Source organism: Nicotiana tabacum, chromosome 19 (assembly GCF_000715075.1).
Source record: "Nicotiana tabacum cultivar K326 chromosome 19, ASM71507v2, whole genome shotgun sequence".
NCBI lineage: Eukaryota > Viridiplantae > Streptophyta > Magnoliopsida > Solanales > Solanaceae > Nicotiana > Nicotiana tabacum.
In genome coordinates, this window is record NC_134098.1 from 103,465,737 (window position 1) to 103,537,360 (window position 71,624).

Here is a 71,624-nt window from a genome sequence, read left to right on the forward strand (position 1 = left end):
ACAGCTTGTTTGGATGGTTGTTACACATCGTTTCATAATGTATCGTATTGTATTGTATTGTATTGTACTGCATCGTTTGATGAATACAATATTTGGATAGATTGTATCGTTTGCTGTTGTTTCATGATGTCACGCACCAACAATATAAAAAATAAACTTGCAATATTATAAAAAAAAAATATGATACAAGGTAAATTTATTATATAAAAGGGTAAGGCAAATGATAAAATAAAATTATTTAATAATAATGAAGGGTGAGATGAGAGAAAAAGACAAGATAACGATGCAACCACACCAAATCGGTTGTTACATAAAGTGGCACATTTCGTCGTTACGTAACGATGGATTTAACGATACAATACAATAAAATTCAAGTAACAACCAAAATAAACATTGTATTTTAAGTAACAATACGATACAATATAATAGGTAACAACCATCCAAACAATTAGTTAGTTTTTCATTTCAAAATGAATTTCAATATTTACTTCATTGACGTATCTTAGCCTTTTGTTTTTTGGCATTCCATTTTGTTTCTTTTTTCAATTTATGATTTCAGTAATTAATTCATATTTTTCTTGATTCCGTACTTAATATTTGAAGGGTACAATTAAAATATTTCCTTTCCAGTTTATTAAATATTCTAAATTTGAAATTTTTTGCCATGCCTTCGACAATACTGGCCTTGTATTTTTCCTCATATGGAGAATAATGCTTGTAACATAGCCTTGTAAACAGGAGTTTTACACAGTAACACATTTTTTAATAAGAGATACTAGCATTATCAACTACGGGAGAAAAAACAAAAAAGGCAACAAAAACTCTCAAGTACTAAATCGAGTAGCCAAAAACACTTGACAATAAAAAATATTCATACATTAAATTATTATTATTTTTTAACTCGGAGCTCATTTTAGTGCTAGTCGTTTAGCAATGTATGGTTGATCTCAATCTTAACCCATGATTCAATTTCTCATTTTTTAAAAGAAGAAAATGGATAATTAATTTAGAATTTGCCTAGTATTAGATAACTATTAGATCAAGATATCTAATAGCCTCTCAAACTTGGCAAGCGATTTGTCAATTAAACGTATAAACTATCATAGTGACTATTGAATATAATTATGTAAGTGTATCTCGTGAATACCTATATTCATAAGACCAAACGCGAAAAATAACAAGATGAGGGTGAATCAAAAAGAGGTAAGGTTGAGTTTGATATTAAAATTGGTAGATGTAAAGATGTGACGAACCTAATTACTAATCCAAGGGTTTAAATATTAATTACACTAAAATAATTTTCCGTATGTGTGTAAGGACATACTTGAGCTTATCTTGTAATTGTAAGGGGTGCATTTTAACTCGAAACTATGATGAACTTTCACTGTTCTCGTCCTTGATCCAGCGATGGAAATAAGTTTTATGGCCACCGGTGGATCTGAAAATTATTAGGAAGATAATAGGGATGGAGGGTGGGTTGGAGGAAGTCGGCGTACAAGTGATACTGGAGGAAGAGCCAGCGTGGAGGTAGGATTGGGGAAGAGGATAAACCCAGGGGGTGGGTGATGTTGAGGAAGACACGTAGCTACTTTATTTTATTTTTTTAAAGCTTGTAAATTGGGGTTTGTTTTAAGCTTGGGTCGGGTTGTCCATTTTTAATTAAAGAATCGTTTGTTTTTAATTTAAATAAGCGCGTGTATACACAACATTGAGTATTAACTAAGCTGATCAAAAGTGGTGTATCATTGACACACTTTTGAAATGTTTTGCCTGTAACGTTAAACCCATGGTCAACAGGTGTGTAACAGAGATTTGGGTGCAAGGTGGATGGGTAAACTATGTATTTTGTCTATATAATACAAAAAGATACATTATAAAACGATCCATAACAACTATCCAAATAAGCTGTAATTTCTAACGACATATCCCAAGCTTATCTCAATTAACTTAGAATGCATGCAAATGCATTTTGCATATTTATAAAAATCTTACAAAAAAATACACAAAGAGTGGAATTTTCAATCAAAATTGCACATTTTGAAGGAAAAAAAAAGAGAGAAGACATTAAAAGCATCAACTGATAAACATAAGCATCAACTGATAAACATGTGCTGAAAGTATTTACTAATAAACATGAGGTGCTAAAAAGGCACTTCCCATAAAAGGAGTATTTTACAAATAAATAGTTAGGAGTTTGGATAAAATTATTGAAACTAGTAATACAAATTTATTGAAACTAGTAATAAGTAGTTGTTGTGTGATTGACTGGTTTTTGATTAAACACTTTTAAAATATATCAAACGTACAGATAAGACAAATAATGCGTACAAACTGAACAACCTTATAAGTGTAACTAAACACTCTAAATTTAACGATTTTCTGGTATTTTATGTTAGTTCTTGGATTTGTTAGGATTGAAATTGTTCAATTTTTACAAAAGAAAAAAATGTTCAAATTGATCTTTGAATTATAGTCTAGATTTGTTTGACCAAATATTGATCAGAAAAAGACAGAAAAAGACACAATTAGACCCAAAATTGCACTAAAAAAAACAAAAAAAAAAATCATTCAAACTAGCTTTGATGATGGATTTAGACTCTAACTTCTTTTAATCCCAGAAATGAGAACTCCTCCGACGTTTAAGAAAACCAGACCGACATTTACTAAAAAACTACCGTTTCACCTAGAATCGGTGACTTTGTTAGGTTGATTTTGAATCAATTTTCTCCAACCCAATTCAAGATGATTTGGATTTGCGAGCCAAGACATCGAGATAATGGATTTCTTAACCATTGCTGGGTTTTATTCTCCGACTTTTTTTTTTGGTTTCTTTTCATGTAATTTCTTGACCATTGTTGTTGCTTATTTCTTTATGTTCCTCACAATGAATATGATGATAGAAAAAAATGAAGAAAAAAAAACTAGATATGCGGCGCTAAAATGAGGCTTCAGATACATTTTTTTTTATTATTCACTCGCCTGCATTTGATGTAAAATACGCGCATGTCATGGGTCAAAAGTGGTGTGTCATTGACACACTTTTGAAAGGTTTGGAGCGTAAAGTTAAACCCGTGGTCAACAGATGTGTAACAAGGATTTGGGTGCAAGGTGGATGGGTAAACTATGTATTTTGCCTATTATATAATATTATATGTGAGCACGTAATTTTTGACCGATATAAAAATTACTTCTAAAACATTTCAAAACAGCTTTAATTATTTTTATAGAATTTTATAATTGCATTTCTAGAAAATACAAAAATAAAAAATGGTTTAATCTTTCTTATTTTCTATAATTCTAGGTTCAACTAGTTAGATAAGTTGTTAATTTACACTTTAATTAGCTTAATTGATAGATAAATCAGTAAATAGGTTAATTTTGCAATTTTAGGTTTACATATTAGGTTAGTTAATTAGTTGCTAATTATAAAAATGAAGAAGAAAAGAAGATAGGGCTGTGGAGTTCAAAATGGGAGTCCACAGCTCAGTCTGCTCCAGTCCTTCAAAACGACGCTGCAGAGAACATAAACGTCGTCGTTTCCTATACCCCACTCACTAAAACGACTCAACTCCTCTCAAATCCCGATGGATCTGTATACATACCCTATCGATTCTGACCTCACTCGAACACACGCATATGCACACCCATTCACAATCCGAGAATACACACACAATCATTCTCACCTCTCTTATTCATTGACACACACACGAAAATACAGAAGTCTGAAATTGAGCAGCATTCACCAAAAAAAAAAGCTAAAGGCAAAAATCCTGCAATTCAAATTTGGTCCTAGATAGAGAGAAATCTCTAACTGTTTGAAGATGCTGCTGCTCTTTTCCCTTTTATGGATTTCATCTTCAAAAGCTTGTATCTGATCTGGAATTCTGCTGTTTCTCTGCTGGAAATTGTTTGCTGAGTTCCATCGCTAGGCTATCAGACCTTTATCTGGTCTTTCCCTGCTGTTTTCATTCTACTAGGTACGTTGATGATCACCTGTAGTCCTTGTTGAATTTATAAATGAAATCCTGACCTCTCTATGTAATATTCAAGTCTGATTCAATAGATATTATATATTTAATTATCAAAGCTGCTTAGAATTCCTTCTCTGATAATCTGTGGTGCGTGTCTATGTTTGAACTAAATGTTTCATTTGTTATCGCTTACATAAATAGTTCATTGTTGGAATTTCTACTCTGTTTAAATAATGGTTCATATTTGAGGTGATGTTGAAGATAATGAATCTGTTTAAATTCGTCTTTGAAAATGTCTTAGCTCAGCAAGTTCTCGTTACAGGATTTTGAAGTTTACTGGTTCCATATTTACTGGAAATTGATTGAAGCTGTGGTAGATGGCTAGCTTTAGAAGTATCGAAGGCTGAGCTGTAAAATTAGTAGTGTAATGAATTGAGGAAGGAACACTTCCTTTTGATATTCTATTCTGTCATTAGTGTAAAAGTTGCTTTTGATTATCAACTTTGAAAAGCACAAACGGAGAGGAACCTCGCCGGAAACATGGCTGACTGAAAAATCTCACTCCGAACGAGCCTCACGGACCTCAGACATCAACTGGGTGTTGATAGTGGTGGAGGTGAACTGTTTCGGTTTGTTCATGTTGTGCGACGCAACTCGATTTTTGGAAACGGGACTGCTGCGTTTCTGGTTGTTTCAAGGTCAGTTCATGGCTTTGTTTTGGGGCTGGTTGGGGTGTTTTGTGGGGCTGTTTTGAGGTGAGAAACGGGGGCTGTTTTCAGCGTTTTTGTTGCTGGTGTTTTTCACAGTGGAGTTTGGGGCCTTTTTCAGCTGTTGTACGGTGGCTTTACACAGCTCTTTCAAGTGTTTTTTATGGAGCTTTCATGGCTGGACGTTCATGGTAGTTCAAGGTGGGTTTCATGACTGTTTTGAGGTGAGTTTTTGAGTAAAAATGGTAGAAGATTACATGGTTTAATGGAAGAAAAATTGGTGATTGACGATGAGGAAGAAGAGAAGATGAAAGGGATTTGGCTGCTTCGTTTTCCAATTTGTGCCTTCCCGTCCCTTTGTTTTGCTTCTTTTTCGGATCCATTTTTGTTATGTTTTTCGTCCTTCTTTCCCCTCTCTCGCTTCTTTCCTCTCTGTTTTTGTTTATTTCCCCTTTGTGTGTGTGGTGGGTGTTGATATAATATGTGTGTAACAGATAGTGTGAGGTGTTGAATTAGGGGGCAAGAAAGGTTTATCACGATTTGGGCTTAAGGAGAACACTCTTGGTATGATGGATAGCTGGAAGCAATAAGAGGGAACCTGTTTTTTTTTTATCCTCCATTCACATCAAACAGACCACTACCCCCGCCTTAGATCAGTTGAACAATCTCTAAGACTAATCAAATTCACATGGGTTTCAGAAGTAGGCTAATGAGGGTGTAACTATTTTATTATTTTGTGAAAGTAACAGAGTTTATCTAACTCCTTTGAATAATATAAATATGTGTAACTTCTTCCATAACTTCAGGACCTTTGTCACAACGTCTCAAAATTAAGAGATAAACAACTTATGAATATGCGTAGCTTGCCGTAGGCACGATTAATTAATAATTTGTCATAGTTATGGGTACGGTTCTTGCGGCAGAACTTTGACACCTAATCCCAAATTCGAGTGTGCGCTCGCATGCCTTGATCTCATAACTTCAAAATAATAATAAAATAAATATGTTGTAAATTGCGGGTACATTTTACGTGGTGCGATTTGCGGTATATATAAAACGACAAGCGTATGACATCGTAACTTGTTTTAAAATAATTCCATAAATACTAAAAATGATTTAAAAATACAATAAAAGCGGTAAAGAGTTAAAATGCACATAGGTTTAAAATATGTAATAATCTGATAATTAAGCCGAGTTTAATCGTAAAACGACCGTGCGAAAACTACGGAATCCGGGAGAATTTCTTACCCTGTCTTCTTTGTTTCGCAGACTTGAACAGAGTCAAGCTTTCCTTGAATTTGGATTTAAAATAAATGGTGGCTTGGGACACCGTAAATAATTATTCCAAGCAGCGACTCTAAAAAATAATAAAATAAAATAATCCCTCTTCAATAATGTCAAGTTAATTGGAAAAACTTATTTCCCCGTAAAAAGAAGGTGACATTGTACTTTATCGTTTTGATGTATACAATGTTTGGATAGATTATATTGTTTATCATCGTTTCGTGATGTTATGCACCAATAATATAAAGAATAAACTTGCAATATTATAAAGAAAAAATAAGGTACGAGGTAGAATTATTATATAAAAATGTAGGATAAAGGATAGAATAAGATCTTTTAATAATAAGGAAGAACAAGATGAGAGAAAAAAAAAGTAACGACGCGACCAAACCAAATCAGTCGTTACATAAAATGGCACTTTTTAACGACGGATTTAACGATACGATACAATAAAATTTAACAATCAAAACAAAGTAATAATATGATGCAATATAATAAGTAACAACCATTCAAACAAGCTGTTAAGAAATAGTACTTGTGACTATGGCATAAGCCGCCCCCGACAATCGGACACCAAATGCAACGTATAAATCTCAATGGCTAATGCTACTTATAAATCGCAATTATCTAATACGACTTATAAATCTCAATTGACTATTGCGACTTATAAATCGCAATCAAGTAATGCGAATTATAAATCGCTTCTGAATCCAACTTATAAATCGTGTATGTTAATGCGACTTATAAATCATGCGGCTTATAAGCCGCTTTTACAGGCGATTTATGTATTATATGAATTTAAAAACGCAAATTTCGTCGACCATTGAAGAGTGTTCTGCGCCGGCTTCACTCTGCAACTCTTTCCGCCTCTTCCTCCGCCTCCACCTTGCTGTTGCTGTCGCAATCGCAACCATATCCGCTGATGTGTGTTGTTCTCATCTGCGGGAGTTTTCTAACAGAGTTCCATAATTCCCAAAGGGTTCCAATCACTCCTCCCCCAGCTGCCAAAGAGCAAGAAAATTGATAGTTTGACAGGTTAGCAAATACACAATAATAACTACTCATGCTGTTTCGATGCCTGAATTTTAATTTTATAAATGGGGATTAGATGATCAGTACTCATTTTTGTGCTTAACAAGTTCTTCAGCTGATTCAATATAGTATGTACCAACTCTTCACATCTGATTTTCCACGAATTATTTACTTTCTTCACTCATTAGGTTAAAAAGAGCAAAGCCCTCTTATCAATTTGTTAATTCTTTCATGTCTCGAGGCCAAAATGTAACACTTATACCCTGTGTTAAGTTTCTTGTTTGAGATATCATACACACTCTAAAGAAGCAAATTTTTATCTTTAAAAAAAAAATGATGAGAAAGTTGTCAGACTAGTAGCCATAGGGATAGCTAAAGAAGCAAATTATTGTCAGCTTTCCTGTGAAGAATTCTTGAGCTGGTGTTTTATTTTGTGTACAGGGAATAAGGATTCTGAAATAGCAGATTATAGTTACTTTTGTTGTGAAGCATTCATGTAGTGTGTTTCTGCACTATCTTTGTTATATCTCTGCTGCAATTGACGTTTTCTGTTATCTTCTCTTGCATTGCTGGTTGTTCTAGATTGGAAAAAAAGAAAGAAAAGAAAACCTGAGTAAATTAGGGGTATTGGCTATCACACTTCTTCTTTTACCTGTTCTTTTTTAAGTATTTTACCCGAAATCTCCCTGTGTGAGCTTCATAAAGTATCCATCCCAAGCTCGGATAAGAGAGTGTTGCAAGGGTACACAGCCAGTGTAAAAGTAGTCTATCATTTGAATAAAGTTCTCATTAAAACGTGCCCACATGGCCTTAACAAAGCGGAATGGGGTGCAGAGAATTCATATCATGAACTGGTTTGGAATATGGCATAGGTGACTGATTTAATTACTCACTTATCCGTTAGTTTAAGTTTTTTTTTTTTTTTTGATAGGGTAATAAATTTCATTAGTAAGGGCGGAAACTTAGACTGACGTGATAACCAACAACCCCCCCCCGGAGTTTTAAGGCTTCTTGAGTATGTTAGACTTAATGGCTGTCATTACTTCTTAATATCTTATCAACTATTAGGAGTGCAAGTGGATTTTTTCATTGGTGATTCCAGATCTTTTTATTTTTGAGTTTCTCTGAGAGTCTTCACTCTTTTTCTCTTCTTATTTTTATATCTAGATATGAAGGTTGATCTTTTATAAGCTCGTGATGTATTTTCGGAACATAATATCACCCATTTGATAATAGTTCACTTCTAGCGGATTCTCTTTATTTTTAGGCATTACAATTTTGACATGATATTGCACACCGCTTGTATCATTCCCCTTTATTTTAAATTTTTATGTCTTCACGTCCACGTCCGACAAACCCTTGTGTCCATACAGCTGCTACTCAGCTCCATACATCTTTAGTTCTATCAATGCAAAAGGGATCCTACACTTCTACTGGATGCTAGATGAATAAAGTTGAGTTACCTTATCAAAGAAAAAAGGTATTCACATGCTGTGGCAAATGGATCACCCTTCTTGTTAGTGGCTCTTTCCTCTCGTTTGCTAAATAATTGGTATCAGAAAAGTTCTTTTCTTGTGCTTTCTTTTTTCTTTTATAAACCATAGAAAGGAAAGAAAGAAAATAATGGTTATCAGAAAGGTCCCTTTCTTGTGCTTTCTTGTTTCTTTTATAAACCATAGAAATCTGCAGCATTTGCCTTCTCAGAGTCTGGAGATACATACTTTTTGATGCACCTAAAACAAGATTCAAAGAAAGCGTTTGTATTGGGATTCAAATAAAACTAGGGGAACACTTCTGATCTAAGGATTTGGCTGCATGACAGTTCAGATATATCAAAGAAAACCCAAATTTTGCATAGAATTAAAATCAACACTAAGAAGGAGAGGAGACGGAAGGGGCAGGTGTTCAATGTTTGCCGTATATGTATTTTTTTGTGATGACAGTGTTGCTGTGAGTATGCTTGATTCCTCATTGAGAATGTCATCATATTTTTACAGGTAAAGGAGCTTTTTTTGGTTGTGGTCTGGAACCCACTGCAAAGTAACTTATAGGGCCTCCACTGTTGTATCTTACCTGGTATCGTTTCCTTCTCCTCTTCCTGTTTAGGTAGAAGTACTCAGTTTTAAATTAGTTGTTGTAATGCTGTGCAATTATGGTTGATGATTAGGTGGTTTAAAATGACAATCGGTTCGGAAGAGGCATCAAAGAAAACTTCACGTTCTCAATTGGTTGTTTTGAACAGGGCATTCAAATTGGTAAGTGTTCTTTTCTTAGACTATCTAAGATGGAAGTCAGACGTGTATAATTGGCTATATGTCCAGTTTTAACTTTTTGGACGGTAATTCTTCAAGTGTAAGATGCATAGGCACTAAAGATAGAAAGTTTTGATCTGTAGCATACATAAGGTTCTGGTTTAACTGGTCTAAAGTAGGAGATACAATGATTTTTATCAGGTTATGAGGCAACGGTGTTTATCTTAGAATTCTTTTGTAAAAAGGGGGTTAGTAAATCAAAAGAAAGCTGAGAACTTGGCACTTTTTCATCTTTTTTTAACTAACCGTTCATGATTTCATAGCCTCAAGTTAACTTGGTACTCGTATCATGTTACTCAACTACTTCCCCACAACATATTTTCTTTTCCCCATGTAAGTAACTGGAGCAACATTCTTGAAGTCGTCTAGGTACCTTTGACTGGTTGTACTATTATCCATGTTTTCGTTACTATAGACTGTTGCTATGGTGTGAATATGTGATTCATTTGCAGGCTGAGCAATGGGTTAACAATATGGGCTCTTCAGATGATGCTAAGCCAAATAATGTGGTTCTAGAGAGTCGTCCACCTAGGTAAAATCTTCTTCGACATGGCTATATTTTGTTGAAATTCCTGGGGTTAATTTCTTAGGTCCTTGTAGGCTTGGAATTGGTGCTGCAGTTCCACGTCAATCTCAAACTGTACTCTCAAATGACCCCGCGGAAAGAAAATTACGTGCTAAATTGGATGCTGAGAAAAGAAAAAAATTGAAGAGCTCTCAAGCATCAACAATTTCTGCCAAAGACGGGAAAGTTGATGAAGAAAGCGATGACGAGGAATTAGAAAGCAAAACGAAAGCGTTTACCAAGAAGAGGCCTGCGGCTTTGCCCTCGTCTCTGCAAGCAAAGAAGAAGAAGAAGTGACTTCGCATTATCTAGCAATGAATACTTCGAGATGTGCTATAGTTTTCCTCTAGTATATTATTCGAAGCCGTCATCTTCTTGTTGCCATTTTGCAAGGTGCAGTTCTCTTGAGGTCTCAGTCTCCAGTTAAGAGAAATGTTTTTGAGTTCTGAGTAGCTGACCTAGAGTTTCAGTTCTCTGTAAGAGTAACAAATTCTATTAGTGATGTTTATTTCTCAATAATGTTCTTCCCTCCCACCACTCCTCTGCATCCGGCCTGTGCTTTTGGTGACAAATGTATTTAGAAAACATGTCACCCTCTCATTCTTGCTCTTGCTCTTGCTCTTGATTGAGGTTAATGGCAAAGGATATCTTTTTTGACACCATGCTCAAACATGAAGAGGGCACCTGATATTTGGTGTTTTGAATTCTCCTTCGAAGTTTATTCTAGTGAGCATAAAACCAGGTAAAGAGTAATTAGTCTAATTACTGCTTTTTGCTGTTTCACTTTTACCCTCTTGCTTTGATTTTCTAGCTGTAAACACTTGCTTGTGGATGTTGGAATAGGAGGGGGGGCACCCAGAGAACATGTTTTTTACCATCTCATGCTAAAGCATACTCTTCATCTAGCTGCAAATACTTGCTTGTATGAAATTCATGTTCTCGTCATGTGCTACATTACCATAATCCTGAGAAATGTCCATAGTGATCTTCATTTTTTCCATGTTAAAAGAATGAAACAGAATTTTTGTCTTTGCTTGCGCATGGGCAAAACTCTAAGTATAACAAGTGTTGTCCCTTGACCTTGAAGTTCTGTCACGGACAAACGGGAGTCAAAAGTTAAAAGACCATCCCCAAAAGGTGTCATATTTTTGCAATTTTTTGGGTTCGAGATACCAAGATATGACTTGCCCAAATTGAAACAAATTGACAGCAGTAGCTTCAAGCATACTTAGGCTATCGTAGAGTGATACAAACAACCATGTCAAGCTATTATTTCTTCTTTATTTTTTCCTACTTCAATGTTATTCAGTTACAACCACTTTGTACTTACAAGAGAAAAATCTATCGAAGAATAAAATTTAAAAGATGGACCAAAAGGAATGACCCTGTGTCAAACGCCCAAAACCTCAACAACCAATCTGCCACGCAAAAAGAAAAAGAAGAAAATCTAAATATGTAGGTTCAACACACATTAACAAAACCAGAAACCACACATTCTACATCTATTAGAACCCCGGTCATTACCAGGTCACGACTGGATTGAAGCTCAATCATATAATGAGATTTTCTCCAGGAGGAACTAACTTTTGATATCTTAAAAAGCAGTTAAATCAAAGAGGAGTTCCCTGATCTCTGGTGTCCACTCTCTTTATTTGCTAGCTTTTGCATGGAAGTCTGTTATGTGTCATAAAAGTAAGTAGTGTCTCGCAAGAGCTGCATGGTCTACTTCGTTATCTAGAGTCTAGGGAAGCCTTCTCTTAGTCCCTGCACAGAGAGAGAGAGAGGTTCGGTCACTAGTCCATGCTACTGTCAATTTCACTCTTGGCTGGGAAGAGAATAACTTCTTCACACTCCAAAGTATCACTAGATATGCTCAAAATTGTATCCTCCACCAACTCTTCCAGAATAATCTCCTCCATCTCAACACCGATATGTCCAAGATCCAACCGGAGATCCATCCATGTCCCTGATCTTTCCATGTCTTTTTTGACAAGCTGGTCCAAAGAATGAGGAGTTGAATACTGGAGAAGATACCATTCTACTCCTTCCCATACTTCGTTTATCAGGTCCATCCCTTTTGGAACAGGTCGAATGTTATGTTTACCGAGTGACACTCCGGAGTGACAGCCAAAATAGCGGTCACAGACTGCCTTAAGAACTTCATTTGCACAATCAAAAAGGAGCTTTTGATCATGAGAAGATCGGCTTGAAAATAACTCTACCTCGTCAAATAACGATGGGTCAAGAACCTGGTCAGACGAAAGCCACCTCAGGAGAAGATCATCCCAATTTAATCCTGAACCTAGAAGAACAGCTTCTACGTATTCAAAAGCGGATTCTTCATTTTCGAAACAAACTGTTGGACACACTTGTTCACTGATGGAAGACACTGGTTCTTCAAAATGGATTTTCCGTGGTTGAATTTCTGTATCAACTGTACACATGTGAACAGCGACATTTCAGTTAGGTGCGACATTTCAGTTAGGTGAGCATAAAAGAAAATGATTCACGGTTTAAGCAAATTCTATAGTAAAAAGGTTTAACCTGGTCGGCATATAGTGCTGGAAGGACTGACATCATCCTCCACAAATAATGGCTCAAGCACTGAGACGGGACTAGGTCGCTCCATTCTATCAACTACACTGTTAGGATCTTCAGCTTTCCTAGGGCTTGAAGAGCGTGCAGGTGAAACTGGTGGAGAAGATAGAGTTTGATCCTTCCCAGATGGATCCTGAAGTAGAGCAGAAGAAGATTATAGATATTGTAGCACCAAAGGAAAGGGCTCATTCTTTCAAACTAGTGTTCGATGAGTTATTTTTTTTTATCAGGTACCAAAACTCTATTGAACAATGGGAAAAACTCTAGTGTTCGATGAGCTTATCATAACCTTTCACCCAAAAAAATAAAAAAAATCATCTTGAAAGATAGAACAAATTTCATTACAAGTTTAAATTAACTTTCTAGCAAGACATAATTATACACAAAAATGTGTTTCAGTAGTTGTGCTCCAATCTTTTAACACACATCCTGGAAAACTGAAATGGACAAACATTCTTTTATCCTTGGAGTATGAGATAAAGTTGTTTTAATTAAAATACTTACATATTAGCATACTGCAAAGGAAATATTGAATTGATTTGTTAATATTCGTATTTTGAATTCTCACTCTTAAATCTAGCTGTTATTGATTTGATTTCATAAAACTTGAGCTTTTGTTTTAAGTAGTGTTATTAAAGCAGGCAGTGTGATAAATTGTAAAATGAAAGACAACATATAATCTGAAAAACTGATAAGTTCATTCAAAGGTACATGAAGACAGAAACATTACCCAAAATACAAACTAATTACACAGAAAGCAAAGAAAGGTAAGAAACCAAAATCAAAATTGTTGACCTGGATACAGAAGAAAAAACCTAAGAGATCACAGATTGAGTAGTTTAATCTCTTTTTTAAATCTTATTTGTGACTATAAATTTTTATCATATAAAGAAATATGTTGCGGATACTGACCTGGATTTTTTTTAAAACAAGACTTCTCATGAAAAATACATTTCAAACTTTTCCTTTTGTAAAATGAAAAGAATTTAATAGAAGATTAGAGGATGAAGGAAACAAAACTGTACGAGAAGAAAGCTCTAAGACTTCATTTTTCTGGTGGTATTCCAGTGAGTAGCTTATGAATATCTATACTTTGTTAACTTTTTTTTTTTTTTTTTGAGATTTACTTTGTTAAAGTTTTTGATAAAATAAAACATGTAATTTTACATTTTCTGTTATTACAATGTGGACAAGAGTGGGTTGCTCTAGTGGTGAGCATCCTCCACTTCCAACCAAGAGGTTGTGAGTTCGAGTCCCCCAAGAGCAAGGTGGGGAGTTCTTGGAGGGAGGGAGCCGGGGGTCTATCGGAAACAGCCTCTCTACCCCAGGGTAGGGATAAGGTCTGCGTACACACTACCCTCCCCAGACCCCACTAGTGGGATTATACTGGGTTATTGTTGTTGTTGTTGTTGTTATTACAATGTGCAATGCATAGGGATGCAAACTAGTAATACCAAAAAGTAGGCAACAGAAGTACTTAGCAGTCACTACTTACTTCTTGTAAGCAGTTAAATGACAATTCAAATCCCTGAGCAGAACTTCCATCATCCACTGCGTTGGTAGCATCACCATCAATTCGGATGTCTCTGTCAATTGGAGAGCTACCTAATTCAGAAAGAGCACTCAATACTACACCTTCTTCCAGGCCTCTGTTTTTGATAGTTTCTTCAGTTAGATCTCCTGCAATGATTCGGAGACTGATTACATGACAATAGATTTAGAAATTGGCGAACATTGAACTGACAAATGAAAGGTTCCTAAGTTCAAGAGATGATCAAGAGATGAACACCTTTAGGACTTGTATGACCAGTTGAAGCCACGTCTTCATCCACTGTGTTCCCATTTTCACATGGAACCTCTACATTGGTGCACTCATTAGGATACTTGTCAGAACAGCTAGATTCTATCCCTAAATCTTGGGTGGATGGACTTGGACCCATAACGAGGTCTTCTCGTACATGCTGAAGTCTGTCATCATTGGTTCCTTGTATAGGGTCAGTAAGAGACTCCCTCATTTGGGAAGGTAGCATACTATCCTTGCTGTTTTCTCTCGGACTGCAGCTAGGTGAACTGTTATACTCGGGAAATGAAAGTATCTTCCCCAAGGATTTAGGCAATTGTCCACTACTCACAGTTGTTGTCTCATCTTCAATGTCTAGCATCTCCACAAGGTGCTTCTTTGCCTCGATGTAGATGTTGGACATTCCTGGCCTGGGAAAATCAGATGCCTCAGTCGGTGAGACTGCTTCAACACCTTTCGACTTGACTATCTTATCCCCTCTCTTGATGCCCAGAGGAGATTTAGCAAATTTTTCAGTATAAAAATGGTCTCTATTAGGAGAACTCCATCCTAAATGTTCTCCAGAGATCCCTCTTTCACTGTTATTCCACTTCAGCTGCTCAGATGGAAATCTGCGGATGGTTCCTTCATGAGAGATCCCATGACGATCCTTTCCCATTGCATGCTTGAGTTTTCTTTTAATTTCTGTGAATGAGAACTGGGATGTGTTTCTCTCACCCGGCATTGTACGTTTCTCTGCGTATTGTGAGTGCACTGGAGCGTTAGCATTGGTTTGAGCACTAGGTGATTGCAAGCCCGCTGGTCCAGGCTTCAAAATAACGATTTTACTTGAAGGTCGGGGTGTCTCATCTTCCATTGGGGGGTAAATTTCTTGAGACTTGCTCCTCCTCCTGAAAAATTTGCGTTGTTTGTGGTTTATGACGTCATCTGTTTTTGCATGAACTCGGTTTTCCTTTGACATATTAGATTCTGGAATCAAGTTAGGTTTCTGCTTTTCCTCAAACTGAGCATCCTCCAAACTTCCAATTTGCTTTAACAGCCTTGAATTTGGATCTTGTAGGAGTGTCAAGATAAATTCCTTATTTGAGCTTAGTGTCTGCAGAGCATCCATAAACTCTTTTGATTGGAGAGTCTTGTTATCTTCTCCCAATTGTGTATTGTTTCTTGATCTCTGATTTATAAACACCTCAATCGCTGCATTTACCTTTTCTTCGACAACTGGGTGAGTCTGCTCTGACTGCTTGTTATGATCATTATGTAAATCTTGGCGGACCTCGACAAACTTACGACTTTTCTGATGAATCTGGCGGAGCTCTTCCATTACAATGTCCAGATCATCGAGGGCCTTCCCTCCGGAATCTTGATGATAAGGTGCTTCAGACCTCAAATTTCCATCATCATCTAAATCATGAAAGTGCGTATTACTTGGTCTGCGTGTTCGCCTGCTGTTCTTTCTTGCACGCCATGATTTTTGTGAACTAAACTCTTCTGCATTTATTTCAGAGCCATTACCCTGAATTTTCAGGCTTTGCTCATTCACCATTTCTTCTTCCATCAGCTCCTTTACACTTGTTTTAGGATCAGGTACTGCTACCTCACTTTCTTCATTATCCTAAAATCATTAATACCATACAATTTATCATGCCAGCATATGTACAAACAAAAACTGTTAGAAATCGGTGTAAATGCTAAAGCGTCTTCAAAGCCTTTTGTTCCAAAAATATTATATTCTCAATATACAGTCACAATGTTGCCTCATAACATACCTCAATATTCAGTCTATTGTCAGTGGGATCTGGTAATTCCTGTATAGAGCTTGAACAAGCAGAATCTGCAGAAGACAAAAAAAATGTGATTTTGTTGGAGGAGGGGAGGGGACGGGAGAATTGACATCAGATGGTAGAAAGCTGCAAACAAAGAAAAGAGACAGATTCATCTCTCTGAGTGAGGATTATAGATATCTTACCAACAGCTGGTTTGCTTCCTCGCTTTCTATCTGAGAGTAACTTTCTAGTGGTTCGACCATGACGAAAATCAAAGATGCTAATTAAACCCCAAATGCAACCCGCTCGATCCTTCTCATATCTCAGAGTGGCTCGCTGTGATCTCTTTGCCATGTTTGGGAACTTATTAAATTTCAGTGCACTCTATTCAATTGTCGATACTACGATGACCTCTCTGCTCAAGTCTGGTCAAGAAGAAAAGGACTTAAATTAAGGACATATAATTGGAAACTCCCTAAGATTCTGAATCAAGGAAAGGGAATTGAAACAACATAGACTCCGTAGCAAATGAATGCAGCTAACTAGCCAATAAAGATCCTAGCTAGAAACATCAAATTATTATTTCCAATGGTCTAGGCTATGTTGCATTTTCTAAATAGACTAACCTTCAGATCTCTTCCAATAAAAGCAATAAAAAGTTTGCAACAAACAGAATGGAAGGATCATGAAAATTCTACTAATATACAAAATATGGAATATCACTACGGCGAAACCGGAGATGCTTCCAAGGTCATATCAATTGCAGTAGTGAAAAGGGCTTGATAAAGGGAAACAATGGAAATCTTTTACCAAAATTTGGAACCTTGAGAACCAACCAAAGAAGGCGGCAACAAATATGTAGCAAAGTGTACTTACAAGAAAACCAAAAACAATTCCCTCTTCAACTCCACAAGCTTCCCAACAGAGTAAAGCTAAAGGAACTGTAGACTTATCTAGTTGGTAACGAATCAAAAATTTGCTTTTTCCCTTTTCAAGAACAATCTTTAACACTACTTCCAACAATCTCCCCAAAAAACAATACTACATGGAAAGCAATTTGGCTCCACTACAAAAACTTCAGCACTTCATTTTATACACAGCGAGCAAAAGCTTCAATTTTTCTCCAACCAACAACTGTGCCAGCAGAATGGCCCTTCAACTATTGAGAAAACTGTTTCAGACACAGAATGTGGCATCAGCAAATCATAAAGAACCTCAAAGATCACTTCTTTGTACTTTTTTGTCGGCAGAAACTTGAAAACCCAAAATTCCTTTTTTTTATCAATGAAAGAAAAAAATCACCTTTTTAATCAATTAAGAGGCACTCCCACAAAGAGATTTTCACCAAGATTGAAACTTTTTGCCTCATGAATCATGCAATTAAGAGTAAACCAAGCAGGTAACAATCAGAACGACAATTTCTTCTCCTTTGGCACGTTGAACAGAATAAAATATCTTTATTTTTCTTCTTATAACACTAAATATATTAAAAAAAACTATATTGAAAGGGATTTTATCAACTCAGAGAGGGTCAAAGAAAGAGGAAGTATAGCACCTAACAATAATTCACTACTAAGAACTCTTCTTTTTTACTACTTTTTTTCTTTTGGCTATAAGGGTATCTATACCGACCAAAAAGATAAAAAGAGAGAACCCCAGATGACTAAAACACCGACCCACGTATTTACACAAAGAAAATTAGCAGTGGTCCGTGGGGCAGCCATTAAAGACCAAAGAAGTTGGAGAAGGGAAAAAAAAAGCGAACTTGGAACTGGAAAGTAAAGATGCTACTCTGTGTGTGTGTGTGGAGAGAGAGAGAGAGAGAGAGAGAGAGAGAGAGAGAGAGAGAGAGAGAGAGAGAGAGAAAGAGAAAGGGGTTTAGGCCTTTAGGGTGGTGGACAATTAAGCTGATGAAGAAGAAGAAGAGTTCTTGACACCTCGGATTCTAATGGTGGGACCAATACAAATGGAGCTTCCCACTATAGGAAAAGTTCTTTTGCTACTTGTATTTTTTTTGTTTCTTTTCTTGTTCTTATTTTTCATCAATCTTTTTCCTAAATCAGATTTTCAGCTCGTTCATCAACATATAGATATCATCATCACTGACACCACTCCTCCACACCTGTCTCACACCACTATGCAAAAATTGGTGTTTTTCTTTTTCGCATTTTGCTTTGATTTTGATTGTGAGTTATGTGGTAATCAGACAAAAACATATGAGCATTGGATTCATACGCGTTGAAAGAGAGAGGGGAAGAAAAAGAGAAATAACTGTGAGCGTTATTACACTTTTTTTGGTAGAAATTGACTTCTAGTTTTAATGTACTATACTAGTAGCTGTGGATGATAGGGAAAGGTGATATGTGTGGAATTATGTGAAAATTACAAGGACAAGACTGACATTTAAATTTTCTTTTTTAAGCAGACAAAATAAATAATCTGATCCAGGTGTTATGTATTTAATTAATTTCCACTTGGATTTGGATTTGATACTTTTAAAAAATAAAAATAAACTATGTTACTATTTTAGATTATAAACATTTAATCGAAGTTCTTTTTCTCGCCAGTAAACTCGATTTTAGTTCATTTTGGATCTTAAAATCTAATAGTACGGCTATACTTAATATTTTCGTACTGAGTGTATTTAGGTATTAAAACTGATATATGCATTAATTTTTGTAATTTTGGATTTGATATTTTTTCTTTCCACGAGAATGCATTAATATCTAGTAACTTCTTAACTAAAAATAATTTAGCTGAATTTATCCTGCATATTATTTATGTATAGAAACTTATTTATGAATATTTTAAACTACTTTATGCATTAGTTTTTGTGATTTTGTATTTGATGTTTTTTCTTTCCACGAGAACGCGTTAATATCTAACTTCTTTGCTAAACATAAATTTAGCTGAATTTATCCTGCATATTATTTAGTTATTGAAATCAATTTAAGAACATTTTAAACTACTTTATGCATTAACTTTTGTGATTTTGTATTTGATGTTTTTTCTTTCCACGAGAACGCGTTAATATCTAACTTCTTTGTTAAAAATAATTTAGCTGAATTTATCCTGCATGTTATTTCATGTCAGGCAAGATCGAGATAGGATTTCGTGAATTCAATGAAATTATTTATAGTAGATTCTCATAATATAATATTATCATATATTTAGTAAATTAATTTTATCATAAGTATGGTGGATTCTCCACAATAAGTACATGAAGTTAATTGTAGTAGATTCTCATAATATAATATTATCATATATTTAGTAAATCCCTTATTTATCTAGAGTTGTTACTGACTCTATATATCATTCAAATTATTATGGAGAATCCACCAAACTATTTTTATGACAAAATTAATTATTACTACATAAAAGACTTATATGACAGTTTGGTAAAGCATTGATTGATGTAAAAATAAAATTAAAAGAACTTATTGATTTCACTTTGCATTAGAAACAAGCAAAGTAGGAAACGTAAGTAGGAAAAGAAATTTTGCATTGAACAAAGATAAGAATACTATTTAATTTTCAACCTTTCTTATCATTTTGCTAGGAAAAGAGAAGAAAAAGGTTGTTAAATAAAGTTGATTTGGATATGGCAATGATGATAATGATAGTTATGTTGAATGAGTAACTTAGAATTCAAACTGATTTACCTCTCTTAAGTGGAGGCCATGAACATTTAGATTTTTGGGTAATTAAACACCTAAGTGGACCTTAGTAAAATTTCTTTATAATCCAAAACTGTATGGATACGAGAGAAAGTTTTTTCATTTTTATGATCAAAACTACAAAGCAAGAAATGTTAAAGCTGATTTTTATAATGGAACGCAACATATATAGGATTTATATAATATGAATCTCAATCAGTTTGGAACTAAGACATAATAATACTTGCTGTATAAACAATCCCAGCAGGCCATTTCACAATCTCTCTATGATATCAAATTCAGCAAAATAAAGGGAAAAAATGGATAGCATAATGACCAATACCTAAAATCTCAAAAGTCAAATTCAATATAGTATCTACCATAAACGGTGTGCACCTATTATAAAGCAAAGAAATAAGAAGGTTCTAAGTTTAATAAATACACTGTATCTTCCTAAATGATATCATCATTATTATTCAATAAAACAGATATTATTTTCTTATTAACAAATTAAAATACAATTTCTGTATTACAACAATACTATATATATGTTTTTTCAATCATTCGATATTCCAAACTTATTGAGCTTGATTAATTCGAAATTCCTGCCAATATGATAAGTAAAGAGGGATAATGCGCTTTTTACGAAAAAACTATTGTTTCTAAATTTGAGTACAAAAACATTAATCCCGCGCATCCTTGAATGGTTCTAATCCATATGTCATAATAGTGCAAAACCAGTTCTAGTCTTGTTCAGAAGTGATGTTAGGTAAGGTTTCAATATTGCAGAAGAGCCCCCCCACAAACATTAATTGGAACACTTGGACCCCCCATGATTTCCCTACTTCCAACTTCCACGGTGATAGCTAAATTTGTAATGTCTAATCTTGAAGGCCCATATGAGACAAACAGCTTATCTCCCACCCCACCCCCTCGTTCTTGTTTCTCCCTAACCCCACCCTTCTCCTTTTTATTTTTGGACTGGATATTTCTGACTAACTTTGTACAATTTTGGATAGTTAATTAGAAGATTATAACTTTATAATGGTGGTAATAATTATGATTGTTCCCCTCATGCTCATGCTCAAAGTTCAAACAATAGAATGTTGAGATCTGAATCTAGAGCCTTACTTAATATGTACTTAGTTCTTAGTAATATTTTTCGATATCATTTATTTTAATATCCTGTTTACCCTCAAAAACGGATAATAATTAAATTTGTAAATGGTTTTAAGGATACACGGATTAATTTGATACAGATCAATAAATTAAATAGAGTTGAACAAATAAAGATAAAATAGATTCAAACCGCACGAGGAAGATAGTTCCAAACTGTTTGAAATTTTCACCCTCGACCCAAACTCGTTATGGCCAGCACTGATGAATAATAGAAAAAACTAATAACAGAGAAAATAATAATATATTGCTTTGGAGTGCGTGTTACAATGTCCCCAATGAATAGAAATCATCTCCTTTATATAGTGATAGAGTTTCATTCCTAGTACAATTCTAAAAAAGGTAAAAATCTTCTTTTTCGTCAATCATCGATCTGCTGCCGGTACGGGCCGAGATTCGCGTCGTGATATACGGTCGGGCGCGAATATCACGGCCCTTCGTTAGTCGTGTGCAACCGTTTGGTAATGCCTTTTCGAGGTCTCGGAACTCGAACCGAATCCGGGGGCGTGGTCTCGGCGGCTCCGGTAGCAAGCGCTCTATTCGGGACTTAACAAGAGGGGTATACCCGGCCGGTCCAGGACCTGACGGCCCTCTGTTGGTCGTGCTAGATTGCCCGACAATGTTCTTCGAAGTCGTTCAAGGTTAGGACCGATTCTGAACCATAACTCGATGAGACTCTTGCCCTGACTTCGATCCTCCGTCATCATGTCTCGAGCTTGACTTATTTTGTCGGAGGTCGGGATGCATCATGAGCCCGATTTCACCCGTATACATATCCGAAAATAGTATTGCATAATATTAATTATTAATTATAGAGTTGCAATCGTACGTTTTAAAGGTGTACAGCCGCAAATTATAATAGTACTAGTTTCTACGAACGTACGTTGCACGTAAATAATAATATGTAGATGTTTAGTCAATTATTTATATACACAAGAAAGAATTATTTAAATGCAAAAAATTAATGTTTTTACATTATCATAATACTTGAAAAGAATAATTGGACGTCATCTTTGAACTTGAAAAAACATCATCTGAAACTGAAAAAAAATCATTAATTTAGTTTAGTTAGTTAGATATATAATATTTGTACTTGTAGTTTTTAGAAATTTGCAATGTGATTGCATCTTACTACGACTTTAACATGCTTCTATTTTACCTGCATAACATACATAGTATATTAACAAACCTTGATAATTGCCCAGTTGGCTCATCAATTTTTTAGTAAGACGCGTGCATAACATTTTTCATAATGATTTATCTTTACATGTGAACATAACTCTCGTGCAAAGTTGAATTTTGAAATCAAAAATAGATTGAGTGCTTATGTTAGCATAATTTGACAGTAGGTCAAAATTAGATAGCTAAAGTCCAATATCTAGCATAAAATACCCGTGCAATGAGAATACCATTATAATATTATGCCATATATCGCTACATACCATAAAGTACCTTAAACATTTCTCAGCAATATTATGTCTTTGGAACTTCAATAACAGGTAGAATATAACAACAACAATAACAGATTTCCAAAAATATAAATTCAAAACCAGAATAAGTAGAGTCGGATTGAAATCAAATTCTCGAAAATATATATAATTTACGCAATTTAACTATATATCTTAAAACAGATTGCAGCACTTTGGAGTTTGGACCAAGAATATATAAGATGTGCCTTAATTGTAGTAGAAGCAACTTTTTCATCACCCCCAATATTGATTCATGTTGTCTTCATCAAAACAAGAATTAGATTAGATTGTCAAGTCGCGCTAGAACAGCGCCAAGATCTCTTCTCTTATACTATAAAAATAATTCTAGATGATATTATTTTGACCTGCACCACAGTAACTAAATTCTCATCGATCCATCAATAATGTCCTTGGTTTTGAAATTACTCTCGTTGCCTTGTATATATATTGACGACAAATTCTTATACCTTCTCAAAAAGCAATTCGTATTCCATTCATAACTATACTTCTTCCACGGTTGAGTCCTTATTTTATTACAACTCTTCTTCCTAACATTTAATATTTCCACTTGTGTCCTTTCCTTGTGAAATCTTGTCAAAATTAAAATAAATAATTAAGGGTATAAAAATCGATTAATATTTTGGGAATATTTTTGTCATTCAACATTTAATAGTTCAATATTCGTGTTTTTATAATAATACTAGTTACTATGTACGTGCATTGCACATAAATCTTTAGTCAGAACTTTTATGTGAAAGAATAACTAACTAAATTTAGTAACAAATTACTTACAAGATGAAATGATTATTATAAAGTAATTAACATGATAAAAATATAAAAATTATTTAAATGCTAAAAACTAATGTTATAACATTAATAGAATACTTGAATTCAAAATGATATCGGCTTAACCTATAAAGATGATCAATTTAGTTAAGTTAGAAAGTATCTTATTTATAATATATAGATATTCGGTGAGGTAGAATCATATCTAATACTTCTTTATATATGACGTTTTTGGTGTATGTTTCCTTCTATAACTTTGGCTTAAAGTGAAACATATAGTTGTTCCTCTTTGAATCACCTCCAAAAAGTATTACGTTTTCACTATTGTACTTCGACATATTTGTGAGGGTTATAAGTTATGTCGAATTTAAATTATGTCGTATATAACCCGAATAAAATTATTACCGCTTTATCGTATTCAAAGCAATAAAATATTAATCATACACATGTTCTGATAATCAAGTACATGATTAAAGATTTTAGAGAAATACTTATTTTAACCATTCTAAAAAATAATAGCAGATAATGTAATTATTTTTGGTAAAGTGATCAATTTTGTGTTTTGCCGTGGATTCATTATATACTCCATGGTTATTTAATAAATTGCAAAGGATTTCAATATTTATACATTTTTCACTCAAAATGATCATCCCGCTCCTCAAATATAATAAAAATAATAGCCACAACCATGCAAAAAAAATAATTACATGTGGCACCTATTAAGATGATTTTTTTAACATATAGCATAACATTGTTGAGAAGTTTTTTCACAATTTTTTTAATATATGTAAGAGTAATAAAATATATGGTAATCACATGAATCACATAATTGCGTCGAGTTCACACCTTTTACTTGAAAATATTATCAAAAATTACAAAGAAGTATAGGATAATTTTGAAATTCATTCCACGTCATTTGAGTTAAAATAATTTTAAAACTTTTGGATAAATTTCCACTATTTAAATATGTACTATCGAGAATAATCAATAATTACGTGGATGTGAAGAATAAATATATTTAAAAGAATTATATTACTCCAATGCTCTAAAAATAACATTCGTACTCCTCACCAAATCAGTACCTTAAACAATACAAATTTCTATTTTGTTAAAAAATAAATATTTATTATCTAGAATAAGGTAAATATGAAAAAGATAGATATTTTTGGAAAAAAAAACTTAAATTCATAAACTCAATATCTTCAAACGATACACAAAGGTAAAATCAATACCTTATATTATGCAAACATCCTATTTGTTTGGAAAGTTCAAATTGATTTTCACATTCTATATGAACATATTTTTACTTCTGTCATAGAGCCGATCCAATCATTGTGTTCCAGTTACTTTAAATTATTTTTAAACCAGTCATCACGCGTACTACATTAAAAATAATATTCTAAACTATTTTGCTTTTTAGTTAAATATATATAAATTGATGTAAATCTTGAATTGGAGACAATTCATGGCACATGAGCATCTAATGAAAATAAACCAATCAACGAAAAATTTTGTCAGTCTTCAATATATAGGAGACTTGGACGTACTTGTTCTAGGAAACCTAATCTAACATCCGTCGATTTGTTTTGAGAATTTGTAAAGGAATCAATTACTCATATTGAAGTAAAAATAAATAACAAGTTAAAGAGCACAATCTCATATGTAATTAGAACCACTTTATTATTGTGTAAAAGAAAAATATTTATATAAACTTGCCCCTATATTTTTTTATCCTTTAAAATTAGAATTTATATTTTTAAAAAGTTATTATATAATTATTTTCTTTTTATTTTATATTTTAAAAATTAACTAAAAGTATTTAAATTATGTAGTAACTCGTAATATTTAGGAACACAAAATATATCATAAAAGATACTAACTTAATTTAGTTTTAGCTTTATATGAACTAATACAAAGAATTTTCACTTTGTTCAAAATGTTATAAATATTTTTAGAGCGTAGTACTAAATTTTTCCTTTAGTACGTGCCTTGTTATAAGGAATTGCAATTAGGAACACCAATTCTTTTTGAATGAAAATTATGGACGTACTTTTCTAGTTCAAGCATGATCAATGTTGTAGGGTCGGACATCTGTGTAGTTTAAATCAAAAAAAAAATCCATTATATTAGATAATTTACCATTAGATCCTTAAATTATACAAATATTTAAGGGCATAAAAGTCGATTAATATTTCAAGGATATTTTAGTCGTTCAACATTTAGGATAAATTATTCGTGTTTTTATAATAAATAATATAATAATATAATATATATAGATATAGATAGATATGTAGTAATATTATATAATGTATATTATCTCGTTAACCAAAAAAAGAAAGAAAGAAAAAGTATATATATATATCAACAAGATATTCGGTTGCGAAGACGACAAAATCGAACTCGTTGTATTAAGTGTTCAAACTCAATAACTTCCTCAGCACAACTACTTAGCGGAAGTTTCCTTCTTTACGTGTTCTTTATGTTTAAAGAAGAAACTTTTTTTTTTAGAGAATCTGTTAGGAAAAAAGGAAATATGATTATTCTCAGCAGCGGAGATAGTTTTTTTTTCTTGTTTTTTTTATCAAGCATTCAAAAATAAAAAAAATAAATAAACAAGAAGAAGTTAAAGGATTCAACATATAATATGCATACGAATTTTTTTTTTTAATCTTATATAACAATATAATTTTTCAATAAAGAGAATTCAGATGACTCGTCATCCGCCCTAACTTTGCCGTGGTTCTCTTGTCTTAGCTAGGGATTAACGTTTTAACTGAAAATTAGCTAATAAATCATTGCCCGACACCATAGAGGGACCATCGACAAAGTTCAATGTCGACATTTTAAGTTAAATTACAAATTATCAATGAGTCTTTATTAGCATACATGTAGGGAACTAGAGACGGCCTGTGTTATTAATTATTCCATCCCTTTCCCCTTTTTGACTTAATTGTCACATCCCTGGCTAAGAAATTACCACCGATTGCTTGTCGATCTAAACTATAATATATATATTTTTTAAGTCTTTAGATGAATTTAATCCTGATCCTTACTGTTACTTAATTGTTTTTGAGATTCTAATCCATCCTGCCCATTTGACAACTTAAAAGGTGCGGTTAGACTTTAGAGGAGGCACAGGATAAAAACTTACCTGTATCACATATTTACACTCAACGATATTAATTTACTATGGTTATATAATAAACTAAAGCGAGCAGATTAATACTTAAATATACTCCATCCGTTTCAATTTATGTGAATCTATTTTCTTTTTAGTCCGTACTAAAAAGAATGATCCCTTTCCTTATTTGTAAACAATTTACCTTTATGTAATGATTTATAGCCCCCGAATATATATGTGCCTCATTTTACACCACAAGTTCAAAAATCTTCACTCTTTTTTTAAACTCCGTGTTCAATCAAATAAGTACACATAAATTGAAACGGATAAAGTATATGATTTAGGGATACCCATATTCGTAAAGACATATAACATATATATAAATATCCCGTGCAAATAAGTATTTGGCTGAGACTGCCTGGCGCCTGCCATATATGCCAAGAAATAATCAGATGTTGTGTGTTGCTTGGCCTAGAAGAGACTCAAAAATAATTAAAGTTAGGGGCAAATGGTGGAATTGAGAGAGGACCACAACAAAAACCACTCGTTCCTATTGACGTACCCATGTCCAATTCAATCATTCCACACCCAACTTTTTTCACCTACAAGCACACATGTTGAGCATTAGATGCTACATTTAAGTTTTGTGCTCGGATTATGTACTAAATTTATATAAATGACTTGTTCTAAATAATACATTTGATATGATAATCTAGAAAACAGAATAATAACATACTTCAATCAATAAAATTGCACCGACAATTAATGTAGAATTTCGTTATGTGTCAAAATGTACAACTTAAATCTAAGCTACTATTTACTAATAATGTATTTGTTAGTAATATATAGCTTGTTAATCCAAAAGTATATCATTATAACTTTCAAGGCTGAACTACTCTAAGACATTCTTTCAGTTGGTTGAGCAATTTCATCTCTAACCAATGCTTTGTTACAAGAAATGATTAATTTGGTGCAACTTCAATTTACCAAATGGGAGTCTAACAAGCCAGTTTTAATTGACTTAATGGTTTAGCTCACCAACATGTGATTGTAGAGGGATAGATAAGATCCCTCAATCTTTAACTACATGTCTCGGATTCAAGTCCTAGGTATGAAAAAAAATCTTGTTAGGGAACGTTTCCGATCTCTCCATAAATGGGCCTTACGCGACGCAAATTTAGATATAATCGAGCTCCAATGCGGATATCAAACACCCGGTGAGAACAAAAAAATGGTTTTGTTCAAGATGTGTATATCTAGGTTCGGATTTCTTTCGTATATATTTTCCTTACTAATGTTCCACTATCAAATTAAAGATACAAAATATTAGAGATACCGCACACAGGTCAATTCAGTGTACTAGTGTATATTGAAACACTTTATCTAAATGTCAAAAATTCTATTAAGTTTGTTTTGGCCAATATATAAAAAATTAAAGAGTTTGACATTTAGAAATAACGTGCATATGATTTTTGCGGTTATAAGAACTAAGTAATAATATATTTTATTTTAAATCAAAGTCATTCGTTTGAAGCGTCGTTATTAGACGATCACAATACAAGCTCTTTAAAATTTTGATTCCCCGCTTAAATATTTAGTATTGTGATAGCATTAGTTAATGGTTGATTACGAGCTAAATTGTCCCGAGGCTTACCAGATTAGGTGATATATATATTAATGCAGAAATATTTAATAAGAGAGGTACATTGTCAAGATCTGCAATCAACTTTTGGTTAGCTAGTTTCACGTTTTTTGACCTTATTATGATGCACTCTAATAATTTATGTAACCTAATTATTTATTGTGAGTAACGTTGCATCAGATTCTTCGTTGGGAAGCTGTTCAAATGATGTTATCAAGGATTGGCTTTGTGTTATTTCCCAACCAATTTTTTAATGGTTTTCCACGAAAAGAAACCATAATTTATGTTAATGGGAACTATCATAAATAACTTGGTGACGAAACCAAACTAGTGTGGGTGGGTGGGTGGCTAATTCTTCCAAGAGAAATGTTTTGGATTTTTTCATATCTTTAATATTTTGTCGGATATTCTCATTTAGTCGATTTTGTTAAGGTATTGGCCCTATCTGATATCATTGCATTTGGGACATTTTGTTAAAATACTTTTGAGGTGGGGTTGGTCCATGACCATGAACAACATAAGTGACTCCAAATATTTGAGATTAAGTTTTACTTGTCGTTATATGACAATAGTCCAATTAATGTTTACCATAGTTTTATTCTGCTTAAAGACTTGTTTATCAGTGAATAAGTGTGAGATTTAGAACATGAACGGACAGGTTATACATCTAGAGTTAGAGTGGAATAGGCCTTAAAGAATAAGATAAAAAAAGATACATGTAATCTGCACGAACTACGTTAGAATTGAGATATAGTTAATTGATTAATTATTTGGAGGACATGGTCGCATTTATCACACTTAGTTGGGAAAAATGAGATTGCTCCGAGTGGTACAACAGTCAAAATGGATAAAATGAGTACGATTTTTTTTTTAATTACATTGAGGGAGGGGGAGAGAGAAACGGGAAAGGAATGTTAAACGCTACTGATATGGTTTGATTCCTTCATCTTTATTGTGAAAGATTGAAATTTACAAACTGAGTTAGCCCTCAATCCCACTATTTCAAAAGTGTAATCTTGTTCAAAATAGTTTATGTAGATATTATGGGTTGGAAGTATAAAGATGCAATGGAATGATGATTTGTTATCTTATAAAATAAATCAACTTTGCCTAACAACTGCCACGCACAAAGTGTGCCCTATTTTTTATTTTTTATTTTTTTTGGTCTTTGATTTTCGTCTCAAGATCATGAAAGGGCCAATCAGAATTAGATCAATGGGGCTATCCAATAGAAATTCTCTTAACTGTTCATGTTTTTTTACATTTTAGAGGGACTTGATTCCCCAAGGAATAACTTATAATACATTTTTCTAAGCAACGGAATCCAATGTTAAAGTAGTATTTGATAAATGAAAAAGACACATGGCTAAGGAACGTAATTAAACAATCAACAAAAAAAAACATAGAGTTTTGGTTCTTTATCTATATAGGGTTTGATGATAATATTGTCAAATTACATTTTTAAATGACAAAAACTTGTGTGTGCCTAGTATAGTAGGACACGGTGGTTGACATTCGAGGGAATTAAGGAAAACACCAGAATCAAATTCTTCTAATATAATCATTCATCCCGTAATTTTCATTGATTAAATGATTATAGTATCTACTTGGACTTAGAAATATACGAACTATAGCATTATTGAAAAAATCAAGCATCCATAACATTGAGTCAATAGACAAAATAGTACAAGAACTTAAATTTATTCCGTACATGATGTAGTATGATTATTAGGTTTCTTTCATTTTTAACTACATGTTGTGAGTTCGACTCTTAAATTATAGAATATCTTGGTGTGGAGTGTTTATCTTCATGCTAGTAAATTCACCGAATACAAATCTGAATTAATTAGTTCATAAGGTGATTTCAAATACAAGTAACAAGAATCCCTAAAGAGGGAAAAAAAAACCTTTATCTCTAATTAAATGCCCTAATATACTTAAAGTGAGACATTGCATAACTCATCATTATCAAGATAAGCATAGGACAAACACAGGAACCCTTCACAGTTCACTCCCCAACCCCACATAATGGGCAGATAAATCTCAGAGCCAACAAAGTTATTCTTTTTTTCCACCTTTCTAGACCTAAATGAGTTTTATAGATCTAAAAAGGGTAAGATTTGTGTAATTGTCAAAAAACTTATGCTTTGGTAAGAAAAAATGAAGATTAAAACGTGAATAGTTTAGACAAACTTATCATTTCACCACGCCACAAAAATTACACATGGGGAGCAAAGCATGTGCAGATTATATGCCAAAGTGCATGATGCAGTAGAACAGATCAAAAGCATTCAATTTAGAAAAGTGAAAGGATCAATCCTTTCTGGACCTAATAACCTTCTTTTGTAAAGGTGCTTCTTTTCTCCTTTTGATCCCTCTTTTTTTCCTCCACTATTATCTAACTCGACAAAAAAAATCATAAGTAGCGTATGGTATTCGGAAACATTTGTGTAGAAATCTATAAACTTCAAATTCTGAATATATCTTTATATAAATCCATCGCGTTCCAATACTACTAAAAGTCCCCATCTCTTCTACTTTCCCTTCCTCCACTATTTACGAGCTAACTCCAGCTGCTCCAAAATATTATATCAAGTATCAATAACAGTGTACAAAACATTTACGAGGGATTCCTTTTGGGAAAATGGGAAGTTTGTTCCGTGAATTGTTTCCTTTTCTATTACTCAATTATTATATGTCCTTAAGAAAACATTTGTTTAACCACGATAGTTTTAAGGTCCTCCGTCCATCATAAATTTCTTTTAATTTCAGTGCACGTGCAGAATGTAACCACGAGCCCGTGACAGGATGAATGCCCTCTTTTCCGAAACGTTGATGACAAGATATGGCTGATGAAATACCAATCTCCTTTACTCCCCCAAATAGTAAATAAAAAATTCTTAGCCATTTGGACGAAAAGTATAACTTTTTGTTTAATGTAACTATTCCGTTTAGTTTTGGACAGTTTGTTTTAAGAAAATTGTTTTCTGGGTTGAAGATTAAAAAGTCTGGTTTTAATGTGTAACAGATGTAAAACACTATCAAATCCTAGTCGTTCATCGTGCGTCTGCAATGAGAAGATGGATAATTAGGATTGACCAATTGGCAAAAATCCAATATTTCAACCTACAATGATTCAAGTGAGACTGGAGAATAATTAGAGACGGATAAAGGATAAGTTGGCAGGAGTCATGACTCCCCAGTATAACATGGGCTGGCTAACGAGGAAAGAATTCGGTAAGATGATTTAAAAGTCAACATTAATGTCTCGTCCAAAAAGGGAAGTAATCTAACTTAAAGTCCCCTGTTATGCCTAAGTCACAAGTCAGATAAAAGGGAGTAGAGAAAGTAAAATAAATAACCATATTAAAAGTAACTCCACTGTATTATGACACTAATTTTTGTTTTAGCATAGCTACAATTAATTGTGACGCTTAAAAGCTTCAATTGTTTCAATCAAAAAGTGGTGGCTGAGAAAATTTCAAAGCAGAAAGTGACTATTTTGAACGTAAGGAGTTCTCCAGCAATATAAGAAAGCATATAGTAGGTGACTGCAGGAAGGGAAATTCCCTTTGACAGCCTGCGAAACTTACTTCGGCCAATTGGAGTTTTGGATCATTATTCAAAAGGCCCGATGCACAAAGCATCCCGTATTTATGCAGGATCTGGAAAAGGGTCGCACTCTAAGGAGTGTAATGTAGATAGGCTACCCTAATGCAAGCTCGAACCGTGACTTATAGGTCACACGGAGACAACTTTACCTTTGCTCCAAGGCTCACATTCCTGTATCATATTCAAAAAGGAGAAGAAACCCAGCAATCCACGCATCCATCCCTTCTAGAGGATTTGTGCCGAAGAGCGAGCATGCTTCTTAATTCTTTACATAGGAAAATACACGACGAGTGCAATGCAATGTGGCAAGTAGTTGCCTGCTACTTCTACTAAGTTTATTTTTATTTTTAGGTTATTTATTTATTTAGCTAACTCAAACTTTTACCAAGTCAATTAGGAAACTAACAACCAAGAATTAACGGGCAAGGAACATGACGGATGATCTATGGATTTCTTATGAGCAAACTGCACTACATCCACACTTTATTTATGCTATAAAGAAAATGATGTGAATAGATCCACCAGGGGAGAATGGCTTTTTTAATTAGGCTTCAGGATCTTGACGATGGAGTATTGCATGATGTAAACAAGAAAAAAGCTGACCATCCAAGTCCAACAATTAGTTAAAAAAAACTTCTATCTTCCTTATCCTCCCTGCTTCACATGCTTTCATTCTATCCTGAAAGTGATGACTTGATGTTTTTCTAAGTTCTCTACCACGGCTGAGATGGATTAATTAACTTTTCCATATTATTTACTGTTAACATAGTAGAATATCACAGGCTGAAAATTTACCAGCATAATATTTACTCCTATTAGCTAATGAAACATCGTATGCAGAAGATGCAATGATCTAACTAGCCAACTTTAATTCAAAAGTTAAAACATCGTACTCTCTTTGCTAGTAATTATTTAAGTAATCCCAGTGCATTACATATTCTTATGGGTGCTGAGTCTGCTAACATTCCCTTGGAAAATAATACAATCAACTCATGTTTGTGTATTGCAGCAGCAACACAGATTTTGCTTGCCTTTTTTTTTGGGGGGGGTTATAAAGATAACTTTTTATATTATATTAAGGGGGATAAGTACAGGGAGCATGTAAACATAAAGAGAGTGACCTAGGGGGTTGACCACTTAGGGGGTCATTACATAGGGGGGTTTTGGGGTAACTAAAACTACTACTAGTGGTTCCCGTATCACGGGATAAACAAAAAGATGGTCCAAGAGGACTTTGCAAACTGAGTGATTGTGTAATGCTTGTGTATTGCAGCAACAACACAGATTTTGCTTGCTATGTAATGCTCAGTCCGGAATATCCTAATAATAATAATAATAATAATAATAATGGAAAATTGAATTGCAAACAACACATCCTATATTGGCTAAGGAAAAATAGAAGTAACAATTATGCATTTATACTGTTTGTCAAATCATAGGACCTTGATTCAGCAGATTATAAATTGTCACTGTGTACCTTCAATCTATAATGATAGTGTTAAGATGCTTTCTCTTTCGCCTCCTTGCTTTCCTTAATATGCGTGCACTCTCTTCCTTTGCATCCTCTATTGGACAAATCCCAGCGCCTTTAAGAGAAAGACAGTTTAAGCACTCAAATCTATAACAACAACCCAGTATAATCCCACTAGTGGGATCTGGGGAGAGTAGTGTGTACGCAGACTTCCCTCCAAGAACTCCCCACCTTGCTCTTGGGGTGACTCGAACTCACAACCTCTTGGTTGGAAGTGGAGGTTGCTTACCATCAGAGCAACCCCTCTTGTCACCACTCAAATCTATACCAAACGACATTTAAGAAAGACATGAATGATTGTTTGTCTTTCTTTTTTCTTCAAAAACTTCTTGCTGAAGTTATGATGCTCAAAATTTCTTATTTCATGACAGACTCGAAATGTGATGCTTTCAGAGAAAGAGAGAGATCCCTCGGGACACCGCCTGAGAACAGGTTCAATTCCCTTCCTTACCCCAACTGACAAAGGGAAGAGAGGATTATCAGTTTCTCTTTGGTTTGAGAAAAACTTAATAGTGTGGCAGTAACCCTCAGGGGTTGGCCTGGTGGCAATTGACTTGAGCCTTGGGGTTTGCTCCCTTTCAAGGTCTCAAGTTCGAAACCCACTGGGTGCAAACAATTTCTGAGGGCCATCGTTCAGGGTAAAACCTGAATTAACCGTGGTGCACTTGCGGGAAACTCCTTGCCGAGGGCCTGTGCACCCCCGGGATTAGTCGGGGCTCAAAGAGACTCGGACACCCGGTGCAAATCAAAAAAAAAAAAAAATAGTGTGGCAGTATAATAAAGATGCTTCAAGCTTTTAGACATGTTCTTTCTTGTTACTTTATTTATTTTCTTTCATATTATAATTCTTAGGTATTTGGCTTGATTAAAAGTACCCAAAGGTCATTCTTGTCTGTGGTGAGTCTTGAGATATAGGATATAATTTGACATACATCTAAATTGATCTGTCTAAATTCGTTAAGTTCAACTGTACAATACAGTTTTAGGTCAATAAACACATTGATTAATTACAGGATGCATAAATCACTCTGCTTATCAAATTGCATTATGGTGAAATCCTCATATGAATGATGAGGCAAGAAGTGCAATTACCTGATCCATTTTCTTCAAGCAAGCAGGAAAAGCCTGTGTCAATATCCTCATCAGATTCAATGGTAACTCCAAATTCCCTTTCCTGAAATGGATAGCCAGTTGTCAGCTCTGAGAATATAGGTGATACAGTTTCAAGTTTTCAAATATGTGATGTGCTAAACAAAGCATTATTGTTAACTTCAACACAAGGCCTCAGAGATGGTGGACTACGACATATCACAAATACAACATTTCAAAACCTATTGTTTCTTTTGGATGTTTTCATGCCACAATGATAACCACTATTGCTCACAAGTCAACAAGCAATTTGTTTGCGTATGGGCAATCAGATAATTACCTGTTGAAATGCTTTATTCTGTTTGTGACTTCTGCTGGAAATTTTCTGCTTCACACAAGTTTGGTCATGTTTCACTGTTTTCCAGCCTCCTGTTTCAGTCTTCGGCAACATAGTTGTTTTCTGATCTTTGATATTCATTGTTGAACTAGAAGTGAAAAGACATGCTTGGTGACTTGCAATTCCCAGCAATAAGGAATATCGCACAATTTTAGAAAGATAAGCAAAACTTTGTAAACAAAATATCTTTAAGATTTCTTTTGAAGCTATAGCAAAGTTCTTAGGAGTTATCTTCATTCATTTAGTTTATCACGAATGCTAGATGGGATTAAAGCTTTTGGGGATGAAGGGGAGTGCTTCCCTTTGATTTCACTTTCTTCTTCGTATAGCTAATGTGAGAAATGGGGATACTTTCAATGGGGATACTTTCTGGTTTTACATGGATTAAAAGACACTATGAGACAAATCTTCACAACTAACTGCCACCTAACTAGTTCTTGATAATAGAGAGTGTATCCGGTATCCCAGCCGCAAGTGTTCTCAAGTAGTCAAGTGTCAATACACACATCTCAAGAAGAATTGTAAAATGATTACTGTTTATGCATATTGCACATAAATGATGCAAAGAGTAAGAGAAGCCATCAAATGATTATGAAAATTGTATACTGGAGAGCTACTGACTAGTTGCTACTTAGAGATTTCAAAATTAAGGCTGTAGTGATGCCACTGAGAAGAAAGATAAAAGGAAGAAAGCTTGAAAACTTACTTCTTGAGAAACTTCACTTCAGGGGGAGGGAAACAATCATTGATACCCTACAAATGTTCAAATGCACTAAGATTTGTGATAGTTTTTTATCATTACTCTAAATACTCATAAAGGTCTTAAGGAATTCGGAGAATAAAGTTCTTGAAAATGTACTTTCGGTTGAACGGCCAGAGCAGTTTCATGTTTTTGTCCGGGACAATCTGGGGGGAGGGAAGCTGTCTGCAAGCAATAGGAATATATGAAGCAGCATAAACCCAACTACAGATGGTAGCCTAAATATGAACTTAAACAGTCAGTTTCAATATGCAACATGCCTGAATCTCTTTAGCCAAGGTCTTGCTCAAGTCCGTTTGCAGTTGCAAAATGCACGTCTCCAGTTTGTTGGGCATAGCTCTAACCAGTGATGAAAGATCCCGGATGTTCTCTTGATATTTATTCTCCCTCAGCTCTTCAAACATGGATTTGAAGGTCTCTTCCATGCTAGCTTTCAGATCTTCCCTCCCCTTGTTCTGGTTATTGCATGTCACATGGATTATGAAATATTATACAAACAAATCTGGACGTAAGCAGAACAGCTAAGCTATAGTTACCATTAATTGCAACAGTTCATCATGAGCTGCTAACTTCGGCCGTAAGCTTTCCACTGAAAGAAAATTTAGAAGAAAATTAATGCGTGAGAATTTGTTGACATCAACAACAACAACATATGCAGATATATTTGCAAGTAAAAATTTACTAGGGCCAGCAGGCATCTCAAGACAAATTTCCATACTCTTCAACTAATGATATGGGCTCTTTGGAGCTCCTAACTATTCAGCCACATCAGGTAAATTGAAAAGGCAGTGAATACTCACTCTCCATCAATATCTCTTTCGTTCCCCGGTTAACTTGCATAATATCACTCTGAACAGAATCTAAGATCATTCCTAGCCTGCTTAACGAAGTCTCTACCATTCCAATTTTGTGTTCAAGTTCTTCAGTAATCTGGGCTGTTCAGCAAAACATGTTTAGTCCAATGATTCTAGCTGCAAATTAGTCCCCAAACTTACATTTTCCTTAGATCTTAAATGGAAGCTGAGAGCATATATTTAGTGGAGGTGGAATTATGACTTACATTTGTTTTCAGGAACTGACCACTTGCGCATATAATTGCCTGAAGGTTTAGATAGCTGCATTTGACTCTCTTCTCGTGTATAGTTGATTTGAGGCAAACAGCTCATCCTCTTTGCTGAATTTTCTCTTTCTTGAGAACCCAATCTCTGCATTAAAATTATCAATAGTAACACCTTATTGTTCGCTCGGAGATATAAAATTCCCACAACAGCATTTTGTTTGGTATAAGGTGAGTAAAATTTCCAATGTATAAAGTGGAAAGTTTCGTGGAACTCTGTGTCCTGGGCAGAATTGAAACCAAGAAAGCATATGTTCAACATAAAAGACAAGACTCCATCAGTTAACTAGTTGTATACGAACTCTGATAAGCTCTACAACCTAACTGCCGACAACCACTTCATAGTGCAGTGTGACGATCCCCTGTTTTGTCGTGTAGTAATAAGAAACATTCTGACAGACAAGTCGGCTGACATAATTGATGATCCACTGTCCAATACACTAAGGATGGTAAATGATACCTTTATATGACACTCTTTCAATTTAAGGACGTTCCATAATATTGACATCAGTCATTTGTTATGCAACTTTCAGAGCTGTTCAAATTTAAAACTTAACTCTAATGCTTTCTTCACCTATCACTAATATAATAATAAATCAAATAAACATTTTGAATAAAAACGTCAGATAAAGTTAGTATCATGTACTCACACAGCATATAACAAAGTAAATCATAGTCAGAAGCTAAATTCATCTATTTTAAGAATCACAAAGCATAAATGCAAAATACACTCAAAACTAACCTAGGCAACAGTTATCCAGGATAAAATAGATTCAAGTCTTGTGATGCATCAAACCACATTTTAGACAATCTAAAGCATTCTCTAGAAGTTGCATACGATTTTTAAAAGTCAATCATTATCATTTCCGCAATGAATCAGTTCCTTGGTATGTTACCATTAGTTAGCAGCCGAAGTATACCAAAATGACATCTCATTAACAACTATAATTCGTACAACTGAGAGATAGGAACGAGATGGAGGAATTACTTGCTCATTAGGGGCAAATTCATCCAGAGAGCTCTGCGATAGCTGAGAGTACATCGGTTGCTGAGATGAAAATCCCTGTGAGAAGGATTGTTGTGATTGCTGCTGTGACCGAATCTGTGAGAAGGATTGTTGTGATTGCTGCTGTGATCGAACTTGTGACGCTTGGCTTTTCCCGAAGACGGAAGACTCTGCTGCACTTGGTACCGCACTTGGCCTCCTTCTCATATCATCAAACAAGGCTCAATATTATGGTAAGATTCTCTCTCTCACTCTCTCTCTCTAGTACTTATACATATATAGCTATGTGTGTGTGTGTAACATAGAAATATCTGTAACGTATACGGAAAAAACTCTGAAACACGAAGGCGTAGGCCAAAACAGAAATCGGCATCGCAATTGGCATTCTTCTCAATCATCACAGCAAATATCTCAATATTATGGTAAATTCTCGACTTCTCTTTATTCGTACAAACATATAATGCATACGTATTTATATGTTTTTGTGTACACACGAAAACATCGAGATATCTGTAATGTATTCGAAGAAAAAGCAAACACAGAGAGGTATTGCGCTCGATTCCTACTCAAATCTTCACGAAAAAGCTCAATCCATATATAATATATTCATGTGTGCGTTTGTGCGTGTGTGTCGCACACAAAACATTCAAATATTTGTAAAGCATTCGAAGAAAATGCAGAAACACATAGAGTTAGGCAATTTTCCTGCTAAACAATGAAAAGAGATGAAATTGAGATAGAATTGGACCTTGCATGAGGAGGAAGAACAGAGATGGAGCTGAGATCGGAGGCTTTGTTAATCTTCAACTTCATTTTGCCGATACTCACTGGAAAAGTTTTGAAATCTTCGAGAATTTATAGCTTCAATTCGGAAATTTATGGAACCCTAACTGATGAAAATATCGATTGAAATTTGAAAATTAATTTGAATTCTCAGAGCGCTTTGAAGTTACTATTGTGTGATTTTGCTCCAGTTGGAGGAAGTGTGATCTGCGTTGATAATCCAGCGGGAAAGTGTCGAGTTATATAAGGTAATAGATGGGCCTATTCTATGACATCTGAAATCATTTGGGCCCTGTAAACGTGGCCCAATCATTTCACCTGATCATTAGGCCCGTTTAGTTTAGACAATTTTTCAGAAATCTTCTCAAGAAAGCGAAAACAGAAGCTGTTCAAATTTATATATACATGCATATAAATAATTAATTATCAAAAATGCTTTCCAAAATCAAACTCAAAAATTAACTCAAAATTATAGTTTGTGTTCCAAGACCATGTCGAATATCATTTAATTTTTTGAAAAATATAAACTGAACTAAAATAAGTTATAGACGTTGAAACTATTGTCCATTATTAGTTACACCCAGAGGCGGACTCAGGATTTGAGCGCAGCAGGGGCATCGCTATTTTTGACATAGATATGTCAGCTAATAACGACAAAATTTGGCGCGCTAACTCCTTAAAAACTTAATGTATATGAGTCAGTGAACGAAAGGATGTTCCAAAATATAAAAAACTTAGTCAAATAAGATCAAAATTAAAGGTCTATCAAGCAATCCAAGCAGAGTCTCATTCACTGTCGTTAACGATGAATATTTGCTACTTTGCCGAAGTGATCCTTGAAGGCATAAAGGTTTTTAGAATTTTTTTATTACTGTTTTTGGGAAAAAACTTTGGTGAATTACTTATTTTTATATATGTCAAGAAAATAATAATGCATATAAATATAGATACAAGGATAAAGAAGGTGATCGGCTTCTTGCTAATGGAATATCTTATCCCCTTCTATGTACTGGTACTAAATTATTGTTCTTTAACTAGAAAAAATAAAGAAGAAAAAAGCAAGTTGAACACTAAATACAGGCAGAGGCGGATCCGAAATTTCAGGAGGATAGGTGCACCACTACCCGACCACCGTTTGATTTGGTCGTCTAAAATTTTACCATGAGCTCACAACAACTTGACAAGTAAAGAACAATCAATATTGTTATTCAAAAACTTATCATTCCATAGACAAGTATCAATAAATAGTTTTTTTACCTTAGAGAACTATCAATGATAACATCGTTATTTACAGTTACAAATACTAAGCTCGATATATTAAAATTAAATAACTAATCAAAAAGAGAGTGGTAAATGAAAAAAGATGGAACTTGAAATTGAAAAAATTCAAATTAATTTAAATTTTATTTTTTAGAGTTTTTGAAACTCAGTGATTGAACCAAAAAAGAGAATAAAAAAATCACATAAAAGAATCCAATAAAAATAAAATTTTAATTTAAGAATATATCAAAGGGTGAACCCAAAAACAGAAGTATGCATAGGAAAAAAAAAAGAAATAGAAAAAAAAGATAGGACATGAGATTTGAACAGAAAAGAAAGAAAAAGAGAAGTAGAAAAACGGTTGAGAGATGAAAGATGAAAAAAAAAAATAGAAAAGAAAGATAGGGCATGAGATTTGAACAGAAAAGAAAGAAAAAGAGAAATAGAAAAACGGTCGAGAGATGAAAGATGGAAAAATAAAAGAAATAGAAAAGAAAGTAGGGCATGAGATTTGAATAGAAAAGAAAGAAAAAGAGAAATAGAAAAAGGACGGAGAGATGAAAGATAGGGAACTGAGATTCGAACACTAGACCTAGGGGCCAATGGTGCACAAATATGCCATTACACCAAATGCTCTTTTGACCATGGGTTCCCACATGGCAAATTAAGTAGTTTATCCGAAAAATATTACTGTGATACATAGTTAGAGGGAGGGGAACATGGGTTCACGTGCCCCATGCCCCTCCACGTGGATCCGCCTCTTAATACAGGATACTACACTATGTTGAATTCAAAGAGGAAAACTAAAATCAAAGAGGACATAAATGCAACATGTTAAACCAACAAAGCAGTATAGTTTGTATGTTTGAGGGAGCACATCAAAACCAACAAAATTGTTTGAGGGAGCACATCAATATATATAATATATATACACGTTTTGCCGAGGCTAGCGAGTTCCTGCGACCCCTCTCATTTCTATGTAGGTCCGACTGTGGTTACATAACTATTAGGTAAGTTAAATATACGCATTAGCGCTGTGGCTTCACAATTTGGGCAAATTCCAAATTCTTATGATATGGCAGTTGGACGTTACCAACTTATGATAAATATTAACATGGGCAAAGATTTATTTATTTATTTACATCGACAGAGATTGTTAGTCCAAAATAAGATGTACTGGTACTTGGTCATTAGTAGTAACCCTGAAATATAAACATAATATCCCTATCGTAATTGTTTGGGCTAAAGCATGATTTGGATAAGGAATTGGATATGCATATTAATGCAATACACTATCATGCAACTATATTTACAGTGCCAGTGGGCCTGGTGATTGATCACGAGCCATTATTTGATTGACTTTGATTGAGAACTAAATATAAGATGTGAAATTTGAGATTATATATTATTACCTTCTTCTTTTTTTGTTTTTATTCGGTGTCTGATATTCGATGTTTAGTATATGTAATATGTTTCGGGCTCGACTAATTCGGAATTTGGATTCGTGTCAGAGAATCCCACTTTGACAGGTATAGAACTTCTTACTAAAAACGATTTCATACCCAATGCTCGAACTGACTACTTCTAATTAAAGATGGAAAAATATTTATCACTTCATCGTAATCTTTGGTGGTAGACCATATTAGTATACTAGTCAAACTCAAGAACGCGGCAATCAATTAATATCCTAATCCAAGTACACACTCATAAGGTTAGAACTTGTAGTTGATAATTGAATTTTATGGTGGCATTGACGAGACAAGTTAAATAGTTTTATAGCGGGGAGAAAAAGATCATCGAGTATCTCATGGAATATTCCTTCTATCCACTCACTTGGTCCTACAATCTCGAGTTTTATAAAATTTCCATGTTTTTATGGCATAGTGCTGAGATTGACAATGAAGGAATTCTTTAACAAAAAAATAAAAGCCTGACGAAACGAAATCGTGGGGTCTAAAAGTTGTGGTATAAACAAAAACAACAACAACAACAACAACAACAACAACAATAATAATAATAATAATAATAACTTAATATCAAATATATTAGAGTCGACTATATAAATACTCATTTCGTTATTTAAACTCAAAACATATCTCTGTGGTATAGAAAATCATTATCATAATTAATTTAAGGTGGGCGCAATAATACTCTGAACACGCCAATGTAAAATCCTATACATTTATGCATAAAAAAAGCATTTTCTTAGCATGAATTTAAAATATCCGCTATAAATTACAAATATAGCAGAAAATTGTAGTTCTTCTTAACTCATTAATATATTATGCACTTATGATTTTGAACAAATACTCCGCGTTTACCTTAACAAAGTCAGCCATTTTTCATGTTGCCCATTGTAGTTGCAACCTCAACTCAGAATTAAAGGTCAAATCATTGCTCGAGGGAAAGAACTAATTGCCTTGAAATTGTTAGGAATTTGGGGTATAATTTTGTAGTATGAATTATTCGTCACTATATTTTTGACAATCTCGGCCATTCTTCTAGACCGATTTGAATTATATTAAAGAAAAGGTTGGTTTTGAGACTATAATTTTAATAATACGAATAAATGGTCCGTTTAAATATTTATTTGTAATGAAACTATCTCCAGAACATAAGATATGGGAAGTCATATTCTCTATCCTAGTAGTTAAAGTATTCATGACATAAATCATTCAAAACCCCATTAATTTATTATCATCGATATTTTTAAGTATTGGAAGTGGATTATAAGAATCCATAATGTATGAGATATAATTTCTTCTTGTTTTATATATAGTTGTCTTTTTCTTAAGCAATGTCAAAGATCAACGGCTACATTATCAAGAAGGATTTGTATGCTTCTCATTTGTGAAAAGATGAAAATGTGTGATTTTTTATTTTATTTTAGCAATTATACTTCGTCAGTTTCTTGTATTTGAATTTGTAAGTCATATAAAAAAACTTTTATTTTTTTGCTTGAAAAGGAAATTATGTTATATATTAATGAATGTTATATAATTAGGCTTTTTGAGGGCACATCGTCCCAACAAAATCCTTTACATTTTTCTTGTAATCTTCTCTTATCTCTGTTATATTTTCAATCAGTGAGGATTATTTTGGTCGAGGGAAAAAACGAATTGCCTTGAAATTGAACAGAAAAGTAACAACATAGTGTGTTCCTGGGACCTAAACTTAAAATTGACGGGGCCTTTTATTTGTTGTCTTTAAGTATGTAGGCATACAAAAATTAATGGATTTAAATTCATAAAATAATTTGGGCTATATTTTAAATCCAAGATATATTAGTTCAAATAAATTTATTTGGCTAATATAATTGGATTAGTTATATAAATCCAAATTCATTAGGTTAGCCCATTTAATTGGGCTACAAGTAATGAGCCCACTTTATCAGGCCTAAGTATCATCTTCCTAGAGGCCCAGTTTGGTGTCACGCATGAAATGACGTGGTACGCCAAGTCAAACGGAAGAGCCAATAGGATCGTGCCATATGTTAAAATGACAAGGCATGCCAAGTCAAATTAAATGGCCAATGAAATTGCACCATGTGTGCAGGTGACATGTTCTGGCCCATCAAATACGGCCTTGCCACACTTCAATTTGATTGGTCGGAAAGAGTTTATTCTTATCATAACTCTTCTCTCTCACAACTATAAATAGGAATCTTCATAACCTAGAAAAGACACCAGAAGTTATAACAAGAAGCAAGATGGAGCTTGTGGATCAAACGTTGCAGATTTCTCTAAAAGCTACAAGCATTCAAGTGTTCTAAGGATTAAAAGATCAAGACGAAGATTTAAGAACAAGCTGCACGCCCTTGGATTAAAAATACGTCAAGATCAAGATTAGGCCTCAAGCACTTGGATTAAAATAAATTAAAATTCAAGATTAAGCTCAAAGGCTCTTTTATTTACTGTTGAAAAGAAAAATTAGAGGATTCATAGAGATTGTACACTCAAATTATTTAAAATAAAATAATACGATTGTTGCAATATTTTTCGGTATCGATTATTTTCTTGACACAATTTATTGTCTACAAATTCTGGCACGCCTAGTGGGACAATCTCTACCTCTCATCTCAACTTTTCAATCATCAAAGTTCAAGAATATTGAAATGGCTTCAAAGAAAATCAACTCCAGTTTAACTTCCACCAAGGCTGCTAATTTCAGGTTCTATGCTGATGTGGAAAGCATCATCGATGTTACCTTTGGAAGCTTTGGACCAGTTACGATGAGCAAAGCAAGCTCGTTAGGATAACAAGCACCCCAAGTAATGTCTGCATCAACCCCTGTTTTCGGATCTTCATCCTCAAAAGGAGCAAGATCTTTCACAAACGCACCCGAGGGAGGAATCGATGTTGCTGAAAAGATCAAGAAAACTCTTGCTCTGCTTGACCTCTCCGGATCCTCCCCACTTACACCACATAGCGTGAGCCAATCAAGGATCAATCTGTGTGAAAATCCATGCTACTCTCCATCGTCCACGACAATCATGCAAGCCATGGTGACAAACACTTCATCTGTGGAGGAGCAGTTGGCAAACTTGACGGAAGCAATCGATGGCTTGACCAAGTGCATGCAAAATCAGGATGCTAGAATCGACAAGCTAACAGATAGGGTGAGAATCTTGATGGAAGAAGAATCCACCAATGCACCTGAAAAACTCCCAGAAGTTCAAGAGATTGATCCTCCCCCACGACAAGTTGCATCCACTAAGGAAATTCCAGTCTCTTCAGAAGGGATGATTCCAATCAATCAACTAAAGGAGTTCATTAAAGGGACTATAAAAAAACAAATATGAAGTTGCTTCCAAGTCCTCCTTTACCTACGCAAAGCCGTACACTTCAAGGATCGATATGTTGAAGATGCCTGCTCGCTATCAACCTCCAAAATTTCAACAGTTCGATGGCAAAGTCAATCCAAAGTAACATGTGGCGCACTTCGTTAATACATGTAACAATGTTGGGACTTATGGAGATTACCTCGTCAAGCAGTTTGTTCTCTCATTAAAAGGAAATGCTTTTGATTGGTACACGGACCTCGAGGCTGGATATGTTAATAGCTATGATCAACTAGAGCAAGAATTCCTCAATCGCTTTTATAGCACGAGACATACTGTGAGTATGATAGAACTTACAAATACTCGTCAACGAAAGGGTGAACCAGTTATCGACTTTATCAATCGTTGGAGGAATGCAAGCCTTAACTGCAAAGACACGCTTAGTGAAGCTTCTGGCATAGAGATGTGCATCCAAGGCATGCATTGGGGATTGCGCTACATCTTGCAAGGTATCAAGCTTAGCACATTTGAAGAACTTGTAACTCGTGCCCATGACATGGAATTGAGCATGGCCTCTGCTGGAAATGAAAGGCTGCCCATCTATGAACCTCGCAAGGGGAACAACAAGCAAGAAGTCAGGAAGTGGGGCAAGTTCATACCCAAACCTGAAAGCAAAAAAGCTATGAATGTCAACACATCACCTGTAAAGTTCACGAAGAAAGTGAGCAAGAAGCAGGGTATGAAATCCACTTCTTTTCAAGATAAGCCAAGTGGAAAGTTGAGTCTAAAAGAAATGCAAGAGAAAGAGTACCCATTTCTGGATTCTGATGTGCCAGCTATTTTTGAAGAACTCTTCGAGTTAAATCTCATTGAGCTTCCGGAAATGAAACGACCAAATGAAGCTGGGAAAACAAATGACCCAAATTACTGCAAATACCATCGACTTGTGAGCCACCCTCTGGAGAAGTGCTTTGTCTTCAAGGACAAAGTTATGGACTTGGCTCGCAAAAAGAAGATCGAGCTTGAAGATGAGAAAGCAAGCGCAAACCAAGTCTCTATCACCTTTGGCTCATTCAGTACGGATGAATTATGTGGTTTTAAAGAAAGTAAAGATGAAGAATTACTGGAGAACAACAAAGTTGAAGACGATCAACCTGAGGATGATGAAGGTTGGACGTTGGTGACTTGTCGTAGGCACAACAGAAGGAGCCCACGAAAAGAATCAGTAGAACAACCAACAAGGAAAATGATGGTAAAAAGACCAAGGAGATGGAATCCAGTTAAGCACTTAAAGAAAGCAAAAGTGGTGGCGCACCACCCTTAAAAGCCACGACATCCAGTGACCTTGGAGGAGTTTTTACCAAGTTGGTTCCGCACGAAGATATCCCGTGGGGGTATTGATGCCTCTTGTTGCCATGCTGACGAAAGGAGAAGAAAAGAGTGATGACCTACCATTGGCACCATCTTCGTAAAAGCTCATCGAGTCCACTCCTCAAGAAGTTAATGCTTGTAAGGAAAAAGTCACATTCACAAATGACGATCTTCTGCTAGCTGACACTCTTCATAACCGCCCATTGTACCTGGTTGGCTATATGTATGATGAAAGGGTAAATCGAATTTTGGTTGATGGAGGATCCTCAGTGAACATTTTGCCAATTCACATTGTGAAAGAACTTGGTATTCCCATAAACGAACTCTCAGAAAGTCGTGTGATGATCCAAGGATTCAACCAAGGGGGGCAAAGAGCCATAGGTGCGATCAGGTTGTGAAGCACCATTGAAGATATGCAATCAAGTGCATGGTTGCATGTGATCGATGCAAAGACTTCATACAACGTCTTGCTCGAAAGGCCTTGGATACATGAGAATAAAGTAGTTCCATCTACCTACCATCAATGTTTGAAGTACTACGAGGGTGAAGTCGAGAAGAAGATGGTTGCTGATGATGAGCCATTCACCGAGGCTGAGTCACACTTCGCTGATGCAAAGTTTTACTTGAAGAACCGCATTGTGAAGGAGCTAAAAGCTGACGATGGCATGAAAATCAAGAATTACGAGCCCACAACTAAAAGAGCTGAGGTGATTGTTGGTAGAGCCAAAGCTGTTACTGAGGAGGTACAACCCAACGCGAATAAATCTCATAGAGGGGATATTGCATCTTATGGCAAGAAAGTAAGTCCTACATTCCAATATGTCCCTAAAAGAAAGAAAGATGAAGGCGAATCATCTAATCTCCAAACTAACATGCTAAAGGAGTTAACTTTTCCGGTAAAACGAATTGAGGCAGTAAAGTTGTCCTCAAAGCCACTTGCAGGGTTTGTAGCCTAAAATCGTTTACAGAATGTGGCACTCCCTACAAAGCGAACAGATGAAGGTTTTGATCCTAATGCTTACAGGTTATTTGCAAAAGCTGGATACAATCCCAATGAGCCATCAAAGTTAGGGAAGCTCCCATCAGAAGATGTGATGAGGCAACCACGTGAAGGTTTGGGATACAAGCAACCGTCACCAGTGTGCATCTCCATAAGAAGGGTGAGCAACAATTATATCACTATAGAAGACGAATCTGTGACTTCTAACAGGCCTTCTGTCTTTGATTGACTTGGAAAATCAACTGTGAGAACTTTTGTATTTGAGAGATTGGGTCCAATAAAGAAGGGGAATAAGTTTCGTAGAAATTATCGAAATATAAAAACAGCCGCTTTGCCAAAAATTCAGAATATCTCTAAAGATTTCCAAAGTTTGGTTCCTTCTAGAATGAAGCGACAAACAAAAGTCATGGTTTCGTGTGATGAGGTAATGAAGGTGAAGCCATACACTGTGGTCTATACTAAAGAACGTGATGAAGACGAAGAAAGTGTGGGTTTTCGTATCATGTTACTGCACAAGGCGAGCATGGTGTTTTATCTCTAATGGAGGATGACGAGAAATTAGACGATGTTTCAGTGTGTTATCACATATCCTTCAACGATGGGGACCCTCAAGAAGATGAAGATGCGGAAGATGCTTCACCTGAACTTGAATAAGGAGTGAAGACTACAGTTGATGCCTTAAAAGAAGTTAACCTTGGCATCGATAAAGAACCAAGACCCGCCTACCTAAGTGTTTTACTAGAAGTTGATGAAGAAAGCACTTATATTGAGTTACTCAAGGAGTTCAGGGATGTCTTTACTTGGAGCTACAAAGAGATGCTTGGCTTGGACCCGAAAGTAGCAGTCCATCACCTTGCCGTCAAGAATGATGCTCGCCATGTTAAACAAGCCCAAAGGCGCTTTAGGCCGGACTTGGTTCCCTTGATTGAAACCGAAGTTAACAAACTCATCGAACCTGAGAGAGGAGAGCGACCACTTGAAAGACTTGAGAATGGTGTTCGAGTTGCTCTGGAGGTACCAACTTAGGATAAATCCATTGAAATGTGCCTTTGGAGTTACTTCTGGAAAGTTCCTTGGTTTCATTGTCCGACATAGAAGGATCGAAATTGATCAAGCCAAAGTGGATGCCATTTTGAAAATGCCTGAGCCTCGGGATATTCACGAATTGAAAAGTCTGCAAGGAAAGTTAACGTACCTTAGGAGATTCATCTCAAACCTAGCTGGGAGGTGCCAACCATTCAGTCGCCTTATGAAGTAAGGTGTCCCTTTCAAATGGGACTAAGCGTGTAGCAATGCTTTTGAGAGCATTAAATCCTACTTAATGAAGCCTCTAGTTTTGGCAGCCCCTATACTTGGAAAGCCGCTGATATTATACATTTCAGCACAAGAAAGGTCGGTTGGAGCGTTGTTGACCCAAGAAAATAGTGAAGGGAAAGAAAACTCCCTTTACTACTTGAGTAGGATGATGACACCAAATGAGCTGAATTATTCACCAATTAAAAAGTTATGTTTGGAGCTAGTCTTCTCAATCCAAAAGTTGAAGCACTATTTTCAAGCTCATGTCGTTCGTTTGGTTTCTAAAGCAAATCCCATCAAGTTCGTGATGTCAAAACCTGTCCTTAGTGATCGACTAGCAAGGTGGTACCTCCAGTTTCAACAATTTGAAATCGTGTACATCTCTCAAAAGGCTATAAAAGGACAAGCGTTAGCGGACTTCTTGGAAGATCACCCTATACATGATGATTGGGAGCTAACTAAAGAACTACCTGATGATGACGCAATGGTTATTGAAGTTCAGCCTCCATAGAAGATGTACTTTAATGGTGCTGCACATCGTGGAGAAGCTGGTGCTGGTGTATTACTTGTCACTTCTCAAGATGAAGTTCTGCCCTACTCTTTTACGTTAACGCAACTCTGCTCTAACAACGTTGCTAAGTATCAAGCACTAATACTTGGGCTTGAAATGGGTGTCGAAATGAAGCGGTTGCAATTACAAGTCTTTGGTGACTCTCAGCTAGTGGTCAATCAGCTTCTAGGTAGTTACGAGGTCAAGAAGACTGAACTACGCCCATGTCATGATTACGCTAAAAATTAATGGGATGGATCGGTGATGTGACTATTCAGCATGTGCCAAGGAAAGAAAATAAGAAGGCTGATGCTTTAGTTGCCCTAGCTTCGTCGTTAACCCTGCCTGATCAAGCGCAAGTTACTATCTGCCAAAAATGGGTAGCACTGCCGCCAAATGAGGCTGAAGGTGAAGAAAATGAACTCAAGCATCTTGTCGTTGTTTCTGAAGTTGAGAAAGAAAAAAGGCGATAACCCATTATCGACTACTTATGTTATGCGATACTTTCAGAAAATCCGAGGAGAAGGACTGAAATCCATCGCCGTGCACCTCACTTCCTTTACTACAAAGATACTCTATACAGAAGGCCATTCGAGGGAGTACTCTTGTGATGCTTAGGGGAAGAAGAAGCACTCCAAGCTTTGCAAGAGGCACATTCTGGGGTATGTGGGTCACACCAGTCTGGACCAAAGCTCCACTTTCATATAAAATGATAGGATATTATTGGACAACAATGGTAAAAGATTGCTTGGATTATGCTCGAAGATGCAAGGCTTGTCAATTCCATGCGAATTTTATTCATCAACCTCCTAAAATGTTTCACCCGACTATGGCATCCTGGCCATTTGACGCTTGGGGATTGGATGTTGTTGGACCACTGCCAAAGTCCTCTAGTGGGCACCTATACATCTTGGCTGCAACTGACTACTTCTCAAAATGGGCTGAAGTTGTTACTCTTAATGAGGTAAAGAAGCAAAATGTTACAAGTTTCATCCGAGTAAACATAATCTATCGCTTTGGCATTCCTCGTTACATAATAACGGATAATGGAAAGCCATTTGATAATAGGTTGATGAACAAGATTTGTGATCTCTTTGGCTTCAAGCAACGTAACTCTTCGATGTACAATGCTGCCGCCAATGGTCTAGTTGAGGCATTCAACAAAACTCTATGCAACTTGTTAAAGAAAGTCGTCTCCAAATCCAAAGGAGATTGGAATGACCGTATGGAAGAAGCTCTATGGGCTTATAGGACGACTCACCACACGCCAACAAAAGTGACTCATTATTTACTCGTTTATGGAGTCGAGGCCGTCTTTCCACTCGAGCGTCAAATACCTTCATTATGATTGGCTATTCAAGAAGGGATCACTGATGAAGAAAATGCTCGACTTCTATTAGCAGAGTTGGAGGCTCTTGATGAGAAGAGGTTGGAAGCTCAACAGAGTCTTTAATGTTATCAAGCTCGATTGTCTCGCGCCTTCAATAAAAGAGTTCGCACGAGATCCTTTCAAGTAGGAGATCAAGTCCTTGTCGTACGAAGACCCATAATTACTTCCCATAAACCTATAGGGAAGTTTGCTTCAAAATGGGGCTTCTTTATCCTTGAAGGTGCAACGCTCTTTGACGCATGAGCCTAAACTGCATGTTCCTACACTCCTGGCCCGCATAAGTCTAAACTGTGTACAACCCACTACCAAAAAAAGGTCTGCTAGGTGGAAAACCTCGAAAGAGGCGGTCTAGGCAAAAGTTAGGATATCAAAAAAAAAAAATTACCCATTTTGAACTATGGTATGACTTGATCCTCTTCACCGAGGTACGTTGGCAGCTTAGCGTTTCATTATGAGTTCAGTAGCATAAGTTCAAAAGATACATATTGCCCTAGTCGTTGTCCAAATGAAGTATGATGGAAGTAATTCATTCAAACAACACTTGAAAATTAGGCTGAAATTTCATTCTTCTTTTGAACTTTGGATCTCATATGACTTAGATGGGGCAAAGCCTTCATGATAAACCAGTGTCTTCAATAAGGCGATTATAGTATTTTAGAAGGCTACCAAGTATTTGCACTGAAGTTCAGGGATTTACTATGTCTTCATGTTCACCAAATCTTTAAGTCCTCCGGTCTTGAAGTTTGCTGCTCTTCAAGTTAAAATGTTTAAACCCTCCAAGTCTCCAAGTTGAAGTCTTCAAGTCCATCGGCCTTCAAGTTTGTCGGTCTTCAAGTTGAAGTCTTCACGTTCGCCACTCTTCAAGTTGAAGGCTGCAAAGTCCGCCAAATCTTCAAAGTTTCCAAATAAATGTCGTCAAGTCCACGCAGTCTTCGAGTTGAAGCTTTATAACTTTACAATCTTAAGGTGAACATATAAGTCCCTTTGCACCTTAAGTTGGCCTCTTCGTGGGTTTGTCCTTAAAAGGAAACTATAAATTTCCAATCTTAAGGTGGACATATAAGTCCTTTTGCACCTTAAGTTGGCCTCTTCATGGGTTTGTCCTTAAAAGGAAACTATAACTTTCCAATCTTAAGGTAGACATATAAGTTCCTTTGCACCTTAAGTTGTCATCTCTGTGGGTTTGTCCTTAAAAGAAACTATATTTTCCAATCTCTCCGATAGTCGGGGCACATTAAGAGTAATCTCTCCGATAGTCGAGGCACATTGAGAGTAATCTCTCTGATAGTCGGGGCACATTAAAAGTAATCTCTCTGATAATCGAGTCGTTTTGAGAGTAATCTCTCCGATAGTCGAGGCACATTGAGAGTAAATCTCTCTGATAGTCGAGGCACATTGAGAGTAATCTCTCCGATAATCGAGGCACATTGAGAGTAATCTCTCCGATAGTCGGGGCACATTAAGAGTAATCTCTCCGATAGTCGAGTCGTTTTGAGAGTAATCTCTTCGATAGTCGGGTCGTTTTGAGAATAAATCTCTTCGATAGTTGGGTCATTTTGAGAGTAATCTCTCCGATAGTCACGCCACATTGAGAGTAATCTCTCTGATATACGAGGCACTTTGAAAGTAATCTCTCTGATATACGAGGCACTTTGAAAGTAATCTCTCCGATATTCGGAAAGGAATAAGTATCCATCCCCTCACTATGATTGTCTTTTTCATGCATGGATCATCTTGTTAAACAAGAATAAATTTTTCTTATTTGACCTAAAAAAAAAAAGAGACAACAAAGAAAGAAAAGCACAAGTAAAGAAGAGGAGATTACCTTCAAGTCAATGTTTCTGAATCCACAAAACTAGACTCAAATAACTTGCAAATAATGCGAATTGATGCTCAATGAATAAGAGTGCATGAGTTTATATAGATCTCCATAGACAGATTGCAATGGTATATTACCGATGTGGGAGTCAGCTAATTCAATTTCTCCTAGAAGAACATAGTTAGCGGCGGCACATACATTATTTTACTCCAAGAAGGAATCTTATTTGCAGTGTCCAATTTAAAGTTTACTGACTTCCTAAAGCAGTTAAGTTCCGTCAAATTTGGAGTTTTAGCGACTTGAATTATCTATGTGCCACGTCCAAAAATGTGTGGATTTTCCTGAGTTCTGGTTGTCTCGTATATGCAAAAGACAACTATGAGAAATAATTCATGCACCCAATAGCATTTGAAATAAAAGGTGAATCATGGCCAGGAAAAAAAAAATGCAAATGCATAAGAAGGCATTATGATGTGGTATCCGTTTGTGCCATGAGAAATAAAGCACTAAGATTTTGACAACAATTCCTATTTACAGTGATGGCAATTAATCTTGACATTATCCTACTGTATATAAACTCTTTAAAAAGGAATTTTTTGGAAAGTTTAAAGTCAGGTAGCGTTAATACATTTAATAAGCAAATTGTAATTTGCTGGAATTATCAAAGTATAATTGTCGTACTTCAAGCTATGTCTTTAATATTCATAGGTTTATATTTTGACAAATCTTGAAGTTGGGGCATTTGTAGGCATATAAAAATTATTGGATTTAAATTTATAAAATAATTTGGGCTATATTTTAAATCCAAGATATATTAGTTCAAATAAATTTATTGGGTTAATATAATTGGATTAGTTATATAAGTCCAATATATACGCATTAATAAATAAATCCAAATTCATTAGGTTAGCCCATTTAATTGGGCTACAAGTAATGAGCCCACTTCATCAGGCCTAAGATATCATCTTCCTAGAGGCTCAGTTTGTTGTCACGCGTGAAATGACGTGGCACGCCAAGTCAAACGGAAGAGCCAATAGGATCGTGCCATATGTTAAAATGACAAGGCATGCCAAGTCAAATTAAATGGCCAATGAAACTGCGCCACGTGTGCAAGTGAGATGTTCTGGCCAATCAAATGCAGCCTTGTCACACTTCAATTTGATTGGTCGAAAAGAGTTTGTTCTTATCATAACTCTTCCCTCTCACAACTATAAATATGGGTCTTCATAACCCAGAAAAGACACCAGAAGTTATAACAAGAAGCAAGAAGGAGCTCGTGGATCAAACGCTGCAGACTTCTCTAAAAGCTACAAGCATTCAAGTGTTATAAGGATTAAAAGATCAAGACGAAGATTCAAGAACAAGCTGCAAGCCCTTGGATTAAAAATACGTCAAGATCAAGATCAGGCCTCAAGCACTTGGATTAAAATAAATTAAAATTCAAAATTAAACTCAAAGACTCTTTTATTTACTGTTGAAAAGAAGAATCAGATGATTCATGGAGATTGTACACTCAAACTATTTAAAATAAAATACTACGATTGTTGCAATATTTTTCGGTGTCGATTATTTTCTCGACACAATTTATTATCTACAAAGTCTAATTACATTAACATACAATCTACTTTGATTCAATTTACAGTATATTCCCTCTACCATTTTCGAAATTTTGCATACTATATTAATTTTAGCAAATGAAAGACATTTCAAATATTCATATTGTTTCAACTCCCTGCTAATTACGCAAACCAAATATGGAATGATGTTAAAACTTGATTCAACCACAAACTATTGAGATTTTGTTGTAAGAAAGTTGAGAGAAAAAATAGAATGTTATAAGTTTTCATTATGTTCTGTATTGTAAAAATACCCGATGGAGTCTATATCTAATATTGATTGTTCTCTCTCTTCTGCAGATGGGCCGGCCAAATATATCTATACACACTACCTAAGATAAATAGATGGTTACATAATGGGCTCCTGGGCCCAATAACAACAACAATAACAACAATCTAGTGAAATCTCACTAGTGGGGTCTGGGGAGGGTAGTGTGTACGCAGACCTTACCCCTATCCCGAAGAGATAGAGAGGTTGTTTCCGAAAGACCCTCGGCTCAAGAGGACAAAAAGACAAAAGGAGACAATATCAGTATCACCACAGAAATTATAGGAAAAATAGGAACAATATGAATTCTAGAAGAAAGATGCAAAGCAAAAACGATAGCTAGTAAATAGGTCCAGCACTGAAACGCATAATAGTAAGACACGACATTGCCACTAGCTAGCTTAGATAAAAACCCTACCAGACTAGTCTCACAACGGTACGAATTAAGGCAAGACTCAACTACCTCCTAACCTACAACCCTAATACTCGACCTCCACATCTTCCTATCAAGTGCCATGTCCTCGAAAATCTTAAGCCTCGCCATGTACTACCTGATCACCTCTCCCCAATACTTCTTCGCCCGCCCTCTACCTCTTCTCGTGCCCTCCACAACCAGCCGCTCACACCTCCTTACTGGGGCATCTGGGCTCCTCCCTTGCACATGCCCGAACCATCTGAGTCTCGCTTCCCGCATCTTGTCATCAATGTGAGTCACGCGCACCTTCTCCCGAATATCATCATTCCTGATCTTATCCATCCTAGTGTGCCCGCCCATCCACCTCAACATCCTCATTTCTATTACTTTCATCTTCTGGATATGTGAGTTCTTAACAGCCCAACACTCAGCCTCGTACATCATGGCCGGTCTAACCACCTTTTTATAGAATTTACCTTTGAGTATCGGTGGCACTCTCTTGTCACACAGGACTCCAGATGCTAACCTCCACTTCATCCATCCTACCCCAATACGACGTGTGACATCCTCGTTGATCTCCTCTACCCCCTGGATAACCGACCCAAGGTACTTGAAGCTACCTCTATTTGGGATGATCTGTGAGTCAAGCCTCACGACCACGACCACTTCCCCAGGCTCAGCGCTGAACTTACACTCAAAGTATTCCGTCTTCGTCCTGCTCAACTTGAAACCCTTAGACTCAAGAGCCTGTCTCCAAACCTCCAGCCTCTCATTAACACCGGCTCGCGTTTCATCAATCAGAACTATGTCATCCGCGAATAACGTGCACCATGGCACCTCCCCTTGAATATGATGTGTTAACGTGTCCAACACCAGGGCGAATAGGAACGGACTGAGTGCAGAACCTTGGTGTAGCCCCATAACAATAGAAAAATACTTAGAGTCGCCTCCTACTGTCCTTACCCGTGTCTTAGCCCCATCATACATGTCCTTAATCGCCATAATGTAAGGAACCGACACACCTTTTTTCTCCAAGCATCTCGAGAGAACTTCTTTAGGAACCTTGCCATATGCTTTCTCTAGGTCAATAAAAACCATGTGCAGGTCCTTCTTCCTATCTCTGTACTGTTCCACCAACCTCCTAACAAGGTGTATAGCTTCTGTAGTTGAACGACCTGGCATAAACCCGAACTGGTTGTTGGAAACAGACACTGACATCCTCACCCTCGCTTCAACCACCCTCTCCCACACTTTCATGGTATGACTCAGTAATTTGATACCCCTATAATTGTTGCAACTCTGGATATCACCTTTGTTCTTATACAATGGAACCACTTTACTCCACCTCCACTCATCTGGCATCCTCTTCGCCTTAAAAATAACATTGAACAACCCAGTCAACCACTCCAAACTTGCTCTCCCCACACACTTCTAAAATTCTACCGGAATCTCGTCAGGCCCTATCGCTCTGCCCCTACTCATCTTACTCATAGCTCCTACGACCTCCTAAATAACAAGAGAAAGAAAAGAAGAACTCCAAGTAGCTAATCTGCATTTGCTTGTATCTCAACACCCCCCGACAAGTTGAAGGGTGAGATTACCCCCAACTTGCGAAGATGTAGATGATGTACAACTCCCCCCCAAAGGTTTAGTGAACATATCAGCGAGTTGATTAGCACTGGAAGTGTGAAGTAGCTGAAGCAGACCTTCAATCAACTTGGTGCGAACAAAATGGCAGTCCAATTCAATGTGCTTGGTGCGCTCGTGGAAGACATGATTCTTAGCAATGTGGATGGCTGCATGGTTATCACAAAATAGACTCACAGAAGAAGAGAAAACAACACCAAAATCAGAAAGAAGCCTGCAAACCCAAGTAATTTCAGTAGTGGCTTTACTCATAGACCTATATTCAGCTTCAGGAGAGGACAAGGATACCACAAATTATTTCTTTGACTTTCAACCTATTAGACATTCCCCTAATAAAAGGCAAAACCCACTGATGGACTTCCTACTATCCGGGCAAGATACCCAATCACTATCACAATAGATACTGAGAGAAAGATCAGAAGAATTATTATAGAAGATTCCAAAATCAATAGTTCCCTTGAGATACCTGAGCAAACGTAAAGCAGCCTGCATGTGAGGAAGGCATGGCTTCTCCATAAACTGGCTTAAATGTTGCACTGCAAAATAAATGCCAGGCCTGGTGTGGGTTAAGAAATTGAGCTTACCCACTAAACACCTATAAGTCTCACGATTGGGCAGGGGATCACCATGATCAGTCTGCAATTTATCATGTATCTCAAGAAGGGATATCACTGAAGAACAATCATAGGAATGGAACTCTTTGAGAAGATCATACAAAAACTTTTTCTGGTGCAGCAACACCCCACCCTTAAAATACAGCATTTCAATACCGAAAAAATAGCTAAGATGGCCTAAATCTTTAATTTTAAATTGATCATGGAGGAAGGTTTTCACAGCAGCAATCTCATACAAATCTGTCCCAGTGATGATAATGCCATCAACATACACCACTAAGATTACCAAAGCATCACCAGAACCTTTGGTGAAAAGGGAATAGTTATTAAAATAGTGCCCATAGCCTCTAGAAGACAAAGATTGAGACAACTTGGCATACCATTGTCTCGAAGCTTGTCTCAATCCATACAAAGATTTTTTGAGTTTACAGACCAAAGGAGTGGAAGCAGAATCACGGGGCACATTACATACTGACAGACCAGGTGGAAGCTTCATAAAAACTTCTTCATCTAAATCCCCATGCAAGAAAGCATTATTAACATCTAGTTGGAATAATGACCAATTTCTTTTAACATTTACAACAATTAAAGTTTTAATAGTAGATATTTTAACTACAGGTAAAAAGGTTTCATGAAAATATATGCCTTCAACATGTGTATCACCCCTTACCACAAGTCTAGCTTTATATCTTTTTATGCTCCCATCAGCTTTGTACTTAATTTTGTATACCCATTTGCAGCCAATTGGACTTCTTGCCCTTGGGTAACTCAACTATGTCCCAAGTACCATTAGTCTCCTATGCCTTAAAATCTTTTTTGTCATAGCATTCTGCCACTCAGGGATAACTGTTGTCTGAGAATAAGTAGTAGGCTCAAATGCATGATGCTCACTAGAAGTAGACATAACAGTTGAATTGGCAGAACTGGATCTATGATTAGGTAGAGTGCATACATAATTCTGCATGTAAGAAGAAGGGTTGTGAGGTCTAGATGATCTCCTTAAAGGAGGGAATTCAGATTCAGAGAAAGAATAAGAGGGATTATGAGAAGTAGGAGAACTGTTCAGAGGACTTCAGAGTCATAAGGAGCAGAGTTGGATGGAGGAGGTGAAACAAGAGATGTAGATGATGGGGCAAGGTAAAAGAAATCATGGAACAATGAGGAATTATGCTTAACAGAGTGATTAAAACAAGCAGAAAAATGGTAAATTTGACATAGTAGGGGAAGTAGATCTAGATTGAATAAAAGGGAATACATGTTCATGAAATACAATATCTCTGGAGATAAAACAGGCTTTATTCTGCAAGTCATAAGGTTTATAGGCTTTCTTCCCAAAAGGATAACCAATAAACACATAAGGGATGGCCCTAGGTTGCAGTTTGTCCCTATGAGGTTTTGGGACAGTAGAGTAACATAGACATCCAAAAGCTTTAAGATTTGAGTATGTGGGGAGTTTGTTATATAAGATTTCATAGGGACTCTTGTCCTTTAATACATGAGAAGGGAACCTATTTATCAAGTAGGTGGATGTGAGTATGCAGTCACCCCAAAATCTAAGAGGAAGACCAGATTGGAAAAAGAGGGCTCAAAAGATGTCTGTGCTTCCTTTCCGCAACTTCATTTATTATGAAGTATGAGGGCATGTTGTTTGATGCAATATCCCTTTCTCAGAGAAAAACTTTGATCCAACAGTACTGGATCCCAACTTTAAGGCATTGTCACTTCTCACATTTTGGACTTTCAATTGGAATTGAGTTTCAGCCATGGCAATGAAAGCTTTTAAGAGGTCAAAAGTATTGCTTTTGGCTCCCATTGGGTGGGTCCAAGTGGCTCTTGAAAAATCATCAACAATAGTCATAAAATATTTGGAGCCAGTATAGGTAGGGGAGTGATATGGACCCCAGGTATCAATATGAATCAATTGAAAAGGCTTTGTGGTTTGTATACTACTGTCATGAAATAGCAATCTTGTTTGTGTGGCTAGTGGACATATTGGGCAGGAAAAAGACTGTTTGGAAGATAAATGTGACCCAAGTATGGAGATGTGTTTCATTATGGAAAAAGGAATATGCCAAAGCCTATAATGCCAAACCACTTCTATTTTATTGATATTATTCAGGGTGAAATCAGTATTTACATGTGTTTCATCAGCATCAACAACATTAACATTCTTTACATTTGCTTGTATTTAAGAAAAACATATACATGAGAAATAACAGGGGGAATAACAGGGGAAGTAACACTAGAAGATTAACAAGATGTGGTACTGGGAGAAGCAACATGAGGAAGTAAAAGCTTGTAGAGATTGTGGTCCAGTTTACCAAGAACCAGAGGCATCTTCAGAGAAGGGGCCTGTATAGCACAGAGAGTTCTGGTAAACAGGACAATCCTATTATATTGTTCCAATAGCTTATGAACAGAAATAAGATTGTATTGAAAAGAGGGAACATAGAGAACATGATGAATTGTGAAGTTTGGAAACAAAGTCAAAGATCCAACTAAATGAACTTTGACTTTGTACCCATTTGGCAGAGAAACTAGACAAGGTACAGGTAGTGTTTTGCAGATTAAAAAGTAAATCATTATGAGAGGTCATGTGATCAGAAGCTCTAGAGTCTATGATCCAAATAAAACTATCTACTTGTGAAAGCATACGTGATTTGAGCAGAATACTTTCTGATAACAGCTTACCAACAAAGTTAGCAGAAGCCATTAGAGTGAGAGTAGAGGAGGAATCAGCAGACACATGGGACTGTTGCAGTAACATCATCAGTTGGGAGAATTGATCTTGTGTCAAACCAAGGACCATGAAAACATTACCAAACTCAGATGAATTGGCAGAATCACCAATATTAGAATTCACATTAGCAGAAGGACCATGAGATTTCACTTCAACATGAGCTACAATTTTCCTATTGCCAGGCCCTTTTGTGAACTTGAAGTTTGGAGGATACCCATATAGTTTATAGCATTTGTCAATGGTGTGACCTGATTTCTTACAATATTTGAATGTAAGAGGTCTTTGAGTATCAAATTTAACTTTAGAAGGGAAACCTTGTTTAGACACACCAGCATTGAAAGAGGCAGATGTAGGGAGAAACTGAGGAGAGGTAGAGACCTGCCTCTGCTTCCCATCTGACAACAGTATACTGTATACAGTGCTCACAGATGGAAATGTTTTAATCATGAATATATTGCTTCTAGTTTGTACATATACATCATTGAGACCCATCAAAAATTGATACACCTTTTAAACATCATCATCTTTCTGATAGTCAGATTTGAAACCACAGTTGCTGCAAGACCTGACTTTACTGATTGACAAGGCATCAATTCCAACCCACAATTGTTTGATTTTGTTGAAATATGAGGCAATATCAAGTGACCTAACTCTTTCTTAAGCTCAAATACCTTTTCAGCATCTGCCTGATCATATCTTTTCTCAAACTCACTCCAAATATCTTTGGCAAGTTCAGAGTACTCAACACTACGTGCGATGTCTTTGGATATAGAGTTGGTTAACCAAGAGATGATCAAATCATTACATCTCTGCCATTGTCCCGCCAAGGGAGAACTGTCAGGAGGCTTGACTGAGGATCCATTTATGAAATCCAGTTTATTTCTAACAGACAAAGCCACAAGGATGGTTCGTCTCCAACTACCATCAAAAGTACAAAAACTAATGAAGACCCTAAAACATCAGACGGATGCACATAAAATGGATGACATGGATGCGTATAATCATCCTCATGAAAAACAGAATGAGAGATAGCAGGACGAGCAATTGGTAGCGCAGATGAAGAAACATCATCGTTCAACATTTCTTTTGTGCACAATTAATCAGAAACAAAATATACACACAATCAAACAAGGAGAAGAGATGACTAGGGTTACCAAACTTCCTTTCGCGACCGGAAGGAATAACGGCCTTGAAGAAATCAGTAACGAAGACAAGCGAACCCTAGCTGAATGTGCAGTCGCAGAGAATCACCAAACCCTAGGTTGATGAAGATACTCCTCAGAAAACTCTAAAAACTCCACATATATTCGATAAATCACCAGAAACATTCAAACGATAGTAGAAGATCACTGATTTCATCGTCAATTTCAGAAAATTTCAGCAGAGAAAAAAACTCAAAACACGAAAGAACAGCGGAAACTAAAAACTCCGATGAAAAAATGCGAGAGTAACATCAGACGAGAGGTAATCACCCGATCTATCCAGATCTGGGCTCTGATACCATGTTAAAACTTGATTCAACCACAAACTATTGAGATTTTGTTGTAAGAAAGTTGAGAGAAAAAATGGAATGTTCTAGGTTTTCATTATGTTCTGTATCGTAAAAGAACCCGATGGAGTCTATATCTAATATTGATTGTTCTCTCTCTCTCTTTTGTAGATGGGCCGACCCAGTATATTTATACACACCTCCTAAGATAAATAGATGGTTATATAATGGGCTTCTGGGCCCAATAACAAGAGAAAGAAAAGAAGAAGCCCAAGTAGCTAATCTGCATTTGCTTGTATCTCAACAAATGAAAGTATGAAACAAACAAAATTATGTTGAAAATATTGCAATCCAACAAGCATATCAATCGTTAATTTTTCTGAAAAATTTGTCTAGCTATCTCGAGCTTTTATTAGGAAGATTATTATATAATTCAAGCAAGAGAGTACGTAATGGTCTATGTCATGGACCCTGGAAAACGTCATATTAAGCTTCAAACGAGCAATGTTATATACGTATACTTCCACCAAAATAATAACCAAATGATATGTCGCAATAACTGTAGACCGTAACTATATAAAACAACCGCTACAAGGAAAATTCGAATATCTATAAAATTATAAAATAGTATAATCGTATAATTAGATGAATTTATAATACGATATTATTCAATATTTCAATTTTTTCGATAATCTTTTAATAGAAAAACAAAAAATTGAACTTCGTTTTGGTATTATGACTATGAACGATAAAAAGTGTTTGGACAACAAAAAATTAATTGATATTATAATTGAGCCTACAACATTAAATTGAGCTGTAACTAGATTATCTGATTACGAAGAATCTACCAATTTTTATCTCATAATAAATGTTACTTCTTCCTTCTCTTTTTGACCATTTGGGTTTTGTTTGAGTGAGTTATTACACAGGTCTTTCATAATTTAGAGGTAGATATTTATAGAATTAAAATATAGTATGAAAAGAGTATCAAGAATTTCCTTGCCCTAACTCGAGTTCATGTAAGTGTTTTCATATTCCCTAAATTTACTTGACGAGGAATTCTTTCTTGCTGATAAATATAATTGTTATATGCACACAACACATCATAAAACTAGGTAACGTGCCCCTTGTTTTTTTTAAATGGAGGGCTTTATTAATGCCCAGACTAACAAATATATTTTGGTACAAAAATAAAAATAAATCAATTAAACTAGGTCTTTTAGTACTAAACGGGAAATTTCTTATTACTATTTATTACTCCTTAATTATTACTATTAGATCCCGAACACATTGAAGTTTGTTTTCAAACATTTACTTTTTTATTTTGTTGTACTAAAAAAAGGAGAAGAAAAGTAGTATTACTAATTATTCTTTTTATGATTTCGCTCAGTAAACAAACAAACATATAAACTATATAGAAGCAGAAATACTTCATTTTTTTTAGAACGAGCGCCTTTCATTAAACAAAGATACTACACAAACCAAACCATAATAAAAACATACAAGAAAAATAAAAACTCCGAGCAAATATAGGAGAGACCTTCTCTAAATCTATGCTCCTTTTCTATTCGCAAACTTAAAACAACCAAAAAAGAAAAGAAAAAAAAGCAAATGTCTATTCTTTCATTCTTTGGACTTTGAGGACCTCCAACCAATGAGGTGATGACAAATTAACAGTGCACACATTATTAATTAATTAATTAAATCAGTTCGAAATAAAATAAAATTGTTCAACAAAATGCATAGGGAAGCTTCGGTTTTAAGGAAGAAGAGTGGATACAGACAAAGAGTACGATAAGCAACTGTACAAAAATGGAGAGAGAGAGAGAAAAGTTGACCAATGATCATAATAAGTTGGTAAATTAGTTGTAAAAATTAATTATCAGCTTAATTTTAACACCGTAGTCCATATACTGGTAAATACTCCAGACAAGCAACCTCTTTTCACTATAATCTCAAGTCCGTAGACTTTCATTGCTACTCCATTTTGTGTCCTCCTCAATTTCATCGCCTCTTTAGAGCAAATGGCCAATCCAACTCCTCTATAATTCCAGGAAAAACAAGGGTTTTTTCATTCATTACATTAACTCAAAACCGTTTTGTGTTGTACGAGTAATTGTGTGTATACAGAGAGAATTAGATTGTTATACAATTGAATTGCCCCCATGGCATTGGAGAGTCCAGTACCCGAAATCCGACAGAGTCCGGTAAGGTACCCGGAAGTTGATTTGTCGGGTCTGAATTTGAATGAGGAAATTGAAAGTCCATTAACGCCGCCGGCGAGAGTGGCCGACGATATGATATATGTCGCCGTCGGGAAAGACTTGAAGGAGAGCGAACCTACTCTGAAGTGGGCTTTGCACAAATCCGGTGGAAGGAGAATTTGCATTCTTCATGTTCATACTCCAGCTCAGAAGATACCCATGAGTAATTAACTCTTTTTTTGTTGTGTCCATTTTATTTTTTCCAAATTGATATGATTCTTGGTGCACAAGTTTTGATTTTTTTAATCTTGGCTTGCTATAAGGTGTTTTGGAAAAGGTGGTGTTGAGTTAGTTTGATTTGTTGAACTGTCTTGGTTATTCTTTTCTGACTTTCTGATGTTTTACCCTTATAAAGTCAGACGGTGGTTCATTTCATTATTGGTATTTTACTGATTGTTGGGGCATAAATTAATTGGACTTGTATACCTGATTAGCATCAGCTGCTAGTTATGCTGGAGAAAGTTGGTTGTTATTCTCTGGTTTGACTCTTGAGTTTTATGATAGGTCTGTTTTTTCATTCTTTAGTGAACATACCTACCTAATGAACTACTTTTGAAAAATTTTTATGCCCAAAATTCAGCTAAGGTCAGTTCTTAATCTACAATTCTTTCAAGCTTTCAAACTCGAGGATGCTACAATTTCTTCTGCAGCTGTTCGTGGACTTAAGCTTATCAATCCCTTCTATTTCCCTAATATGAGGCTCAAGACTAATGATGTGGTGTTGAATAATCTCAGTCACAGACTTCTTTTTTATTTTCATTTGGGCGGGGCGAGGAGGTGGGGTGGGGGTTTGGGTAGAGGGGGTGGAAGTTAGTTTCTTGTTTGCTTATTTTAAAGAGAAGTAAGAGGCAATGGGATATTTGGTCACAACTTATCAAAAGTTTTTATTCCTCTTGGTAGTTAATGCGCTTTCACTTATAGCTCCATGAAACCAATCCCACCCCACCTCTCAAAGAAACAGAAAAGAATAAAACAAAATTACTTTTGCAATTACAGCTTTCGTTAACTTTTCTCACTCATTCATTTGGAGTTTTCGAAAATGCTATTAGTGTTGAGTTTTCAGACAAATGGTTCATGAATGGGAATTAATTCTTTACTTAACTATGAGATGTTTTTTCTGCTTCCATAATGATTCCCAGAATTTAAGTACCGGCACCCCAATTTCTGTACAAAAGAAATAGAAGGAAAACTTTTCTTCACTGTGCTGCTTGAGATGTCATTTTTCTCCGTAACTTCATCAAACTTCTTTTAAACAGTAATGATGGTTAGTCTTATCAAAATTATCGTTTAAAAGTGTGTCCATTTTCTCTTGGATGGTTTTTGCAGTGGGTACAAAGTTTAACATAGATCAGTTGGATGTGCATCAAGTCAGAGCATACCATGAGAAGGAAAGGCAAGACATGCACAAGATTTTGGAAAAATACATTCTGATCTGTGGACGAGCTGGGGTATGGTTTTTGTCTTTTGCAGAACGTGATATTGGTGATTATGCAAGCTGAAAACTTTTTGTTTGCATGTAATTTGAGAGCTTCATTGGAAGAATATTAAATACATTAAATATCTTTTTGGCTGGCAAGTGGCAATCATTATGGAAGTTCTCCCTTACCCCATGTTCTCCATATTGTGCGTGGATGAGTATTAAGTAGAAGTTATAATCTAGATTACCTTTTTCAGATATAATAATAAATGCATCAGATGTTCAACTCAGAGCTTCATTCTGCACACCGTTAATTATCATAAGAAAGTCTACACTTCCATATTCCTTTATTACACTCTCGATTGAACTGATGCTTTGTAATTCCTCTATTATGTCTCTATCTTATTTCAGGTTCGAGCTGATAAACTAGTTGTTGAAATGGATTCAATTGAGACGGGCATAGTCGAGCTTGTATCGCAGCGTGGTATAGGGAAGCTTGTTATGGGAGCTGCCGCAAACAAGTGCTATTCAAAGTAAAAACAAGATATACTTTTTCCGTTACTTGAATGTCACTAACAATAAATATTGGGTGGGCAACTGGATATCTTGGTAGTCTTGTTTGGGTTAAGTCTTCAAGCAACAAAAGAAACAAGAAGTGACTTGATGGATCCGTCTCCCATCTCCTCCCCTCCTCCATCATGTGTGTCTAGTCCATTAATTGACTCCTTAGTTCATCCTACAACTTCTAATTCTCACTTCAAATACAGAAGTACTAGCCTTAATAAAGTTGATGTCGGTTGAATATTTGGAAAAAGGTCACTTAAGTCACTCACATCAAGGAAAATACTGATCTCTTTCTTCTTTGACAAACTTCATTTGATGGCTGTATTATCTAAGAAAGATCTGTGAAACATGATGGTAACATACTTGGTGGTCAACCTAAGGTTTCTGGTAGTTCTCTGTGTTTAAGTTTTTCAGTGCATGGGGGTTAATGGACCGCTGGAATGATTTAGTGCAAGAAAGTTGAAACAGGAAATATTCTTCTCATGCATACCAAACGTGTCATAATGTAGCCTCTTCCGCTAGAGTCTTATGGTCTGCGGTGCCATAGTTCATTTAATTTGTTTACCATGCTGATCTTTTGCTTGTTTTTTCCCTTCATCTTTTTTCAATTACTTTCCTATTCTTGAGCAACGGCAAATAGAATTGACTTTCATTTACTTCTTGGCCCATCATTAGTGTAAGTCAGACTTCCTCTGTGCATCTAAACAGCACTGCTGTTTTCAGGAAAAATAGGATAATGTCCTTCTGCCCCGTTTCCTCCCACCTCTATCACCCAAACACATAAATCCCAAAGGAAAAAGGAGAACTTAAAACCACTGAAGCAAGGAAAAGGAGTCCTAGCAGCACAACTCAATGTTTTTACGTTATCAAATAAATAAAGTCTGGGAATTTAGTGCCTCTTTCTTTTTTCTTTTTTTTCCTGGGGAGGGGGTGGGTTGGGGTGGGGGGAATCTACGTCAATTTATTGCGTAACACACCAAGCTGGGAATTGAGCTCTTATGATGAAATTTCAGGAAAATGACTGACCTTAGGTCGAAGAAAGCCATCTATGTGCGGTTACAAGCACCCACATTCTGTTGCATCTGGTTTGTATGCAAAGGGAACCTCATTTATACAAGGTATGCATCCTGTCATTCCTGTTACTGTCTTGAAGCTTTGTTTTGGATGAAATGTGGTGTGCACATGCGGATTAATTCTGTGTTTTCTTATAAAGATCATTTTGCTATGGATTTTTGTTTCTACCGTTTCTTCCCTAAGGTTGACTTTCCTTGGGATTGGGATGCGTGAGACGTGGGGGTAGGGTAGAGTTCATCTCTTATGTCACTTAAAAAACATGTGGAACTCTAAATGGTAACTATATTATGTCATGCAGAGAAAGTGAGTCAGAGAGACCTAATACGGACAGTGTGTCACCGCCAATTCCAGTAAGTCCCGAAAATGATACTGTTCTAAGATCAAGATCTGTTACAGAGGGTTACAACGAACAAGTAGGGCTCAGGGGCCCTTTCAACGAATATCGGAGAGTTGCTTCTGACAATCACAGGATAATCTTCTCTGGACCTCCCTCTGGTGGGACTTTACGGGCTAATTTTCCAAGCATGAGTTCAGATAGAAGTCCCTCAGTGGCTTCACGGTTTTCATCAAGTTCATATGGTGAAATGGTTGGTGATTCACCAACAATTTCCCTTGCAAGAACTGAAGGGAATGAGACTGCAATTGACTCATCCACACTGCACCACTTCATTCTTGGTCATCATCAGCCATCTTCTCCAAGTATAGTAAGTAAATCATGTTATTTCTCTTGTCTCTTTAAATTACTTAATTATAAGCAATACCTTCATTTTTTGTTTCCTAATGTAATGCGAATGTTTCTGTTTGAAGAATTAGATCTAATATGCTTCTTAAATCTTTTGATGATTGGGGGAAAATAGCAGGCAGAGAGTTTAAATGATGAGCCAGCTGGAAGCATGAATGATGAACTATTGGATAGACTTGATCAGTATGTCGCGGAGGCAGAAGATGCAAGGCGAGAAGCTTTTGAAGAATCAATCAAGCGTAGGAAAGCAGAGAAGGATGCAATCGAGGCTAGACGAAGGGTAAATTTGTTCATTTAAATTTTACTTTGGATGGTTGAATGTTATGGAACTACAGTTTGGCTTTCTCTTGGTTGTTTGCGACGATTACTCATTTGCGCCAAATTTCCCATCTGTTGATTGATGAGAAGCTTAAGTTTGATTGAGATTTAAGACAGTAAGACCTACACTGCCACTTTTTGAAAAGGAGATTGTTTTTGTAAGTATCTGCACTACTATTAAGGGGGAGATTCTTATTGCAATAGTTTCATTTCAGGCAAAAGCATCAGAAACAATCTATGCCGATGAGTTGAGGCAGAGAAGAGACATAGAGGAAGCACTTGCAAAAAGCAAGGAAGAAGCTAATCAAATGAAATCAAAGCTAAATAAAATGTTGGCAGATCTGCAGGCAGCTCAAGCACAGACATCTTCGCTGGAGCGCCAACTCTTAAATTCTGACACAACGGTGCAAGAGTTGGAACAGAAAATGTTTTCTGCTGTCGACCTTTTGCAGAAGTACAGGAAGGAGAGAGATGAACTGCAGGTGGAGCGTGACGATGCACTCAATATAGCTGAGGCGCTGAGGGAACAGCACTCAAACGGGTCCTCGACTACATCTGCATCTGTATTATTTGCTGAATTTTATTTTCATGAAATCGAAGAAGCAACTCGGCGTTTTGACCCAGCCTTGAAAATTGGAGAAGGCGGTTATGGAAGCATTTACCGAGGCCTCCTTCGCCACACTCATGTAGCAATAAAGATGCTGCACCCTCATAGCTCGCAAGGGCCCTCAGAGTTCCAACAGGAGGTTAGATTCGTTATGTTTTGCTGAATTTCTGCCTCTGTGCATAGAAGAACCTAAATTGTGTCTACTCTCCTAAATTATTGTGTAATTTCTATTTCTTTGTTGTCTTGGTATTTGTCCTCTCAATCGTGCCCCTTGTTTTGGCCAGATTCTACTTTATAGCCCTGTTTTGGGCGGCCAAGCCCCAAGGCAAGAAGTTAAAATAGGAAAATAAAAGAACTAAAGACCAGCAGTGCTCAATGGCTTGATATCTATTGATGGTGGTAGCGCAGATGGATATAGTGGGAAGTAAAAATACTTTCTTGTTTATTTTGTGTCCAACATATTGAAGCTACACTTAGATCATGAGCATTTACCACTCACCAGATGAGAACTATCCTTTTATGGTTTGATTAGGCCATTTAGCTCTTTCCCACATCTTCTTTAAGATGGTTGATTATCTGCTAAAAATGGTTGTATATTTATTAGGCCAATAGGTTTATCTCGGAAGGGTTAGTGCTCTTCTAGATGTTGAAATATCAAAATACCAGTTATCTTGTTTGTTTCGCTAGATTTATTACCATGTAAGACTCGGTTTACTCACAAACCTCCAATAGGGTCACTTCACCTGATATCTTCCTGCTCACTGGTTTACACGCCTATCAAATTTTATGTGTTCTAGTGTGTTGTTTCATCAGTTTTCTGCTCTACTTACCTTGTTATATTGCTTTTTCATGCTATGCTTATCTCTCAATCAATATCCCACGAAGTTTTAATTCATTAACAGATAGCTTTTTGGCAATTCATGATATGGTTTGTTGGTCTCATATAGGTCAATATTTTAAGCAAGTTGAGGCATCCAAATATTGTCACACTTATAGGAGCGTGTCCAGAAGCATGGGCTCTTGTATACGAGTATCTTCCCAACGGAAGCCTGGAAGATCGTCTTACCTGCAAGGATAACACGCCTCCACTGTCGTGGCAAACTAGAATTCGTGTTGCATCAGAGCTTTGCTCTGCTCTCATCTTCCTCCATTCCTGCACCGCTCGGGGCATAATTCATGGTGATCTAAAACCAGCAAATATCTTGCTTGATGCAAACTTTGTGAGCAAGCTTAGTGACTTTGGAATTTGTCGAGTTCTCCCAGAAGACGAATTTTCGGAAAAAAGTACTTCACTTTGTTACAGAACTGACCCAAAAGGGACATTTGCATATTTGGACCCTGAATTCCTCGATACAGGAGAGCTTACTCCAAAGTCTGATGTTTATTCATTTGGGATTATATTACTTAGGCTGTTGACTGGGAGGCCTGCATTGGGAATAAACAATGAAGTCCAATATGCATTAGATAAAGGAAATTTGAAAGATCTGCTGGATCCAACTGCTGGAGACTGGCCGTTTGTGCAAGCCAAGCAGTTGGCTCACTTAGCTATGAATTGTTGTGAGAAGAACAGGAGGCTTCGCCCTGAACTTTCTTCAGAGGTGTGGAAGGTGCTTGAACCAATGAGAGCTTCATGTGGAGCATCATCTTTTAGGATGAGTTCTGAAGAGCGTTGTGAAATTCCATCCTATTTTATTTGTCCAATATTTCAGGTTAGTATACTGCTTGTTTTAAATCTAGCATCATACGGCATTATAAGTCCCGTATAGTTTGAATTGAGCAGTCATCATACATGATTAAATGAGGTAGGTGTTCCAGTTATATAACAAATTATCATCTGAAGCATGTTGACAAATTCTTCTATTTTACGTCTATCAGAAACAATCTCTCTACCTTCCCAAGGTTAGGGGTAAGGTCTGCGTACACAATACCCTCCCCATACCCCACTTGTGGGATTACACTGGGTTTGTTGTTAGCACGTTGAGAAATTAGCATACCCTCACTCTCACTCTCCCGAACCCAAACCCCCTCTTTTGACTAGAAATCAGCATCCTTTTCTGTTGTTTCTCAGTTCTGCAAAAAAGGGCAGCCCGGTGCGCACTAAGCTCCCGCTATGCGCGGGGTCCGGGGAAGGGCTGGACCACAAGTGGTCTATTGTACACAGCCTTACCCTGCATTTCTGCAAGAGGTTGTTTCCACGGCTCGAACCCGTGACCTCCTGGTTACATGGCAGCAACTTTATCGGTTAGGCCAAGGCTCCCCTTCGTTTCTCAGTTCTGCAAAATTATAGTAATTTTTAAGTTTCCATGCAAGTTTGTGTTTTGATACTCCAGTCAATGAGGTTGTTGTCATCCAACTGAATGAAGTTTGGAAAGTTAAGATAGTCTCTTTGTTTTCATTGTTCTTCCCTTCAGAAAGCATAATGAGTTAAATTCTAGCCATTTATTGATGTTATTACGTGTTTCATTTCTGGCTGTGAAAACCAACAGGAAACTATGCAAGATCCAGTAGTAGCAGCGGATGGCTTCACATACGAAGCAGAAGCGTTAAGAGGATGGTTGGACAGTGGACATGACACCTCGCCCATGACAAACCTTGCACTGTCGAATACGAATCTTGTTCCCAACCATGCTCTCCGTTCTGCAATTCAGGAGTGGCTGCAACAGCATTGACAAAAGTGTTCAAGCTTTGTGAAATTGTCTATAGAAGTCATTGCACCCCCTATTTTATATGCTTTTCATGGATGCTAAGCTCTAGTTTTACTGTATAGCAGCACTACAAAAAAAATACTTCTATACAGGTTTTGTGTACATAATGGCATAAACTGGAAGTTGAAAGTCTAGTATGGACTGAGTGGTTTTATATAAACATATATGAAATGGAACAGATCGACTTGTTTCCATGCTGAATTTGGAACTCAGCTACTTGTGTCTCTATCTCTCCTGTTGATTCAAAGGATTGAGCAATAACTTAAAAATATCACTAACTAGAAGAATACATACTAGTAAAAATCTCAATTATGCATTGTAATATGTTGGTGTATTAATTTGTACATTTCCATATGTCTTTCTACTTCAAATTTATTTACAAGTATATAGATTGTACTAAATGAAAGTTTGAAGAGAAGGAAGGTATGATAAAATAGGTAAAATATCTTAGCTCAAAATCATGTTCATATTTGCCTTTCTTGACAAATTAGATCAAAACTTAGAACTTTGAAATAGTGTCACGCGATATTGAAACCTCTATAAGTTTGTTGTTCTAAAGAACCATGCGTGGAATTACTGATGTTCTTTTTTATTGCTAGATATGCATAACAAATTGTATATTAAATGTATGTTAAGTAGTTGCATATCGTAGAAAAACCTTAACAAGCTAACGACATTTGTTGTATTCTTGTATTTACTGAATTGCATTTTTTAATTATAGTGGTAAAATACCAAGTGCTAACTGTTATTGAATTTCAACTCGTAAAACCTGTGAAATGTTTTGTCAATTTTTACTAATTCAATTATTTAAAGATTAAAAGTTAGATAATCAATCTAGAAGGAAAAATGATAAAGATAGTCAAAAGCCTTTTAGTCTAGAGTTGATTAAACAACATGCAATGTACGAGAAACAGAACATTACAAGAAAAGTTTCTAAAAAATATTTAATCAACTCGAAATGATAACTGATAAGTATATGATCATCTTTCTTTACTGAGACTTATTGATATTTTCTGGACTTATTTACAATAAATAATAGATTACTTCTTGTAAAAGAGGAAAGGTCGTTAAGATAAGAATGGTTGTTACTTACTAGTCAAAAGTTAAAAAATACGTTACAAATTATAGATAGGCTTTACCTAGCAAGATCTTTGCTGAAGCTTGACTATCTTTGTATTTTCTTTTTCAATTTGACTTCCAAACAATTAATTAGCTCATCATTGTCTTATATTCTTGGAGTTTAATTTCCTTTTCCTGTTTTTCCAATGGGTAAGTTTCTAGCTTATCCAGACTAAAATGTGTAAATGTAATTTTCCTCATTTAATATGGTTGGATTTGACCCATAATTATTATAATTATAGTAGAGAGAAGAAGATATGTATCTCAAACTTTTTGTTGGTATATTTTATAATGTATCTCTATGATAATAGGAGGAAATTTGTCTTAATCTCATTTTATGCGAGGTATCACTTAAATGAAAATTGATAGTCACAGTTATTA

The 71,624-nt window shown here is 35.9% G+C and overlaps 4 protein-coding genes across 13 annotated transcripts; 2 read left to right on the forward strand and 2 right to left on the reverse strand.

The window, feature by feature from the left end:
* Window positions 1-3,624: 3,624 nt before the first annotated feature.
* Window positions 3,625-10,528, forward strand: LOC107827626 (uncharacterized). Of its 4 annotated transcripts, XM_075238334.1 has the most exons (6): window positions 3,625-3,977; window positions 4,294-6,997; window positions 8,992-9,070; window positions 9,162-9,249; window positions 9,759-9,838; window positions 9,907-10,528. In XM_075238334.1, the coding sequence occupies exons 4-6, from the start codon at window positions 9,172-9,174 to the stop codon at window positions 10,166-10,168; spliced, it is 420 nt and encodes a 139-aa protein (XP_075094435.1). In that variant the 5' UTR covers window positions 3,625-3,977; window positions 4,294-6,997; window positions 8,992-9,070; window positions 9,162-9,171; the 3' UTR covers window positions 10,169-10,528. The 4 variants fall into 4 exon arrangements, with proteins under 4 accessions (XP_075094435.1, XP_016510288.1, XP_075094437.1 ...); XM_016654802.2 differs by lacking the exon at window positions 4,294-6,997; XM_075238336.1 differs by lacking the exons at window positions 3,625-3,977; window positions 4,294-6,997 and adding an exon at window positions 8,456-8,474.
* Window positions 10,529-11,115: 587 nt separating this feature from the next.
* LOC107827616 (uncharacterized) lies at window positions 11,116-18,320 on the reverse strand. Of its 2 annotated transcripts, XM_016654791.2 has the most exons (8): window positions 17,336-18,320; window positions 16,910-17,204; window positions 16,237-16,458; window positions 16,037-16,101; window positions 14,259-15,882; window positions 13,965-14,149; window positions 12,416-12,602; window positions 11,116-12,305 (listed from the first exon to the last, which is right to left on the reverse strand). In XM_016654791.2, the coding sequence occupies exons 3-8, from the start codon at window positions 16,385-16,387 to the stop codon at window positions 11,665-11,667; spliced, it is 2,853 nt and encodes a 950-aa protein (XP_016510277.2). In that variant the 5' UTR covers window positions 16,388-16,458; window positions 16,910-17,204; window positions 17,336-18,320; the 3' UTR covers window positions 11,116-11,664. The 2 variants fall into 2 exon arrangements, with proteins under 2 accessions (XP_016510277.2, XP_075094433.1); XM_075238332.1 differs by having other exon boundaries at window positions 16,910-18,038.
* A 14,095-nt stretch (window positions 18,321-32,415) lies between these two features.
* On the reverse strand, window positions 32,416-38,380 carry LOC107827597 (putative recombination initiation defects 3). Of its 5 annotated transcripts, XM_016654773.2 has the most exons (12): window positions 38,144-38,380; window positions 37,378-37,594; window positions 36,333-36,477; window positions 36,073-36,207; window positions 35,809-35,861; window positions 35,533-35,727; window positions 35,372-35,437; window positions 35,219-35,265; window positions 34,456-34,627; window positions 34,119-34,200; window positions 32,973-33,081; window positions 32,419-32,815 (listed from the first exon to the last, which is right to left on the reverse strand). In XM_016654773.2, exons 1-11 carry the CDS (start codon window positions 38,206-38,208, stop codon window positions 32,975-32,977), a joined length of 1,284 nt encoding a protein of 427 aa, XP_016510259.2. In that variant the 5' UTR covers window positions 38,209-38,380; the 3' UTR covers window positions 32,419-32,815; window positions 32,973-32,974. The 5 variants fall into 5 exon arrangements, with proteins under 5 accessions (XP_075094438.1, XP_075094439.1, XP_016510259.2 ...); XM_075238337.1 differs by having other exon boundaries at window positions 32,416-33,081; window positions 35,372-35,433; window positions 35,529-35,727; XM_075238338.1 differs by having other exon boundaries at window positions 32,418-33,081; window positions 34,456-34,600; window positions 35,372-35,433; window positions 35,529-35,727.
* Window positions 38,381-62,174: 23,794 nt separating this feature from the next.
* Window positions 62,175-70,325, forward strand: LOC107827584 (U-box domain-containing protein 33). 2 transcript variants are annotated; one of them, XM_016654751.2, is made up of 9 exons: window positions 62,175-62,860; window positions 64,024-64,145; window positions 64,526-64,647; window positions 65,692-65,796; window positions 66,051-66,456; window positions 66,610-66,774; window positions 67,028-67,558; window positions 68,367-69,128; window positions 69,906-70,325. In XM_016654751.2, exons 1-9 carry the CDS (start codon window positions 62,599-62,601, stop codon window positions 70,086-70,088), a joined length of 2,658 nt encoding a protein of 885 aa, XP_016510237.2. In that variant the 5' UTR covers window positions 62,175-62,598; the 3' UTR covers window positions 70,089-70,325. The 2 variants fall into 2 exon arrangements, with proteins under 2 accessions (XP_016510237.2, XP_016510245.2); XM_016654759.2 differs by having other exon boundaries at window positions 66,613-66,774.
* Window positions 70,326-71,624: the final 1,299 nt, after the last annotated feature.

What these genes read in the sequence shown, in the direction of transcription:
- LOC107827626 (XM_075238333.1), top strand. Translation starts at nt 9,154, where the DNA reads ATGATTAGGTGGTTTAAAATGACAATCGGTTCGGAAGAGGCATCAAAG. An exon ending in TGAACAGGGCATTCAAATTG is followed by an intron (nt 9,250 to 9,758) that starts GTAAGTGTTCTT and finishes ATTCATTTGCAG; the next exon opens with GCTGAGCAATGGGTTAACAA. An exon ending in CTAGAGAGTCGTCCACCTAG is followed by an intron (nt 9,839 to 9,906) that starts GTAAAATCTTCT and finishes AGGTCCTTGTAG; the next exon opens with GCTTGGAATTGGTGCTGCAG.
- LOC107827584 (XM_016654751.2), top strand. Translation starts at nt 62,599, where the DNA reads ATGGCATTGGAGAGTCCAGTACCCGAAATCCGACAGAGTCCGGTAAGG. An exon ending in AGCTCAGAAGATACCCATGA is followed by an intron (nt 62,861 to 64,023) that starts GTAATTAACTCT and finishes TGGTTTTTGCAG; the next exon opens with TGGGTACAAAGTTTAACATA. An exon ending in GGGAACCTCATTTATACAAG is followed by an intron (nt 65,797 to 66,050) that starts GTATGCATCCTG and finishes TATGTCATGCAG; the next exon opens with AGAAAGTGAGTCAGAGAGAC.
- LOC107827616 (XM_016654791.2), bottom strand. Translation starts at nt 16,387, where the DNA reads ATGGCAAAGAGATCACAGCGAGCCACTCTGAGATATGAGAAGGATCGA. An exon ending in CATTTAACTGCTTACAAGAA is followed by an intron (nt 12,603 to 13,964) that starts GTAAGTAGTGAC and finishes GCTCTACTTCAG; the next exon opens with GATCCATCTGGGAAGGATCA. An exon ending in CAGCACTATATGCCGACCAG is followed by an intron (nt 12,306 to 12,415) that starts GTTAAACCTTTT and finishes ACATGTGTACAG; the next exon opens with TTGATACAGAAATTCAACCA.
- LOC107827597 (XM_075238337.1), bottom strand. Translation starts at nt 38,208, where the DNA reads ATGAAGTTGAAGATTAACAAAGCCTCCGATCTCAGCTCCATCTCTGTT. An exon ending in GGCTAAAGAGATTCAGGCAT is followed by an intron (nt 35,434 to 35,528) that starts GTTGCATATTGA and finishes GCTTGCAGACAG; the next exon opens with CTTCCCTCCCCCCAGATTGT. An exon ending in GCTTGAAGAAAATGGATCAG is followed by an intron (nt 33,082 to 34,118) that starts GTAATTGCACTT and finishes TTTCTCTTAAAG; the next exon opens with GCGCTGGGATTTGTCCAATA.